Source organism: Sus scrofa, chromosome 14 (assembly GCF_054392235.1).
Source record: "Sus scrofa isolate SSC_HxYL_T2T_F1_AM1 chromosome 14, Sscrofa_HxYL_maternal_Yorkshire_Landrace_v2.0, whole genome shotgun sequence".
NCBI classification, from domain to species: domain Eukaryota; kingdom Metazoa; phylum Chordata; class Mammalia; order Artiodactyla; family Suidae; genus Sus; species Sus scrofa.
This window is the reverse complement of record NC_139396.1, coordinates 18214945-18286534: the sequence shown is the minus strand read 5'-3', so window position 1 is coordinate 18286534 and position 71590 is coordinate 18214945. Positions and strand designations below refer to the sequence as shown.

Here is a 71590-nt window from a genome sequence, read left to right as displayed (position 1 = left end):
CTCCACAGACATGCAAGCCCTGGTACATCAGGCTGGCCTGCCATGGCCACTGGCCAGCCACCACATCCTGACCACCAGAGATCCGCCACATCACCTTGGGTTTCCCGCACGCTGTGGAGACTCCCCTGCCACCTACAATAGAGACATGGGTGAGACCCCAAATGCCACTACCAGGGAGGCCCCCTCCACTTCACAGATGGGAAAACCAAGGGCAAGTGTCCAGTGGCCTGGCCAAAATGACACGGCTGCCTGGACTCTGCCTTTACCAGCTGCCACTGAGAATTTGACAGCAGAACACAATGGAGCAGGCTTTCTGAGCATGAAGGCCCAGGGCTGTGGTGAGATGCCAAGGGTGACCAAAGGTGGCAACAGCTCATGGCAGCATATCCGCTGAGCTGGACATCACTGAGGGAGTCTGCCAAAGGCTGGCCATGTGCCAGGCCTTATTTCCCTGAACTAACACACCTCAACAACTCAAGGTCTCCGAAGTTGCCAACATTATGCACTCAAATCATAGCTTCTAAGGGCCGGTGCCCCTCCACTTTGCCCCAGTATCTTAGAGAAGCAGACCTGCAGGCAGGAGTCTGGGGTGATGTGTGACCATGGAACTTAGCAGGACCCCATGAGGCCTCCCCTAATAGACCCCCACCCATGTCCTCTGCCTGCCTTTTGTCTGTAGAAAACTTTAGTCACAGAGTACATTTACCTGGAGAAGTGGAAAAGTGCAGAAAGAAAGGAAAACAGTCAAGCAAAGCAAAATAATATTTTAACGATTAAACAGAGTAAGAATATTTAGCTCCTCCTCAAGGACTATAGATAATATTCTGAGCCATGTCCTTGGAAATGTTTTGCAGATACTGAAACCCCACCAGGTGGAAGAAGTTACCTATATGCTGCACACAAGCACATAGACCCAAACAAGGTGGAACCAGAAGGTGGATGAGGTTGACTCCCAAGTACCTCACCACCCACCAATCCGAAGAAAGTCTACAAGCTGATCAAGCCCTGCTCTTTGAACCTCACTCAGCCCTCGAGGTGGGGGCACACAGCCTTGAGGCTGTTACCCCACTGTGGCCCCCTCTGCCTGGCAAAGCAATTAAGCTGTTCTTTTCTACTTCACCCACAACTCTGTCTCTGAGATTCAATTCAGAGCATGTCCACAGAGACTGAGCTTCAGCATCAACCTGGGGAAAGTCACTCCCTGCCTCTGACTCAGGATTCTCCATTTATAAATAAGAGGGGTGGGCGTTCCCTGGTGGTCTAGTGGTTAGAACTTGGTGCTTTCACCACTACGGCCAGGGTTCAATGCCTGGTCCAGGAACTGGGAATCCCACATTAAGCCGCGGCCAGCAGCGGAAAAAATAAATTAATTGATTAAAAAACACTCTATGCAGTGGCCAAAAAATTAAATAAATAAGAGGGAGTGGGCTAATGAAGACAGCCATGGTTCTAGGACCCACACCTGAGGGCAGGGGTGAGGCCAGGCCCCTAGAGCAGGCATCCTGCTCTAGGGCCTGGGCCCCAGGGACTCAGGGCTCCTCACTCAGCAGTCCTGGGCTTTCCTCCACCCAGCCTCAGGCTGGACCCTGCCAGTGCCCACTTGCACAGCCCCACAAGGGTCCTGGGGCAGTTTCCATCCCAGAGGCCCCTCAGTAGGGGTCCTGTGACCCACCTGTGTTAAGGTGGTCTCTGGGCTGCCTGGTTAGGTGGACCTGACCGCAAACAAAAGAAGAGGTTCAGTGACCCTGGGCACCAAGCCCTGGTCACAGTCAAGCCCCCTCAGGCCCTGCAGGCCCACCTTCTCAGCCCCACACAGAGGCCCCTACGCACCTGTGGCTGCCCAGGCCAATGGCTGTGCTTCCGGAGTCAGAGGCCCACCCTCCACCGCTCGCTCGGCTGCAGGAGCTGGGCCGGGGTCGGCCCAGGACCCTCGCAGGTTTAGGGTGGTGGTGGGCGACCATGGCGGCAGCAGCACCAGCTGCAGCCAGAGGAGGGCGGCAGGCTGGCCTCCTACTTGTCGAAGCCTCGCCTCTGAGACCATTGTCAGTGTTGTGGACCTGGGCCTGAACCGGGCCTGACTCAGCTCTGGGCCTGGACCCTGCCCCCGCCCTGGCCAAGGCTTTGACCCCGCCCCCACCGCGCCTTGACCCCGCCCCAACCCAGCCTTGATCCCACGTGACCTTCCTATTAACTTTTTTTTTGTCTTTTCACCATTTCTAGGGCCACTCCCGTGGCATATGGAGGTTCCCAGGCTAGGGGTCCAATTGGACCTGTAGCCGCTGGCCTACACCAGAGCCACAGCAACGCGGGATCCGAGCCGCATCTGCGACCTACACCACGGCTCACCCGACACCGGGTCCTTAACCCACTGAGCAAGGCCAAGGATGGAGCCGGCAGCCTCATGATTCCCAGTCGGATTCATTAACCACTGAGCCACACCAGGAACTCCCCTATTAACTTTTAAAATAACTCCACTGAAAAATTATTTCTATACCATGAAGTTCCCGTATCACAAGCGACGTTTCAATGATTTCCAGTACATTTTTCTTCACTCATTTGTTTATGTTTGTATTTAAATCAATCTTCTATTTTGGGAGAGTTTTAGATGTATGAGTAAGTTGCAAAATAATACAAAGACTTTGCGTATCCCCCTACCCAATTTCCCCTCTTGTTAAGATCTTATATTGTTATGGCACATTTGTCACAACTAGTGAGCCAATATTGATACATTCATATTAACTCAATCCGGTGTTCCCGTCGTGGCGCAGTGGTTGATGAATCCGACTAGAACCATGAGGTTGCGGGTTCAGTCCCTGCCCTTGCTCAGTGGGTTAACGATCCAGCGTTGCTGTGAGCTATGGTGTAGGTCGCAGAGGCGGCTCAGATCCCGCGTTGCTGTGGCTCTGGTGTAGGCCAGTGGCTACAGCTCCGATTCAATCCCTAGCCTGGAAACCTCCATATGCGGTGGGAGTGGCCCAAGAAATAGCAACAACAACAACAAGAACAAAAGACAAAAAAAAAAATTTAACTCAATCCATTAGCTCTCTTTTTTCAGTTTTTTTTTAAAGTTTAAGGCATAGAGCTTAATGATTTCACTTACATACAATCATAAAATGATCATCACAATAAATTTAGTGAACATCTATCACTCATATAGATACAAAATTAAAGAAATAGAAAAAAAATCACTCATAAATTGTTGAGTGCCTCTTCAGGCAATCTATGAATTGGTTTTCAGAGTCAAACACCAAGGTTTGACTTGATGTTTCCTTTCACTTCTTTATCCATCAACCCAATTTTTTGTCCCTCAACCCACTCTGCTTCCTATCTGGCTCTTAACTTACTTCAACAGAGGCTAGACTTTCTGAACAAAATTCACAATTTATCATCTGATAAACACTTCTGTAGTAATGGTGCCATGGAACAAAGTATTTGAAATTAGGATCGTCTCAGCAGATCCAATATGTTCATAGCTGTAGGTATATAATTCCTAATGAAGAAGTCCTTGTGCTCCAACCAATATCCAGCAGGACCAGCCTAATATTCCTTTGTTCTGGAGAGCCCCAGTGCGTCAAAAACGTGGTTGTGCAGCCCACAGGTCCAAGACCAGAAATTATTATTGTTAAATATTTAACTTTTTCCCTGTAAATAATTTAATATTTTAAACTAATAATACCTTCTCATGGATCACAATCCAATTGTGCAAAATGGAATATGCAGTGTTGAGTCATGCGTCCTCCCACCTCTTTCCCCTGTCCACCCAGTCCTCTTTCCCACAGGGAACTAGTGTTTACTTAAATCCTTCCATAGATGTGTTATGCAAAGAATTTAGAATGCAATATATTTGCATTTTTTAAAATGCAGGGTTTTCTCTGATTAAAACAATATATTTTCAATACATTTGCAGATGTTTACAATGACTCTCTTCTTACATTAACGAGATTCCTTTCTAGATGGGAGTAGACTTCCAGAACAAGAATTTCTACACCCCTTAAAATCAAAAGTTTTGGAAAGAATAAGATGGTCAGGTGTATTTAATTAAAATAGTAAGTACCCAAATGAATTAGAACTTCAGGTAAACAATATGTTGTGTTTTAGTATAATCATTTCCCATTCAATATTTTGGACATAGTTTTACTGAACATTTTTTCATTTTTATCTGAAATTTATTATTAAACTTAGATCTCGTACTTTATCTGGCAACTCTTCAAAAAAAAGTATAGCACAGTAAACTAAATTGTTAATTACTCATTGTAAGAATCCTTAACTGGATTAAAGATTCTTGAATGTGCCACTTGGCTCCAATAGAAGACACCCTAGTTGCACACACACCCACACACACACACACACACCTTCAGCCTCTTTTGATGATATGGGATTTGGAAGAGCTATCATTCAGCACTGGGTTTATGTGTCAAAATGAAAGAGTATTTGTGTTTCATAGAAGAAGATTGGTAGGAAATTGGTCAAGGGAGATGAGAGGTGAAGACTTCAGAGGATTGCAAGCAAATCTCTTGAATTTCAAGCTTTACTGTCTGCTAAATGTTTCTTGCTCCTTGCAAAAAAAAAAAAAAAAGTTGCATGCAAAATGGTGGCTATTGAAGAAAGGCATTGAATTTTGAAGCCAGGCCCAGGTTCTTTCCTCTTCTTTCTAACAGTTGTGTAGGAAAGGCATTTCTAAACTCCTGACCAATTTACTTGTGATTTCTAAGGGTTTTTTTTTCTACCTCTAAATTTGAAAATGGTCTATGTTTGGTACTTTCAGAGAGTGTTTTCTTGGCCACTTGAAGGGAGTGACTTACACAGTGTTCATCCATTTTAATATTTCCAAGGCATTTAGTGGTCTGCAGTACAGAACTGTCTTCTTACAGGTTCTCTCTCTCTCTCTCTCTCTCTCTCTCTCCCTCCCTCCCTCTCTCTTCTTTTAGGGCTGCAACCTAAGCATATGGAAGTTCCCAGGCTAAGGGTTGAATCATTGGAGCTGCAGATGCTGGCCCATGCCACAGGCACAGCAAAACAATGCTGGATCTAAGCCACATCTGCGATCTACACCATAGCTTGGGGCAACACTGGATCCTTAACCCACTGAGAGAGGCCAGGGATTGAACCCAAGTCTTCGTGGATACTAGTCAGGTTCGTAACTTCTGAGCCACAATGAGAACTGCAACACTTCTCTCTTTCATTCTCTTTGGTAACTATTCTGTGTACTCTACCTTGACCTTAGCTGAGAAGATGAGGTGAGAGCAATTCAAGGCAAATCATGGTGAACTTTAAAAAAAAAAACTAAGTGTTGAAAAAATACACAGTTTGGAGACATTTCTCATGACTTGAGCATTTATCATGGAAAACTTTAAATTATTAACCAATAGCTTCATATTAGGGGAATAGTGTGGCAAGATAATGTACCCTGGCACTCCAGAAAGGCAGGTTTCCTTGTTGCTTCCTCCTCTTGTCTAGTCAGTCAGTAGTTAATAAACGATTCTCACTCATGGCTCTGACACAGAATTTCAATGAGTCTTCTCTGGACTACTGACATAAAAACCTGCAAAAACTTGTGAAAAATTATCCAGTTCCAATTCTACAATCACTTTTGTGCTATATCAAAATCCTAGACCACAAATATAATCAAATTAGTCCAGATGTAACTTGGGGAGACAGACAACAGAAGGGCATAGATAAAACTCCTTTGGACAATGATGTCTGACTATTCCTGCAAGAAACTGGGGGTGTGGTATTGACTGCTGAGAAAAAAAAAATCTGTATATGGATCACAGACCTCCGAAAACACATGATATTCTACACAAGCATGGAATATTAGCGGTATGGTGAGATACAATGTTTGTGTCTTGTAGAATGTTCAGTCTCTGAGCTTAGAGCCTTTGGTGGTGTTAGATGTGAGGGATCTTCAGAGGTATTCTATGCAGTAGAAATGAATGACCAGTGAAAGAATCTGATGATTGAAATTTCTTTGGCAAGTATAACAAACTCAAGTCAGTAGGTTGATTCCACTACTATTTTTTTTTCCAACTGAAATTGTGTAATATATTGCTGAAAAGTAGGAGGGGAGAATAAAATTTGGGAACGCTATGTCAACTGGAATTGACCCAAACTTTCAAAACTTGCTCAAAGTTACAACAAAAACACTGCAAAGGCAACATCTATGAATCCACATCTATTGAAGAACCCCCACGTATTTAAAAAAAACTCACTAAGTAAAAACATTATAGCAGAATCAATTCATTTGGAAAAACTCTAGGAATGGAGGAGCCAAGAGACAGTAGCTCTTAGAGTGTTTCTCAGGTCTAAAATTCTTCACTAGAATTGTTCTTTAATGGAACTATCAGGCTTGCTAGGAAAAAGAATCTACTATTTCTGGGGAGAAAAAAACTAAGGAAACCCAAGAAAGTGCAGCCCAAAGGGCGTGAAAGCACTTGCCCCAGTTTGAAGATACTGTGCTTAGGCTGGTGCTCTCCAAAACTCTTTCACAAGGGTCATATCTAAATGAATGGATTTCACGTTTGCAATTTTAAAATCCCAGGGGCTCATCTCACAACCCCTAGTTTTAAGAAGAGAGGACCACAAAAGTGCTGAGAAGACCTTGCCATAAAATCTTCCCAGGGGATCCCAATCCTCCTTTGCTTTCCTCTTTCATAGCAACCTCCAAGGACAGCTCTGCAAGGCCCCACCCCTTCACGCATGCGCACACCCACTAGAGGCGGGGCTCCCCGCATGCGCAGCGCTGTCCTCCAGCTGCTCAGAGCATCTGTTGAGGCCTGACCGCTTGGGAAGCCAGTAACACACGTGCCAGCGTGGAGGGTGGGGGTCCAACGGTCATCCCGGCTGGGGGCGGGGCCAATCATGGCAGCTTTTAGAATCAATTATTTGAAAGCAGGAGTAAGGAAAATGGACTTTTCACCTCTTGGGTGTCCTGCTGTGCACTCTTAGTCACTCTGTGGGTTATTTGTGGCCTTGTCCCAGTGAGTTCACCACCGCCCTGTGCCCCTCCCCCACCGCCACCAACTGGATCTCGGTGTCCTTGCAGTGTTTACACCAGGGTTGTTGGCACCACTGTGGAGCAGGTTGCATGCAGGCTTCAGTGATTTCCGGCCCTACCATAAGGCAGGTGAATAAAATGTGTGAACGATTAAATGGGTGCCAGTCTAGTGTTTGCATTCTAAAGCATACGAAGGCTAGAAGGAAGGTTTTCCAGTTTGAGAATGCTCATCCAGTTCACAAGAAATAGCTCAGGACACTGGAAATTGAGTGGAAAATGAATAAAGATCTATTGTACATCCTCATAGTTTCACCAGTGTCTTCCATTTTAACATAAAAATGTCAATCAACACATGTTCAAACTGCATATTATTGTCAGTGATGGGGGCAACGTTGCTGAATCTAACAATAAGCATTGATTTGTAGTCTAATACTCTCAAGAAATGACAGAATTGGAGTTTCCTCCTGGCTCAGCTTGTTAAGGGTCCATGGTTGTCACTACTGTAGCTTTGGTTACAATTGTGACAGGCTGTTCATTCTCTGGCCATAGACATGCTTTGGACTGGCCATGCCACCAAAAAACAAAAACAAAAACAGATATCCTAGCATAGATTGGCAAGTGATGCAAGAGTTCAATAAAAATCAAGAAATGCATTAGGGAAGAATCAACTGGGTAGGAGACAGAAATAAGATGGCTGGAGTTCCCGTCGTGGCGCAGTGGTTAACGAATCCGACTAGGAACCATGAGGTTGAGGGTTCGGTCCCTGCCCTTGCTCAGTGGGTTAACGATCCGGCGTTGCGGTGAGCTGTGGTGTAGGTTGCAGACGCGGCTCGGATCCTGCGTTGCTGTGGCTCTGGCATAGGCCGGTGGCTACACTCCGATTCGACCCCTAGCCTGGGAACCTCCATATGCGGTGGGAGCGGCCCAAGAAATAGCAAAAAGACAAAAAAAAAAAAAAAAAAAAAAAAAAAAAAAAAGAAATAAGATGGCTGAATAGAAGGACTGGAGATCAATTTCTCTCCTAAAAACAACAAAATTTACAACCAATGCTGAGCAATTTTCAACCAAATGGACCAGAAACTTTCAAAAAGATATCCTATTCCAGAAGACAAAGAGGAGGACACATCAAGAGGTGGTGGGTTGATTACAGGATATATGCAACCCCATACCTCCTGGTGGGAAGATCCACAGACAGGAAAGTAACTGGTTCACAGAGACTCACCTACAAGAGTGAGAGTTCTGAGCCCCACATCAAACTCCCATGCCTGGGGATCTGGCACTGGGAGAAAGAGCCCCTGGAGCATCTGGCATTGAAGGCCAGGGGGCTTGTGCACAGGAGCTCCATGGGACTGGGGGAAATGGAGACCCCATTCTTAAAAGGCACACCCAGACTTTCTCATGCACTGGGTCCCAGGGCAAAGCAAAGTCTCTATAGTAATCTGGGTCAAACATGACTGCAGTTCTTGGAGGACCTCCTGGGAAAACAGGGTTGAAGGTGGCTCATTGTGGGGGAAGGACATGGGAAGCAAAGCTCTCAGGAATGTTCATCAGCAGCTGCGTTTCTCTGTAAGTGGCCATTTTGAGAAAATCTGGCCCCACACATCAGTGCTGAGAAGCCCCAGGCCAAACAACATAGCTTTGGAAGTCCTAGCCAGAGCAATCAGGGAAAAAAATAAAAATAAAAGGAATCCAAATTGGAAAGGAAGAAGTAAAACTATCGCTATTTGCAGATGACATGATACTATACCTAGAGAATCCTAAAGACTATACCAGAAAACTGTTGGAGCTCATCCATGAATTTGGCAAAGTCGCAGCATACAAAATTAATACACAGAAATCAACGGCATTGCTATACACTAACAATGAAAGAGCAGAAAGAGAAATTAGGGAAACAATCCCATTTACCATCACAGCCAAAAGAATAAAATACCTAGGAGTAAACCTACCTAAAGAGACAAAAGACCTGTCCTCTGAAAACTATAAGACACTGATGAAAGAAATCAAAGATGACACAAATAGATGGAAAGACATATCATGTTCTTGGATTGGAAGAGTCAATATTATCAAAATGAGGGCATTCCCGACATAGCTCAGTGGTTAATGAATCCAACTAGGAACCATGAGGTTGCAAGTTTGATACCTGGCCTTGCTCAGTGGGTTAAAGATCCGGCATTGCTGTAAGCTGTGGCATAGGTCCCAGATGCTTGGATTCCATGTTGCTGTGGCTCTAGCATAGGCCAGCAGTTGTAGCTCTGATTAGACCCCTAGTGTGGAAACCTCCATATGCTGTGGGTGCATCCCTAGAAAATATTTTTTAAAAATTATCAAAATGACTATACTACCCAAAGCAATCTACAGATTCAATGCAATCCCTATCAAATTACCAAGGACATTTTTCACAGAACTCAAACAAAATATTTTAAAGTTTGTTTGGAAGCACAAAAGACCCAGAATAGCCAAAGATATCCTGAAAAAGAAAAATGGAGCTGGAGGAATCAGGCTCCCAGACTTCAGACTCTACTACAAAGCAACAATCATCAAAACCATATGGTACTGGCACAATGACAGAAATAGATCAGTGGAACAAGAATACAAAGCCCAGAATTAAACCCATGCACCTACAGCCAACTAATCAATGACAAAGGAGGCAAGAATACCCAATGGAGAAAAGATAGCCTGTTCCATAAGTGGTGCTGGGAAAACTGGACAGCCACATGGAAAAGAATGAAATTAGAACACTCCCTAACACTATACACAAAAATAAACTCCCAATGGATACAAGACCTAGAGAGAAGACCAGACACCATAAAACTAGGCCAAAGACTCTCTGACATAAACAAGAGCAACATCTTCTCAGATCCACCTCTTAGAGCAATGACAGTAAAAACAAAAGGAAACAAATGGGACTAAATGAAATTTAGATGTTGCTGCACAGCGAAGGAAACCCTAAACAAAACTTAAAGACAACCCACACAATGGGAGAAAATCTTGGGAAGTGACTCGACTGACAAGGGATTAATCTCCAAAATGTATAAACACCTTCTGCAGCTCCATACCAAAAAAAAAACAAAAAAACGGAAACAAACAAACAACCCCATCAAAAAATGGGCAGAAGATCTAAACAGACAGTTCTCCAAAGAAGACATACAGATGGCCATGGTATTTTGTTCCTTTTAACGGCTGAGTAATATTCCATTGTGTATTTGTACCACGTCTTTCTTGATCCACTCCTCTATCGATGGATATTTAGGTTGTTTCCATGTCTTGGCTATTGAAAAGAGTGCTGCGATGAACATTGGCGTACATGTGTCTTTGCGAGTCATGGTTTTCTCTGGATAGATGCCCAGGAGTGGGATTGCTGGACCAAACGGTAGTTCTATTTTTAATTTTCTGAGGAATCTCCAACCTGTTTTCCACAGTGGTTGCACCAATTTACAATCCCACCAACAGTGTACTAGGGTTCCTTTTTCTCCACACCCTCTCCAGCACTTATTGTTTGTAGACTTTTTGATGATGGCCATTCTGGCTGGTGTAAGGTGATACCTCATAGAGGTTTTGATTTGCATTTCTCTAGTGATGAGTGATGTTGAACATCTTTTCATCACTGTGCCACAATGGGAACTCTGGGAATTGTGTATTAGTGCATGTGTTTCTTATGGTGGTTTTTCAGGAATTTTGTGGTTTGGGGTGTGTGAGGGTAGGTCTATGACTATTTTATGGGACTGGTGATATGCTGTATATGTGCAGATGAATGGATTGTGTGGGTTGTGTGGTGTGAGGTTATTATGAATTTGTATTTTGGAAGATGACTGGAGTTATTTCATTGTAATTATTTAGGAATGTGGGATTATGTATATATAGGCAATGTGAAGCTTTATGTGCATTTGAGGGTACACGGTGGTATGTTTCCATATATGTAGTGTGCTGGGTAATTGTGGGTATATTTGGGGCTTGTGTGAGAACATGTTTGTTGAGTTTCTGTGTGTATTCAAGGAGCATAGCAGATTGGATGAATATTTTCTATGGTATCTATTTGCATTTTTCATTAGGAGGTTTTTTTTTACCTGTAAATTTTTTTTGCATTAATGTAGTAATGGAGTTATGTGTATGCAGAAGAGTGGCAGAATTGTATTTGTACTGGAGGTATGTGGTATGGTTCTATGTGAATATTTAGGGGTGTGGAGGTTTGAGATGTGTCCTTTGGGACTTTCAAGGGGTTTTATGTGTATTCATATATGATATGTTGGAGAATTGTCCTTGTGTCCAGGTGTATGTACTGGTTTATGTGTATGTCCGTCAGTGCATGTATGAATTCATGGGGTTTGGGGCTGTTGGAAACGTTCACAGTGGTTTCCCAGGATGCTGGGATTTTCATGTTTGGAAATATTTGGGGATTGTAGTGGTAATGTATTCTGGAAATGCAAGGATGATGAATAGTGTTTGGGGGTCTGTATATATTTAAAGATTAGGAATAGTCATGTGTGTGTGTATGGCCATGAGAGAGTAGTGGTCATGAAAGTATAGTACCTACAGTTAAAGGATGTTGCTTTTTCCCCACTTAGTGCAATGATTATTGGACTTTTAGCTTTCATTCTATTAGTGTGGTGTATTGTATCTATTTATTTGCATATATTGAACCACCTTGCGTCCCAGGGGTAAATCCCGTGTGATCATGGTGTATGATCCTTTTTTTTTTTTATGCTTTTTATGGCCACACCCATGACATATGGAGATACCCAGGCTAATCAGAGCTAGAGCTGACAGCCACAGCCACAGCAATGCCAGATCCAAGCCATGTCTCTGACCTACACCACAGCTCATGACAATGCTGGATTCTTAACCCACTGAGCGAGGCCAGGGATCAAACTTGCAACCTCATGGCTCCTAGTTGGATTTGTTTCCACTGAGCCATGATGGGAACTCCCGGTGTATGTTCCTTTTAACATGCTGTTGAATTTTTTTTCCTATTGTTGTTCTGGTCTCTACTTTACCTAATTCTGCTCTGATTTTTGTTAGTACCTTCCCTCTGCTAACTTTGGATGTAGTTTGTTCTTTTTAAAAAATATTATTTTTCAGAGTACCTGTTCTCGCTCAGCGGTGATGAACCTGAGTAGTTCATGAGGTTCATTACCGCTGAACCTCATGAGGACCCCAGTTCAATCCCTGGCCTTGCTCAGTGGGTTAAGTATCTGGTGTTGCCATGAGCTGTGGTGTAGGTCACAGATGCAGCTCAGATCCTGCATTGCTGTGGCTCTGGTGTATGCTGGCAGCCACAGCTCCAGTTTGACCCCTAGCCTGGGAACATTCATATGCCACAGGTGTGGCCCTAAAAAGACCAAACAAACTCTCCACAAACTGAGTATAGAAGTAATAAAGACGGTATATGAAAAGCCCTCAGCTAACATCCTCAATGGTGAAAGTTTACAGTTCTTCCTCTAAGATTGGAAACAGGACAAGGATGCTCACTCCTATCATTCCTATTTAACATAGTACTAGAAATCCTCGCCAGAGCAATTAAGCATAAAAAAAGAAATAAAAACATCTGCATTAGACAGGAAGTTAAGATTGTCTCTGTTTGCACATGATATGACCTTGTGGATAGAAAATCCTAAGGTCTCCAACACGTAAACTTGTTAAAACTAATCAACATGAAGTTGCAGGATACAAAATCAATATACAGAACTTAGCTTTTTTTCTATATACAAACAAAGCAAACATCTGAAAAAGATACAAAGAATATAGTCCTCTTTGCAACAACATAAAAAACAGTGAAATACTTTGGAATAAATTTAACCAAGGGGGTGAAATTTCTATGTAATGAAAATTATATGTCATTGATGAAAGAAATTGAAAATGACACAAAAAATGGAAATATATCCCATATTCATGGTTAGAAAGAATAAAATTGTTAAGTTTTTCTATACCACCCAAAGCCATTTATAGATTCAACACCACTCATCTCAAAATTCCAATGACACTTTTCACATACATTCAAAATTTATCACAAATGTTTAGTAACCAAAACAGTATGGTACTGGCATAAAAACACATACTTATACCAGTGGAACAAAATAGCTAAATGCACCCATATGTAGTCAATTAATTTATGATAAATGGGCTAAAAACATACAGTCTCTTCAATAAATGGTGTTGGGTGACCAGATGGCCTTGTGCAAAAAAAATGAAACTAGACTCCTATCTTACACCATACATAAATTTAACTCAAAATGTATTAAAGACTTGAAGTAAGACCTGAAACCACAATATAGGTGGTAAGCTCCTTGCCATTGGTCTTGGCACACCAAAAGCAAAGGCAACAAAACTAAAAATAAATAAATGGGACTATATCGGACTCAAAAGCTTTTGCACAGGCAAAGGAAGGACTGGCGAGATGAAAAGGCAGCCTACATAATGGGAGAAAATATTTGCAAACCATCTATCTGATGAGTTAATATTCAAAATAAATGGAACTCATACTACTCAATAGCAAAAAATAAGTCATCTGATTTAAAAGATGGATGGAAGCCCTGAATAGACAGTTTTCCAATGCCAATAATCAATAGATACATGAACAGTTCTCAACACCAGTAATTAATTAGTAGGGGAATAGAAAACGCACGCAAGAGGTCAACTTATACCTATTAGAATGGCAAGAATGCGTAAAAAGGGGAACCTCTGTGCACTTGGTGGGAATGTAGATCAGTAAAACAACTATAGAAAACAGTATGGAGTTTCCTTTAAAAACTAAATATAGAACTATCATAATAATCCAGCAAACCCACTTCAGGATATTTTTCAGAAAAAAAAAAAAAAAAACACTAATTCGGAAAGACATGTGCACCCTTGTGTTCCCTGCAGCATTATTTACCATAGCCAAAATATAGATACAACCAAAGTGTCCATCAACAGATGACCGGATAGAGAAGATGTGATATATATAAACAATGGAATATTAGCCACAAAAAGGAAATCTTGACATTTGTGACAACATAGATGGACCTGGAGAGTATTATGTTAAGTGAAATAAGCCAGACAGAGGAAGACATACTGTGCAGTTACACTACCTGAAAAATAAATGAACAGACATAAACAGAGTTATAGATACAGAGTCCAAATAGGTGGTTACCAGAGGGGAGTGTGGAGGGGATGAGTGCAATAGGTGAATGAAACTAAGATGTACCCACTTTCAGTTACGAAATACATGAGTCATGGTGTTGAAATATACAGCATGGGAAATATTGTTACTATATTGTATTATCTTTGTATGGTGACAGATGGTAGCTAGTTTATCATGGTAATCATTTCTAATGTATAGAAATATTGAATCACGACATTATGCACCTGGAACTAACAGAGTGTTGTAGGACAATTATACTCCAATTAAAAATTTTTAATTAAAGAAATAAGTAACAAATGTTGGTGATGATGTGGAGAAAGGGAACACATGTGCACTGTTGGTAGGAATGTAAATTCATAAAACCACTATAGAAAACAGTATATAGGTTCCTCAAAAAACTAAAAATAGAACTACCATATGATCCAGCAATCCCACTTCAGGATATTTACCTGAAATAAATGAAGTCATTGCTTCAAAGAGACATCTGCACCCCCATGTTCATTGCAGCATTATTCACAATTGCCAGAACATAGAAACAAGTGTCCATCAACAATGGGTGAAGAAAATGTGATACATACATATACATATATATGTCTAATCTTAAAGGCATTATGCTAAGTGTGAAATACAAATACCATGTAATGTCACTTATATGTGGAGTCTAAAAACAAGACAAAACAACACATACACACACAAACTGAGTTCATAGATACCGAGAACATATTGGTGGTTGGCAGAGGCAAGGGGCTGGGGTGGAGAAATTTGTAAAATGTATCAAACAGTATAAACTTCAAGTTATTAAATAAGTGATGAGTATGTAATAAGCCTAGTGACTACAGTTACTAATACTGTATTGCATATTTGAAAATTGATAAGAGAGTAGATCTTGCCCTTATTAGAGTTCCTGTCATGGTGCTGTGGAAACGAATCCAACCAGGATCCATGAGGTTGCAGGTTTGATCCCTAGCCTCACTCAGTGGGTTAAGGATCCAGCATTGCCATGAGCTCACAGATGTGGTTCAGATCTGGCTTTCCTGTGGCTGTGGTATAAGCCAGCAGCTGTAGCTCCAATTAGACCCCTAGCCTGGGAACCTCCATATGCTGGGGGTGTAGCCCTAAAAAGAAAAAAAAAAAGTCCTTAAAAATATTGTAGCTATGTATGGGGATGGATATTAACTAGACTTATTGTGGTTATCATTTCACAATATATACAAATGTAGAATCATATTTTAATCTGAAAATAATATAAGGTTATAGGTCAATTATACCTCAATTTAAAAAGGAAAGTTAGGAGTTCCCATTGTGAATCAGTGGTAACAAACCTGACTAGTATCCATGAGTATGTGGGTTGGATCCCTGACCTCGCTCAGTGGATTAAAGGATCTGGCATTGCTGTGAGCTGTGGTATATGTCACAGATGCAGCTCAGATCTCATGTTGCTGTGGCTGTGATATAGATTGGCAGCTGCAGCTCTGAGTCAACCCCTAGCCTGGGAACCTCCATATGCCATGGGTGCAGCCCTAAAAAATAAATAAATAAACAAACAAACAAATAAATAAAAAGAAAGATAATAAAATTTTCCTGGTAGGGGGGAAAAATGTGCTTTCCTGCTGTTAGGAATATCCTACATCGTTAGGATATCGCTATTCTGCTCCTGACTAAAGAGGTCTGGAAAAAATTATATGTGTGTTTGCTCATAATGAAGTTAAAAGGAAAAAAAAATTATAGGTGTTTCCATTGTGGCACAGTGGAATTGAACCCGACTAATATTCATGAGGATGCAGCATACAGTTAGATCTGCTTAGATATGTACGTATTGCTGTGGCTAAGGCTATATACATATTTGGTTTGGTGGGCAGCTGTATATTCCCTCTTGGGATATGCTGGAGGCCACCAGTAAATTTCCTCCCAGGTTAACTTTGCTACCTGAATTTTCATTGTTGTTTCTATATTCTTTAAGGTGGGCTATGGAGGTCTTTACAACATTGAGATACAGCTTACATATAATAGTGTATTCATTTTGATATATGCATATATTGCAAAATGATAACCACGGTAAGTTTAGTTAACATCCATCACCACACATAGCTATATTTTTTTTTCTCTTTTCTTTTTTAGAGCTGCACCTGTGGCATATGGAAGTTCCCAGGCTAGGAGTTGAATCGGAGCTATATTTGACAGCCTACGCCACAGCCACAGCAATACCAGACCTGAGCTGCATCTGCAACCTATGCCACAGATTGTGGCAATGCCAGATCCTCAACCCACTGAGCAAAGCCAGAGATTGAACCCGCATCCTCACGGACACTATGTCAGGTTCCTAACCCACTGAGCCATGACGGAAACTCCCAATTTTTTTCTTATGATGAGAACTTCTAAGATCTACTCTTTTTACCACTTTCAAATATACAATAGAATATTGTTGTCAACATGATGTAAATTGCGTTCCTAGGACTTATGCATTTTTATAACTTTCCAGTTTGTACTTTTTGACTGTGTTCACCCACTTCCTCCACCGTCCACCTCAGGCAACCACCAATCTGTCTTCTGTCATCTATGAGGTTTTTTTTTGGGGGGGGGTTGCTTTGGGTTTTTTTCCTGTTTGTTTTTCACTCCACATATAAGTGAGATTATATAGTACTTGTCTTTATCTGATTTGCCTCACTTACCATAATGCCCTTGAGGTCCATCTATGTTGTTGCAAAGGGCAGAATTTCCTTCTTTTTTTTGGCCAAATAATATACCATTACACACACACACACACACACACACACACACACACACATAACATTCTACATATAGATATATATACACATACATGATACATATATATATCATGTTAGATATATATATGTATATATATATATATATATTAACCAAATATATATCTCCTAGGTTGTAGGTCACAGACGTGGTTGGAATCTGGAATTGCTGTGGCTATGGTGTAGGCCAGTGACTACAGCTCTGATTTGACACCTAGCCTGGTAACCTCTAAATGCCTCTGGTGCAGTCCCAAAAACACAAACACACACTTAATGTGTGTACGTGTGTGTGTAACTTTGGTTGTTTTCATGCCTTGGCTACTGTGAATAATGCTGCAATGAACACAGGGGTGCAGCTATCTCTTTGAGATAGTGGTTTCATTTCCTTCAGATAAACACCCTGAAATGGGATTGCTGGATCATATGGTAGCTTTTTTTTGGTTATTGTAACTGAAAGAATTTTATAATATTTATAGTTGTACAATGATCATCACAACCCAATTTTACAGCATTTCCATCCCAAACCCCGGCCCATCCCTCCCCTCCCCCAACCTGTCTCCTTTAGAAGCCATAAGTTTTTCAAAGTTGGTGAGTCAGTATCTGTTCTGCTAAGAAGTTCATTGTATGCTTTTTATAGATTCCACATAGAAGTAGTAGCATATGATATTGGTATCCCACTGTCTGACTAACTTCAGTTAGCATGATAATTTCTAGGTCCATCCATGTTGCTGAAAATGCCATTATTGCATTCTTTTTATGGCTGAGTAATAGTCCATCGTATGTATGTACCACATCTTTATCCACTCCTCTGTCGATGGACATTTCAGTTACTTCATGTCTTAGCTTTTGTATATAGTGTGCTGCAATGAACACTGGAGTACATATATCTTTTGTGTGTGTGTGTTTTAGGACCACACCAGAGGCATATGGTGGTTATCAGGCTAGGGGTCCAATCAGAGCTAAAGCCGCTGGCCTACACCACAGCCACAGCAATGCCAGGTTTGAGCCACGTCTGCAACCTACACCACAGCTCATGGCAACACTGGATCCTTAAGCCACTGAGCAAGGCCAGGGATTGAACCTGCATCCTCATGGATGCTAGTCAGATTCATTTCTGCTGAGCTATGAAGGGAACTCCACATGTATCTTTCTGAGTCATGGTTTTCTCTGGATAGATGCCCAGGAGTGGGATTGCTGGATCAAATGGTAGTTCTATTTTTAGTTTTTTGAGGAATCTCCATAATGTTTTCCAGAGTGGTTGCACCAATTTACATTCCCACCAGCAATCTAATAGGGTTCCTTCTCTCCACACCCTCTCCAGCACTTATTGTTTGTAGACTTTTTGATGATGGCCATTCTGGCTGGTGTGAGGTGGTACCTCTTAGTAGTTTTGATTTGCATTTCTCAAAGAATTAGTGATGTTGAACATCTTTTCATGTGTGTTGTTGGCCATCTGTATGTCTTCTTTGGAGTCTTGTCTGTTTAGACCTTCTGCCCATTTTCTGGTGTGCTTGTTCATATGGTAGTGCTATTTTTAATTGTTCAAGGAACTCTACTTTTTTTCCCATGGGGTCTGTACCAATTTACATTCCCATCAGCAGTGCACAAGTTTTCCTTTTACTCCACATCCTCACCAACATTTTTTATTTCTTGTCTTCTTGATAACAGTCATTCTAACAGGTGTGAGGTGCTATCTCTTTGTGGTTTTTATTTACATTTCCCTGATGATTACTCATGTTGAGCACTTTTTCCTCTGTTGACCAGTTGTATGAATTCTTTGGAAAACTGTCTATTCAGGTCCTCTGCCCATTTTAAAATCAGAGGGTTTTTTGTTTCTTTGGGTTTTTTTTGTTTGTTTGTTTTTCTTTATTGGCTTTTTAGGGCCACACCCATGGCATATGGAGGTTCCCAGCCTAAGAGTTGAATCAGTGCTGTAAATTGCCGGCCTACACCACAGCCACAGCTACGCCAGATCTGAGCCTCCTCTGTGACCTACACCACAGGTCATGGCAATGCCAGATCCTTAACCCACTAATCCGCGCCAGGGATTGAACCCACATCCTCATGGGTACTAGTCAGGTTCTTTAACCACTGAGCACAATGGGAACGCCTAGTTTGTTTGTTTTTTTTTCTTGTTTCACATTACTTCCTAATGTTGCATGAATTCTTTATGTATTTGGAATATTAATCCCTTTTCTGATGTGGTTTGCAAATATTCTCCCATTCATTAGGTTGCCTTTTCATTTTGTTGATGGTTTCCTCTGCTGTGCAAAAGCTTATAAGTTTGTTTTGGTGTGTTTTAACCGGCACCAGCCCCATCCTCCACTCTCCAGATCCATGGTAGCTTTGAAAACTAACAGCTCCCAATCACAGTGAAAACTAGCAGGCTGCCAGCTCCAGGAGGGGGCAGAACGAGGGTTAGAGTTTTTCCTAAGCTCCATTACCAGAGAATTACCATTATTTGATCTGACTGAAGATTCCTTGGAACCCCTACTTTAAGGCTATGTATTTGACCTTAGCGAGAGTTCAACCACTGTCGAAAGGCTTCTTTGAGAGCACTTGTCTCAAAAATTACAGGCAATTGTTTAAATTTACAGCTGCCTGAGGCAGGGAATACTAGTGGGGACAGACAATAGACCAGCCAAAAAATATAAAAGAAAAAACTGGGAAATAAAATATTCACAGGGGCTTTGAAAAGTTCTTAGGAAGCTAAAAGTCCACCAATGCCTAAAAATGAAAAAAGGAAAATAAAAATCTCTCCCAGTTTTCTCACATTGATTCTGTATTTAGGCACTCCTTTATTGCCTAGCCAGGCAAGTTACATCTCTGCCTTCACCTTTACTTACTGTTTGTGCTGACCTTAGAGATCAGCCAGAAAGGAAGGCTCAGACTCTTCTCAGGTCTTTTCTGAGCATGTGTCATGCCTAGGTTGTACACATGTCTATACACATAAATGTACCACCATACACAAGTCCATTTGAATGCCCTAATTTCTCAGAGAAACTCTTTCCCTAAGCTTTTGGCAGGTTTATTATTACCTCTCAACCATATCTTTTGCCCTAAGCTACAGTATTTTGTTCATTTGTTGTACAATTTTTTGAGGAATGCTACCTGTGTAGGCAATTTTCTGGCCTGAGCAAATTCCAAATTATGTTAAACAGACAAGCACCTTCTATCAATCTTTCAGGTGATACCTAAGACAGGTCAAAGCAGACAAACATAGGTCACTGTAAATAAGGTCTTCTCTACTCCCTTTAGCCGGGGACAAGGGTTGAAGGCTACTTTCTTCAAGACTGCTACCAAGGCTGAGGAATGGTGCAGGTCAAGGACAAGTAACAATGTTGCAATGCTTTCCTACCATTTTAAAGTTGGCTTTTTCTTGATTCATTATTCTCTTTGTTGCTGTAAACCTCCGTTTTCAACAATTCTGACTATGGTGGTTCTTACATTTTTTGCTTGATTTTTTTCAGTGTTTCTATGGAGGGATAGGCCCCTGGAACTATCTAATCTGACATTTTTTACTGATGTCACCCCTTTAGTAAGGCAGGTCTATAACGAATGAATTATTTGTTTTTGTTTAGCTCAAAATAAGTTCATTTCCCCTTTGTCTTTGAAGGATAGTTTTATTGGATATAGAATACTTCATTTGACTTTTATTTTTCTCTCAGAACTTTGAATATATCCTCCTACCGAAACAGGAGGGGAGGGGAAGGCATGACTATTAAAAGAATGACAGCCATTGAGAAGAACAGTGGTTAGAACATTGACAAAAAGTGGTGAGAGCCTATTAGGCCTAAGATGGTAGAAGATTCAACTTCCAGTAGATCTTGAAACTCATTACATGCTCATTGTAACACATTAGCATGCTGAATGACATACTTACAGGTGCCATGGCAGTTCCAAGGCTGACCATAAGAGGCCGAAAAACTGGGCAGTGGCCCAATTCCTGGAAATGCCTACCCCTTCCCCAAAATAGTTGGAATAATCCTCCCACTTGTTAGCCCATAAAATTATCCAGACCATAAAAACTAACAACCCCACATGTCAAGCCAGCTCTCCCTTTCTGAGAAAGTCCTCATTCTGTCTATGGAATATGTATCTTTCTAAATAAGTTCACTTTCTCTTTACTATGGCTTGCTCTTTTCTTTCCTGCACAAAGCCACGAGCCCTCACTTGGAAGCCTCTCCCAGAAATTTACCCAAGACCCAAGACATGACCATCCATTAACATGCCATTTTCTTGCAACACTACTGCCTCCATGGTTTCTGATGAGAAATCAGCTCTTAATATTATTTAGACAAAAAGACGGATCTTCATCAAAATTAAAAACTTTTGTGCAGCAAATGGCATAACCAAGAAAGTAAAAAGATAACCTACAGAATAGAAGAAAATATTTGCAAACCACATCCCTGATAAGTGTTTGATATAGAGAATGTAGAAACAACTTGCATAATTCAAAAACAAAAAGCAACTCTTATTTAAAAAATTGGCAAAAGACTTGAATAGACATTTCCCTAACATGATTACTGTTCAACACCTGTAGTCATGAGGAAGATGAAATGTGGTGAGTTTTTCTATTGGAGGAGAATGCAAACTGGTGATCTGTATCAGAGTCCTATGAACTGTTAACATTACATCACTTGCAATTTTCTGAAACCTTATCTTTTCAGCTGAGTTCCTTAAATTAATGTTAGGGTTTCAGAAATGTAGCATCTACCAATCCTCATGATTATTTCAAGTATGAAAGTAGAATTAAATAAATTATATTATATACTAGAATGTCAAAGCTCTGTGTTTATGGGGACATCTGATTTCTTAAAGATTGACTTGAAGAAATATATCTATGAGCAATTTTTAAGCTATTAATGTTGAAAGATCGTTTGGTAGAATGTCATCATCCCTAAAACAACCTGACGCTTCATAACAAACACCATCATTTTATTTTTATTTTTTAATTTATTTATTATTACTTTTTTTTCTTTTTAGGACCCAACCTGTGGCATATGGAAGTTTCCAGGCTAGGGGTCGAATCAGAGCTGCAGCAGCCAGCCTACACCACAGCTACAGCAATGCCACATCAGAGCCACACCTGTGACCTATGCCACAGCTTGAGGTAATGCTGGATCCTTAACCCACTGAGCGAGGCCAGGGACTCATGGACACTATGTTGGGTTCTTAACACACAGAGGCACAAGAGGAGCTCCCACTTTTACTTTAAAATGAAGTAAAATACTAATAATGGCTTGGAGTTCTTTGATATAAAACAAGAGAATCAACACAAACTTAGGCCACTGCTGAAAGTTGAAACCCATGGGTGCACACACTTGTATATCAATATAAAATATTTTTCATAATAGAAGAAATTTTTCATAATAGAAGATAAGTTGGTGAAAATACATCTGCTGGAGGAACATCGATATTGACTATTTCCACAGAATTCTTATCAAAGCAAGGCTTCTTTGACACAGAGATAACTTTTTGTTCTGGGAGGAAAGAATATCACAAAGATTACAAACATATATGATATTCCATGAATTATTAGTAGTTCATGACTAAATAAATATACATAATACATTTCAGGAAGATATCATTAATAATAACAGATAATCAGCATCTAGTATGGTATTCATCATAAGATACAGTTCCTTGCAAAAACTCTGTTGAAGTTTATTAGCCATTATAGTCAATCAGCCACAATGTGCGAACTTTGGCATTTATGAAAATATCCACAGGGTACCTATGTCTTCAGTCATTAAAATTCAGGTTGTGTCCTAAGTGGGGGTGGCTGCCAGCATGTCCTGAGAGCAGAACCTCATCCCATGGAGCTCATGTGAAGCTTATCATCTTGGCTTCCATAAACCCAGTGCACCTGCATCAGCCCTGAAATGCTGCCACCTTCCCTGGCACTTTCAGGTCAAGAAGAATAAAAACCTTGAGCTCAAATGGACTTCAGAGCTCATCTGACTCACCACCTCATTCAGGAAACTAAATTGAAGGAGGCCATGATATTTTAGCAAGTAGAAATTCATCTCTTCCAATTTCCCCATGAGGCCAGCCATTGTAATTTTAAAAGGTGACAAATGTACTAATTTATTCATGGTATCATGTTACCTCAAAAGGAACCTGTCCTGGAGTTCCTGTCATGGCTCAGTAGTTAGTGAACCCGACTAGCATCCATGAGGATGTGGGTTCGATCCCTCACCTCACTCAGTGGGCTAAAGGATCCAGCATTGCCATGAGAGTGGTGTAGGTTGCAGAAACAGCTCAAATCCTGAATTGCTGTGGCTCTGGCATAGGCCGGTGGCTACAGTTCCAGTTGGACCCCTAGCCTGGGAACTTCCATATGCTGTGGGTGTGGCCCTAAGAGACAAAAGGGCCAAAAAAAGGAATCTGTCCTTCTGTTTCTTCTGCAGCAGTAGACTCTCACTCTTCCACCTCTGTCCTGAAGTTTGCATCTGTGAAACCATTCAGAGAAGAATTTCTAAAGTTGAGAACATGTTAGCAAAAGAAAATAAAAACATAAAAAAGAGGATATTATAGTAATTCACTTCTCACTGTAGTAGTACTTCCAAACTGGAAATCAATTCTAAGAATATTAATAGGAGAATAATTAAACTACTACAAGTCAGTCATTTACTGGGCATTTCAATGAAGTGACATTTCTAGGAATTGGAGATGCAGTAATAAACTGTGGAGCTACATCACTCATCTCATGACCATTATAAGTAACATCAATTTAAGTGCAGCTTTACTGGTGTGAAATGTAGAAAAGTTGGCATTTAAAAAGCACAATGGGATTGGTGGCATCTCTGCAGGGCCAGGACAAAGGTTTGATCCCTGGCCCGGCACAGTGGGTTAAAGATCCAATGTTGCCATACCAGTAGCACAGGTCACAACTGTGGCTTGGATCTGATCCCTGGCCCAGAAACTCCATACGCCTTCAGGGCATCCAAAAAAGAAATGAAACATGAAAAAATGAAAAGAAAGTATGTAGGAGTTCCTGCTGTGACAAGGTGGGTTTAGAATCTAACTAATCGAAGCAGAGGCACCAGTTCAATTCCTGGCCTGGTGCAGTGGGTTAAAGGATCTGGCTTGCTGCAAGGCATGGGGTTGCAGCTGTGGCTGGAATTCAGTCCCTGGCCTGGGAACTTCCATATGCCTTCGATGCAGCCATTTAAAAAAAATTGTGTAACTCTGTGCCAACAGGAGTATCTGTTTCCATGCTCTGTTTCCAAATGCAGGATTTAAATCTTGCTGCTGGAGTAGAAGGAATGAACGCCTTTATTATGATCTCTTATTCTTGTGGGAGAAGGCAGGTCTCTGCTTGACGTTTTTTCCTCCACCCATCGTAGGATCAAAACTTAAGTTTCCCTGTAGTTGTGGCTGTCAATGCTGGAGAGAGTCATTTCAATAAAACATAACCTTATTTTATCCCATGTTGATAAAATAACAGTAGTCCTGTGTAGAGATTGCCAGAATCCATTCTACAAGAATTCTGCTTCTTCTGGTCTACTCATGAATTTCTTCCCCTGCTCAAACTAGTGAAGACATTCCTATGAAATTACCCCCAACACCAACAGAAGGAAAACTGGAAAATTCACAAATATGCACACAGTAACATGCTCTTAAACAACCAGTGGGCTAAAGGAAAGATCACAAGACAAATTAGAAGACACAAATGAAAGAAACGTAAACATGCTGTACCAAAATTTTTGTGATGCAGTGAAATATGCTCAGAAGGAAATTTGTAGCTTTTTTTTTTTTTTTTGTCTTTTTGCCATTTCTTGGACCGCTCCCACAGCATATGGAGGTTCCCAAGCTAGGGGTCCAATCAGAGCGGTAGCAACGGGCCTACACCAGAGCCACAGCAACGCGGGATCCAAGCCGCGTCTGCAATCTACACCACAGCTCACTGAGCAAGGGTAGGGACCGAACCTGCAGCCTCATGGTTCCTAGTCAGATTCGTTAACCACTGCGCCACGACAGGAACTCCGAAATTTGTAGCTTTAAATGCCTATGTTCCTACATTAAAAAAAATGTCTCAAATTAGCCACTTAAATTGGCACCTTAAAGCACTTGGAAAAACTCAAATCTAGCAGAAGGAAGGTAATAATGAAGATTAGAGTGGAGATAAAGAACAGAGAATCAAGAGGGAAAATAAATGAACCTAAGATATTTTCAACGAGCAACAAAATTGACAAATCTTTGAGAAAAGACTCCAATTAAAATAAGAAACAAAAGTGAGGAAATTACTACAGACCTTAATACCAAAGATAGCATTGAACTGTACTCTTAAAAATGGTTAAAATAATGAGGAATTCCCATCATGACTCAGCAGAAACGAATCTGACTAGAATCCATGAGGACACAGGCTTGATCCCTGGCCTCGCTGTGTGGGTTAAGGATCCAGCAATGCCATGAGCTGTGGTGTTGTAGACATGGCTCAAATCCTGAATTGCTATGGCTGTGGTGCAGGCTGGCAGCCATAGGTATAATTTCACCTGTAACTTGGGAACCTCCATATTCCACAGGTGAGGCCCTAAAATGACTTAAAAAAGAAAAGAGAGTTAAAATGATGAATTTCATGTTATGTAAATGTACCTCAATGAAAAAGCTTACATTTGTGTGGATTCACACCTACAATCTGTCCTGTTCCTTTGATCTATGTGTTTGTGTGTGGTTAACCTCTTACTATTACCATACTGTCTTGATAACTGTGATTTTATAGTAAGTCTTAAAATCAGATTTTCTTCTTTTCAAAATTATTTTGGCTATTCAAGTTCCTCTCACTTTCTATATAGAATTTAAAATTAAGTTGTCAATATATACAATGAGTGATCCTGGGATTTTGACTGGAGTTGTGTTAAATCTATAGATCACTTTTTTTAAAATTAGCATCTTAACCATATTTAATTTTTCAATCCATGATCATAATATATCTCTCCATTTATTTCGATTTTTAGATGTCTTTTGATCTTCTTTATTAGCTTTTTTTTTATTTTTAAGCATATAGCTCCTGCACACATTTTCAGGTTTATATCAAAGTATTTCCTTTTTTTAAATAAAAGGTATTTTAAAAACAGATTTATACATTAATATTGTATAAATTGCATTTTAATTTTTGTATGTTGACCTTTTCTTTTTCTTTTTCATTTCTGGCCACCCTGCAGCATATGAAGTTCCTGGGCCAGGGATCAGATCCAAGCCAGAGTTGTGACCTAAGTCACAGCAGCAGCAACTCCAGATCCTTCACCCACTGTGCCAAACGGGAGATGGAACCTCAACCCAGTTCTCCCAAGATGCTGCTGATCCCTGTTGTGCCACACCAGGAACTCCATATGTTGACCTTTTATTAGGCAACTATGCTAAATTCACTTGTTAAGTCTAGGAGCCTTTAAAAATAGAGTCTAGAGACTTCTACTTTAATGATCATGTCATCCGTTCCAGTCTATATGGTTTTTTCTCCCCTTGCTTTATCATACTGGCTAGTCAGCCTATGATGTTAAAAAAAATGTATATCTTTGCTTTGTTCTTGATCCTGGGGTAAAATATGAAACCTTTCATACTAATCCTGGTGTTAATTATAGATTTTTGTAGGTACCATTTATTAAGGAAGTTCCTTTCTATTCCTAATATACTAGAGGGTTTTTTTGGGGGAGTAGCACCCTGCAGCTTATGGAATTCCCGGGCCAGGGATCAGATCTGAGCCAAAGTTGCGACCTACACCAGAGCTGTGGCAATGCCAGCTTCTTTAACCCACTGTGCCGGACAAGGATCAAACCTGCATCCTGGCACTGCAGAGATCAATTTTCTTTTTTATATCAATTAATTTTGAAATTTTTGTCCAGGGATCAGGATACTATAACTCACAGGCCAAATCCTGCTCATCAACTGTTCCTGTAGAGGCCATAAGCTAAAAAAATTTTAAAAAGTTTTTACAAATTTTTAAAGGATTGTAAAAAGAAGAAGAATATAGTATACTACAAAAACTGTATGACACCCAGTGGGCCCTAATTAAACTCAAAAGCTTCTGCACAGCAAAGGAAATCATTTCTAAAAAAAGACAACCTACAGAATGGGAGAAAATTTTTGCAAAGGACTCAACTGACAAAGGTTTAATCTCTAAAATATACAAACAACTCATACAATTCAATAGCAAAAAAACAAACAACCCAATTGAAAAATGGGCAGAAGGCCTAAAAAGACATTTCTCCAAAGAAGGCATATAGATGGCCAGCAGGCACAAGAAAAAATGCTCAGCATCACTAATTATTAGAGAAATGCAAATCAAAACTACAATGAGATACCACCTCCCGCCAGTTAGAGTGGCCATCATTAACAAGTCAACACATAACAACTCCTGGAGAGGATGTGGAGAAAAGGGAACCCTCCTACACTGTTGATGAGAATGTAAATTGGTAAAACCAGTATAAAAAACAATAAGGTAATATCTCAGAAAACTAAATATGGAACTACCATATGACCTACTCCTAAGCATATATCCAGACAAAAAAAAATTCATTGAAAAAGATACATGCACCTGTATGCTCATGGCAGCACTATTCACAATAGCCAAGACATGGAAACAATCTAATTGCCCATCTGAATGGGTGTTTAGGAAGATGTGGCACATATATACAATGGAATACTACTCAGCCATAAAAAGGACCAAATAATGCCATTTGCAACAACATGTATGTACCTAGAGACTCTTCTACTGAGTGAAGTAAGTCAGAAAGAGAAAGACAGACCCCATATGATATAACTTACATGTGGAGTCTAAAATATGGCACCAATTATCTATCTACAGAACAGAAAAGATCATGGACATGTAGGACAGAATAGTGTATGTAGTGGGGCTGGGGAGGGACTGGGATGAATTGGGAATCTCAGGTTAGTAGATGAAAACTCTTGCATTTGGAATGGATAAGCAAGGAGATCCTGCTGTATAGCACAGAGCACTATATATCTAATCACTTGTGATGGAACATGATGGAGGATAATGTGAGAAAAAGAAGGTGTATATATATATGTGTGTGTGTGTGTGTGTGTGTGTGTGTGTGAGAGCCTGGGTTACTTTGCTGTACAGCAGAAATTGACAGAACATTGTAAATCAATCATTTTTTTAAAAAGGTATAAGTTCTATCTCTAGAGTCTTATGTTTTTAAATACGAGGATTTATATGGCTATCTAGTTGTTCTAGCACTATTTGTTGAAGAGATTATCTTTCCTCCCCCTCCCTCAGGCCCACACCTGCATCCTCCAACTTTGTGGCCTTTCTGGCTGGTCCACCCTGGATTTAGAGCCTACACAGCTTCAGTGGAAACCCTCCGGAGCTTTCTTATGGTCCAGACCCTCTGAGGATGCCATCCACATATGCGGCTTTCCAAGCTCTGGCAGAAATAACCACCATCCTCTCTGAGCCCAGGACCCACTTCCACAGCCCTCACTCATCCAAGACCAAAGTTTCTCTCAGCCTTTAATAAGTTTTTTTGGGCTGGTAAGAATGTGAAGTTGAGGAGTTCCCGTCCTGGTGGCAGCAGAAACAAATCCGACTAAGAACCATGGGGTTGTGGGTTCAATCCCTGGCCTTGTTCAGTGGGCTAAGGATCCAGCATTGCTGTGACCTGTGGTGTAGGCCACAGATGCACCTCAGATCCCTTGTTGCTGTGGCTGTGATGTAGGCCAGTGGCTACAGCTCCGATTCAACCCCTAGCCTGGGTACCTTCATATGCCATGGGTGTGGCCCTAAAAAGACAAAAGACAAATAAATAAAATAAAATCATAATTACAGAATTCAGGCAAGGGTCTGATCATGTAAAGTTACATAATCATGCATTGATTGATTGATTGATTGATTGATTTTGCTTTTCATGGCCACACCTGGGGCATATGGAAGCTCCCAGGCTAGGGGTCAAATCGGAGCTGCAGCTCCTTCCCTACACCACAGCCACAGCCACACCAGATCTGAGCCATGTCTGTGACCCACACCACAGCTCACGGCAATGCTGGATCCTTAACCTTCTGAATGGGGCCAGAGAGCAAACCCACATCCTCATGGATACTAGTTTGGTTTGTTACCACTGAGCTACAACAGGAACTCCAATATAATACTGTATTTTAAAAATTTATTGTACTTTATTTCATTTTTGGTCCTTTTAGCGGCCACACCCACGGGAATATTGAAGTTCCCAGGGTAGGGTTCGCATCCGAGCTGTAGCTGCCAGCCTACACCACAACCACAGCAACACCACATCAGAGCTGCGTCTGTGACCTACGCCACAGCTCACCGCAATTTGGGATGAACTCACTGAGCAAGGCCAGGGATTGAACCGGGGTCCTCATGGAGACTAGTCAGGTTCATTACCACTGAGCTGGAAGGAAGGGAACTCCAATAATGTATTTTAAAAGTAAATAAATTCATTCACTGTGAGTACATTAAATGTCAGGCCATACACTGGGTGTGTACAGTGATTATACACACAGTGATGCAAGAGACAAACATTCTGCTCCTAGGAAAAAGTTTAGAGGGGAGAAGAACTGACATGACACAAAGATCCTATAAATCATTTAGTTGCAAGTGTGCTGAGCACACCTGTAGCTTGGGGGGAAGTGCTACTCAAATTAACGCACTCAACAGGCACTTGGTGCAACCAGTATGGGAGTTCAACCCGGTGAGCCCGAAGAAGGTGCCACTCGTGTGGAAATCGTGGCTTTCCAGGAAAACTCCAGAAGGGAAATTCCAGAATATTCCAAAAGAGGTGGGATCATTAAGCCAAAGGGGTGAATCCTGTTCACAGGTGCCCAGCACAGGCCAACCCCCAGGAGCTCTGGATGCACGGGCAGCCAGAGGGGCAAAGGAGTGGGAGACTTTCAGAGCGACCCCTCCAAAGGCCGCCGAGGTTACCACTTCGGGGTCCACAAACGTCCTCTGCCAAGTGCGTATTCAGAGCCACCCGACTCCCCCTCCCAGATTTGGGAAACTCAAGTCCAGAGGGGATGTAAAGCATGGTCACAGCAGGACCATGAACTGCGCCCTGCCTCTTGCTTGGGACTGCACGCGCTACCTTGTCCACTTGGGCGGCGCGGAGCAGGTCTTGGGCTTCCAAAAACGAGAAGACGTGATGCCACTCAGGCAAACCCAACTGTGCCTGCATGGTGCCCGCCGCCCTAGGCGCTCTGGCCAGGTCACGCCTTCCAGGTGTTTCTGCCCCACAGGCCAAGCACTGCCCCGCCCTGCTTCAGCCCCTCATGCCCAGCCCAGCCTCCCACTTCCGCCCCTCAGGCCGAGCCCTTCCAGGTTAATCCTTGCCAGCCGTCCTCTTTCAGGTCCCAAAAGCTTGCCAAACCCCCTTCTGCTTGGCCTTCCACTGGTCTCTGCCCTGCCCCTTGGCTCTTGCGTTGTCCTGACACTCGGCAGACCCTCGCCTCCTCCCTCACACTGACATTCACCCTCGCTCTGACCCTTGCCCTTGCACAGACCAGCTGGACCTTGGGGTGTCCATGACCCAGCACCTTTTGAGCCCTTGCCCTGGTGCTAGCCCTTACGCAGAACTCAGTCCTTTTCCTCAGCCTTGCCCTAATCAAAACCCTTGATTTTACAAACATCACACATCTACCCTACCCTTGTCCCTACCTGACCCAGGCACACTCTAACACACACTTCATCCTAAACTTTCCCTAGCCCTGACTCCCACCTTCACAGTCGCCTTCACAATGACCTCCAGCTTCCCTCCTGCCATGGCACTGGCCCTTGCCCAAAACCTGGTGCCTCTCTTGTCATGGCACCCACCCTGGCTCTTATCCTCGCCTTGGTCCTGATACCAGGACCTCACTCTGGACTTGGTTGTGGCCCCGGCCAAGATCAGATCAGAGTTAGCATAAATGATAACAATGTAAATGTAATGTAAAAGCAAGTGTCATGATCAAGTTCAGTGTCAGAGCAGTCAGGGTGGCAGACAGTGATGAAGATCAGAATGAGGGTGAGTGTCCAGGGTAAAATTCTAGATCAGGTAGGGGTCAAGCTAAGAGGATGGTCAGGGTCATGGTGTCAGAATCAGGTTCGAGGATCAGTGTGAGGATCAGGTTGAGACTCCATCGGAGAGGATCCGTAAGAGGATGAGGTCAGGGTAAGGATCATGGTTGTCAGGATGAAAGAACGATTGAAAGTTGGATTCAGGTTGGCAGTGAATGTCCAGTTCTGAGTAGGATTCAGTCAAGGTGAGGGCGAGGCTGATGTTCAGGATTAAGCATCAATGCAGACTTAGAGTCAAGATCAACCATGAGGATAACTGCCAGGATCAGAGTGAAGGCCAAGGTCAATTAGAAGTCAAGGTGGGGTTCCTTTCCTCTTGCTGCTGGAAGGAATCAAGTCCTCCTCCACCTCTCCCTCCCCACCACCAATTACACTGGCCCAATCTGCATAATCCAGGATACTCTTTCGATCTCAAATATGTACCCTTAATCACATGGCAAAGTCCCTTTTTTGTTTAAGGCAATATATTCATAGGTCAGGACATGGGCGTCTTTGGGGGGACATTATTCTGATTATCAGAGAGGATCAGTTTGGTTTAGTCAAAAATCAGGCTCAAGGTTAAGGTTCAGTGTGATATGATGGGTCAAATGAAGGTGATCAGACTGAGGATGAACATTCACCATAAAAATGAAGGTCAATGTCAGTGTGAAATTCAATTTCAGGATCAGGGTCTAGGTCAGCTTTAATGTCAGGATGGGGTTAGGGTGTCAGTGATGAGGCTCTGTGTTTGGATGAAGACCCAGGTCAGGGTGAAATTGAGGTCCAGGTCAAAATCAGGATTAAGATCAGGGTCATGGTCAGGCTTGGGGTACAGATATTTCTTTCACCTTTGGCGTAGTGTAGTTCAGCACCAAGGCTCAAGTTCAAGGGCAGGGTAGGTTGGTATGATAGTCTTTACCAAGGTGAGGATTCATTCTAGGGGTAGAGTTAAAGGTCAGAATCAGATGGAGAGCAGCGAGTGGTTCATTCATGGTAATGTTCTGGGTCACGATCAGTGGGAGAGAAGTTGTCATTGTCAAGGGTAAGTCAAGATCAGGGTTATAATGAACATCAAAGGAGTCAATTAGAGGGTCAGTGTTAAGGTGAAGATGAGAGCCAAGTTCATACACAAGGTTAATTCTAGGTCAAGCAGGGTCAGAGTTTGAGTGAGGCTGAGAGTCAATGCCAAGATCCAAGCCAGGTATAGATGGGGAAGGAGTTGGCAAAGAATTGAGTGAGGGTGAGTGACTGTATGTCAGGGTCAGGGTGATAGGGTCAGGTTCAGCATAAGGCTCAAGGCCAAAGTGAGGGTCAATGTCAGGGCGGACTAAGGTTTAGGGTCTTTGTGAGTGGAACTGGCCAGGGATCAGCAGTCAGGGTGTGGGTACAGCCTCACATTTATGTGGAGATGAGAGATAACTAGAAATTGAGCTAGACTTAAGGTTAGAGTCTACAGATGTGGGTAGTCCAACAGGCAGAGGCCAGATCCTTAAAATATCTTTAAAGACCTATGAGACACTCAGACTTTACCCTGAAAGCAACAACTGTGCTTTGCCCTCTAAAAACCTGGAGGGCAGTGACTGTGGCAGTGTTAGTTCTCTGTGAACTCTGTGCTCAGAGGAGTTTATCCACATGGGAACAAAATGAATGTTTTAAACTAAAAGATTGCTAAGTTTCTCCATTTGTCTGCTTTTGTATATCTGTGAGCTGATTCCACACTTCTTATTTATTACAGCCCTGAGTCTTGGGATATGATACGCTAAGTCCTTTCATCTTTCTCCTTTTCTTCTGCTTCTGCCTCCCCCTCTTAACCCTTTCATTTCTGCATATATTTCAGAATTGGCTTACCAAATTATTAAATAAGAAAAAGAAGAGCCAGTTCGGATTGTACTGGATTTACTGAATTAACAAATGATTTTCAGGAATGTCTGTCCTATTTGCCTGGTGTCTGAGTAAGGAGGTGGCCTGTGTGGTCCTGGCTCATGCTTATCCTGAGGGTGATGTAACCAGATTAAGATGTGGAGGGTCACGGAGTTCACCTCGTGGCTCAGTGGTTATTAACAAACCCAACTAGGATCCATGAGGATGTGGGTTCAATCCCTGACCTTGCTTGGAGGGTTGGGGATTTGATGTTGCCATGAGCTGTGGTGTAGGTTGCAGATAAGGCTCAGATCTGGTGTTGCTGTGGCTGTGGTGTAGCTGTAGCTCTGATTTGCCCCTCGCCTGGGAACTTTCATATGCCACAGGTTTGGCCCTGAAAAAGAAAAAAAAATGTGGAGGGTCACTTATTGGGTCCCCAATTTGAGCCATCCCTGGGCCTTGACTTCTGTCATCTCACCTTCAAGTGGGAGCTCCAAGACATGAAGCACCTAGAAAATCCCCAAGACTAAGGCGGCCATGAATGGGGCTACTTTCCAAGTGACCAGAGACAAGCAAGGGCCAGGAGACCATGCTACCTCAGGCACATCCCTCAACAGGAGCTGAAGAGGGGTACACATCAGGTAGGACTATTTGGGTTTTATCCTAAATCTCAGAATTGAACTAGTGCTTAATGTCTCTGAGAACAAAATCAAACCACACTTTCCTCCCCACTTGTGTTTCTGACATCTCACACTCAGTGCTCCCCCAGATGGCTCTACCGAGGCCGTCTCTGACCAAGAAGGTGGCAGCTAGAGAAGCAGCATGGTGGCAGACACAGCAGCAGCACTCACTGCCTCCTTGGATGGACCTGTCAGCAGCACACAGACGGCAGCTGACAGCGCAGGCCGCAGGTGCCCTCTGCTGGGGCTGGATGTCCTCATCACCCAGCTGAGAGCAGGACCAGGTACAGCCTGTGGCTGAATCAGGCCAGAGCTGGGGAACAAGAGGCCTGGGTGGTTCTGGTGGGGAGCACGCTGGCGGGGCCTGGCCTAGCATCTCAGCCCTCCAGGATGAAGGGCCGAATCAGCTCCGGGTTCAACAGCGACTCCTCCAGAGGCTGGTCCACGTGGAAGTCATGGACGTGGGGGGGTCCTGGGTGGGCCTTGGGGGTAGGTCCCTCTGGGCGGTGGGGAATCGGCAGCTCCGAGGGGTGGGCCGGCAGGGGAGCTGTGAAGAAGTACTGGTGCAGGAGGGCCTGAAGGCAGCAAGCAAGGGACAGCAAAAGGAAACCAGTCACCTCCCCATCCCAGCTTCAGCTCACTTCCCTTTGAGGGGGAGATGTCAACATTGCCCTGAAGAGGCCTTCCTCCCTCTGCTCATCAGTGCAGCTGACTCCAAGCCTCTGAGTGCTTGCTGCCCAAGCACTGCTCCAGGGACCCAGGATGCAGCAGCAAACAGAGCAAAGAGGAGTAGGGGAATAAATCATATAAAGTAGTAGGAGAAAGAGCACATTGGATGATGAGTGCTGTGGGGGGTGGACAGTGAGGAGGAAAGAGGAACAGCGGAGAGGCTGCAGACCTGAAGATGGGCAGGGGAAGCCCCCGGGAAGTGGCGCTTGAGAAGAGACCTGAAGGATGAATGAGTGAGGCCCAGGGACATGGAGGGGCCCCAGAGCAAGTGGAATGGAAGCTGCCAGGGTCACCAAGGGGATGGCCCCTAGTGTGTGATGCCTGAGGGTCACAAGGACCTGAGTTTCTCCTCTGAGAGGGAGCCACAGGAGGGCCCTGCAGGGGAGGGTGTGACAGCCTCCCTGGACAAGATCCCCCTCTCCGCCAGGGGAATGGGCAGGAGGGGAAGCTTACCATGGGGTGGGGGCGGGGGGGTGACTTAGACTTGGGACAGCAGCAGGGAGCTGAGAAGGGGTCGGTTGGCCTCAGTACACTCTGAAGGCACTGCTGACATGGGAACTCACCAAGGTATGAGTGCCAAGGGCAAGGAGGGGAGGACAGGTACACCCGATAGAGGCTCTGATGCCATCCCTGCCATTGGCAGGTGGCCCTGCCCTCCTCCCCTGCCTTCCAGCCACAATCCACCTGTCCTGGGTTCTCCTCTCCAGGCCTCTGTTCATTATTTCTCTTGGGGAAACAGCTCCCTGTGCTTAAACTGATCCTTCTCCAGGAAGCCTTACATGACCCCAAAGTCAGTCCCAACATCACTCTTCAGGGCTGTCACAGACTGGCTGCCCTGCCTCACCACAGGCTGGACATCCCACAGACACGAGCTACGTCTGTCTGTTCACTCTGCACCAGGGCCCAGGACAATGCCTGGCGTGTGCCAGATGCTGAGTAAATACTTATTGAAGGAATAAAGGCATGAAGAGGTGAGTCACCAATAACCTGAAGATGTGCTCTTCTGCAATGTGGGCATGCCCTTCTAATGGGCCACCCCTGGCCACCACAGCCCCTCTGGGGTCTGCTCAGGAGAGGCTCAGCTGCTCCACACCCTCCTGCACTGGCTCCGGGGGTTCTGTCCGAGCCCATCACAGGTTCTGGGGGACCTCAACCTGCTGGGTCACATGAGCACGAACGAGGAGGCTCAGGGCACTAGGTGTCGCCTACCTGGGAGGCTGCAATGCGCTGGAGTGGAGGGTAGAGGAGGAACCGCCCCAGCAGGTCCAAGGCCTGGGGAGAGGCATCGGGCAGCACCTCCTCCAAGGGTACGTGTGCCTGCTCCTTGAAGGAGATCTTGTTGTAGTCAGGCAGCTCTGTGATCTCCTGGAGGAGAAGCAGGCCCATTAGGGCTGGTACCCGCCCTGCCAAGCCCCTGCTTGTACCAGGTCACTCTGTCATCACGCACTCAATCCGTCCTTCAGTCCTTCCTCCACTTCTCAGGAGCCCACTCTGTGCCCAGCTGTGTGAGTGCCAGGGACAGGTTGGAAAAGACAGGGGATGGGACACGGACCAGCTCTCCTGCCTCCAGCAGGGCAGGAGGAGCCCCTGAGCTGAGCCAGGACAGAGAATGGGAGGTCAGGGAGTTGTGGGGCTACAGGAGAGAAGGTGTGGGCCAGGGGACTCACTAGCTCTTGGGGGGACAGAGGATACCTGTCCCACCCCTCCCCTCCATAGGGCCCTACAAACCGGCCAGACTTGAGGGCTGGGGGTGCTCAAGATGCGAAGCACACAGCAAAGCTGTTCGATGTCATTCTCCCCTGGGAAAAGGGGGGACCCGTTCAACAGCTCCCCCAGGATGCATCCCACGGCCCTGCAGATACAGAACACAAACATCTCAGAGACCTCAGCACAGCCACAGATCTCCCCGCACCAGCACTCACGCCTGACACCAGGGTCAAAACACCCACAAAGTAGCCTAGAGGCTTCAGAGTGAAGAATACAGACCCCCAAACCGGGAAAGACCTCAAGTCTAGAACGCAGAATTTATACCCCTTCCTCTGCAGCTCTCAGGCCTCAACCCCTCAGCAGTCCTAAGACCTCTCAGAGCCTCCCATTCTGGACATACACCCTGTCCTCCCATCCCAGGGAAGACCTCCAAAACGGCCCCCAAATCTCACAGTCTCAGCAAATACAGACCATCCTACCGTAGAGAACTGTTCAGGGCCTTCCCATCCAGGGCCCCAGGCCTTGGGCTAGCTCAGGGACACTGTGTTCCAGGGTGTCACTCCCTGCAAGCAGACGTTCCATGGCCAGACCACCTTCCCAACCTCCACCCAGAGACCTCCTCCTGGGACAGCCACTCTCATCCCACCTGACCCCCACCCAGCTCAAAACTCTCATGGAAAAGAACAGTGACTCCAACTCCTCAGAGATACTCTAACCAAGCAAGACACCCCCAGGGCACCCCTGTATGTTTAAGCTCACAGCAGGAGAACAGCCCCTAATAGCCTGGAGACCTCAATGCCCAGTGGGAAAGATCACTCGAGCACCCGCACCCACCCCCTGCCCAGCCCACAGGAGGCTCACCACAGGTCAACACCCTGATTGTACTGGTGGGCACCAGACAGGAGCTCAGGGGCTCGGTACCACCTGTGAGAGGATGGCAGTGGTCAGAGCCAGGTCACCGGTCTGTCAGGAAGCTGCCTGCCCCAGAAGGTCACCCTGGCCCCCACACCAGCTCCAGGAGCACTGTTTGAACAGAAGGTCCAGAAGCATCTCTACCCCAGTGGGAGGGTTGGGGCCTGGCCATTGCCTGGTCCTGCCTGGGAACTGGTCCTCCCTACCTGGTGGCCACCTGGTGCATGTAGAGGCAGCTGCCATCTGAGGAAAAGACCCGGGCCAGGCCAAAGTCCGCTATCTTGAGCTGGCCCGAGGCGCTGATTAGCAAGTTGGCTGGTTTCAGGTCCTGAGGGCACAAAAAGAGGCATTGGTTCCTTGTGAGCCCCCATGGGACCTCAGGATAAGAGAGCTGGGCAGGCTGAGCACCCGGGTCAGCCCAGGACCGCACCTCCTTCAGGGCTATACCCCTGGCCACTCACACATGGGCCTGCCCCCTTTGTCCCCTCTCCAAGCATGCCCTACATCATGGTCCCCCAGGTCCCACCCCAGGCCACGCTGGAACTGACCCGATGCACAATGTTGTTGGCATGGCAGAAGGCGACGTCTTTGAGCAGCATCTGCAAATAGCTCTTGACCTGTGCCTGGGCCAGTGGCCTCTGGGCGTGGCGCAGCACCTCAGCCAGATCTGACAGCATGTACTCAAAGGCCAGCACAAAGCCTGCACTGTGCGGGAACACAGCCTTCAATTGCACAACCTGTGGGGGAGGGGGAGAGGCATACCATCAGCCCCCAGACTCACGTGGCTCACACCCTCTGTGGAACTCTCGGCTCTTGCCTCAACAGAAGACCAGGCAGAAAAGGTGACAGGAGATCTGAGCTTAGAATCAGGGAGCTGGGTGCTCTCATGTGCTCCCCTCTCCCAACAGAAGGCAAGACCCTACTCTAATGCTCCAGTAAAGGCGCAGGAGAAAGGAGGTCTAAGAAAATCCACTTAGGGCAGTGTCTGGTCCCCCACCCAGCCTACGAACTGGAAAATCACCTGGAAACACACACACACACACACACACACACACACACGTCTCCTCCTGTTTCTTCTACAGCCATTAACTCCCAGAACCAAGAGAAGGCACTGGTGATCACATATCCCAGTGCTGGGACAGCAGGAGATATGTCACATATACTTCCTGAGGGCCCACAGGTCACAAGGGCCAGGCTGCACAGCAGTGAGCAGGAGCAAGAGCGAGGGGGTCCTGATGGGCTTTAAGGAGTTCGGGGGACAAATGACTGACAGGCATAAGAACAAATCTATGGGGTATCTTGATGAAGGTTCTGATGAAGACAGAAGAGATGGGCTGGGCTCACTTATGCAGGGATCTGGGAAGGAGTTCTGGGCAGGGGGACAGTGAGCACAGGGCTCCAGAGGCGAGAACAGGAAGGAGGCTGCTCTGTACTCCTGGAGCCTAGATGTACTTGTCAGGCAAGAGAAACTTAAGTGATGAATGAATAGAAAAAGAGACTGGAAGAGTTTTCACCCTGGCGCAAGGGAAAGAAATCCGACTAGGAACCATAGGTTGTGGGTTCGATCCCTGGCCTTGCTCAGTGGGTTAAGGATCCGGCATTGCCATGAGCTGTGATGTAGGTCACAGACGTGGCTCAGATCTGGCGTTGCTGTGGCTCTGGCATAGGCCAGCAGCTGTAGCTCCAATTCGACCCCTGGGGACCTCCATATGCCCCAGGTGTGGCCCTAAAAAAAAATAAAAAAAAGAGAGAGAGAGACTGGAGGTGGGTGACAGCAGACAGTGACAATTCTTTTGGAGTGAAAAGAAGCCACTGGGGCTTTTCAAGCCGGAGAGTGGATAACTTCAACTACACATTTTGACTGTAGAGTGGGGTCAGGGAGGGGGTTTGGGGGGCAAAGTCATTCTGATGAGAGGTGAAGATGGCCTGGGCAAGGCTAGAATGATATCTGGAGTGTTTTAAAGATAGAACCTTCAGGCCTGCTGATGCACAGGACACGGGACCCCATGGGCCCTCTACCTCTCCCACGCACAAGCTGCCGCCAAGTCCTTTTACCTTCCTCAAAAAATGAGAAGGGGGGAGTTCCCATCATGGCTCAGTGGTTAACAAATCTGACTAGGAACCATGAGGTTGCAGGTTTGATCCCAGGCCTCACTCAGTGGGTTAAGGATCCGGTGTTGCCATGAGCTGTGGTGTAGCTCGCAGAAGAGGCTTGGATCTGGCATTGCTGTGGCTGTGGTGTAGGCTGGCAGCTGTAGCTCTGATTAGACCCTTAGCCTGGGAACCCCCATATGCTACGGGTGCAGCCCTAAAAAGCAGAAGAAAAGAAAAAAAAAAAGAGAGAGAGAGAATGGCCATATTACTGCTTTTCTGATTTTGAGAGTAGGAGACAATCACTTTACAGATTGAGACAAACACATAACATTCAGATAATACACAAACTCATAAGCAAAAAAAAAAAAAATCACAAAAGAAGAATCCTATCACCTACTGTCAACCTCACAAGTATATTCCACCAGACTTAGCAACAGACATGGCACATACAGACATATATGCACAGGTGTATACAAAATACTTTCGCACAAAACCAGGATGACACATGCAGTTGTATAATATGGTTTTGGCACTGATGTAGCACGAACATCTCCAGAGGATAAGAAGCAAGCCAGAGTATCACCCACTGTTGGGTGGGTGGACCTGCCCTTGGCATTCCCCAGGAAATTACACACATTCTCTATTCAGGACACGGTCAAGAGAGATGTGCACAGAGAGAATGAGGCTGGGAGGGTGTGGTCTCTCCTCCTGTACCCACAGCCCCTCCAGGGCCCATCACAGCACAAACGAGGCCAGGAGGGTCTTGCAGCCTCTGTCCTGTCTCGAGAGCCAGGTCAGGGTCAGGGTCAGTGTTCGTCACCAGTGCCCAGCAGAGGGCAGAGCCTATGGGGGCCCCAAAGTTAAAATGTACTGATTCCCCAATCAGAGGAGAAAACTCAGAAGGACAATGTGGAGTTCCCATCATGGCTCAGTGGAACGAATCTGACTAGGATCCATGAGGTTGCAGGTTAGATCCCTGGCCTCACTCAGTGGGTTAAGGATCCGGTGTTGCTGTGAGCTGTGGTGTAGGTCACAGACAGGGCTCAGGTCCCACGTTGCTGTGGCTGTGGTAGACCGGCAGCTACAGCTCTGATTAGACCCCTAGCCTGAGAACCACCATATGCTGTGGGTGTGGCCCTAAAAAGACCAAAAAAAAAAAAAAAAGAAGAAGAAGGACAATGTACATAAAGCTGCTAATCCAGCCTGCGGAACACAATGGGAGCTCAATGGGTGGCAATTATCCTTATTATTAGAATTCATTAAAAGTTTTGAGCAAAAAGGGATGTTAGTGAATAAATGAATAAGTACACAAAGAAATAAGTGGGTGAACAGAGAGGGAGTGAGTGAGGAATGAAATAACTGGGGGGGAATAAGGGTGAACAAGTGGACAGGAAAGGGAGTAGTGAGGGGTGAGGAAGCAAACGACAGCAAGTCCCCAGGGTGGAAGTGAGTGGATAAGGGCAGGAACCCCAGCACAGGGCACCAGCCCTACTCACATACTGACTGTCCTCAATCTCCTGCAGGGCCTTGATCTCCCGCAGGGCCTGGTTGGGGATGCCATCCTCCAGCCGCCATAGGGCCACCTTCTTGAGGGCCACGATCTCTCCAGTCTGTTTGGGACAGGACGCAGACACTGCTACCCCATCCCGGGCTGGGAAAAGGAATGGGATGCGAGGCTTGAGGCCCTCGTGAGAGTGGAACGCACCCCCTACCCCATTCTGGAGGGATATCAGGGCCAGGAGTCGCAGCGCTGGGAAAACAGCTCAGAGATAACCACACCAGCTCACAGGGAACACTCGCCATCTAAAAGCACCGCTGACAGCTGGCCGCACCCCACCCCGCCAAGGGGGCAAGAGATAGGAGGACGCCACAAAAAGCTGAGGGGAGGCAGGAGCAATGGCCCATGCGTGGGTGCGAACATAGGGTAGATCTCAAAGGAACCGAAGGAAGGACTGGGTGCTCACCTCCACGTGCTTGGCCTTGAAGACGATGCCATGAGCGCCCTCCCCTATGCGGCCCAAGATGCAGTACTGCTCCATGGCCCTCTGCCTGGCATTATTACGCCCCAGCGTCACAACCTCTCCCGTGCACAAGCAACCGGACCCTTCCTCGTAAGCCTGCCCCGCCCTCTGCGCCCATAGGCGGCTGCCTAGCAACGGCGCGGGCGCGCTCCGGGACCGGGAGGCCAGCGCAGCGAGGGAAGGCGGCCCTGGGCTCGTCTGCGCCTTCCCCTAGGCGCTCGCCATCACGGCTCAGGGCGCTTCACTCAAAGGGAGTCACACGAGTGCACAAAGGACCAACCGCAGCAACTGTCACTGTCACCCCTTCTCAACCCTGCGCGAGCATCACATGACGAGTGACGCCAGAGCACGCACGGGGCGGGGCCATGCAGCCCCGGGGCAAGGCCGGGCAGCAGGTGGGGCGGGGCTGCATAGGCGGGAGGGTGGAGCTGCTCAGCGGGCGGGGCAGGGACAGGGAGCTGGCCGGGGGGGGGGGGGGTTGTTGGCTGAAGGTAACGGGGAGGGGCTAAAGGTGACGGGGGTGGGGCTGAAGGCGGGGCCTGCCCCTCCACCTCCCTGAGCAGGCTTAGAGGTTCCAGCCGCCACCTCTGAGAACATAGAGGTGTCATTTCCCACCTATGAGACACAGAGCCGATGGTGACTGAAGGGAGATGTCTCGGGTCTGTGTCCTGGCAGGAGGATCAACAGGCAATTTGTGGAGAAAGATTTTTAAAAATGCAAATTCTGACCCAGAAAGTCCAAGTCTGAGGGCTTCTCCTGAGGAAGCATTTGGAGGAATTTGCAGCTGAGTGATTTTTAAGAAGTATGTACCAAGGATGTTGACAAAATATACAAGTAGCTTTTAAACTTCTGAGAAAGTGCTCAGTCTCATACACAATAAGGTAAATGCAAAATAATCTACAATTTTCCACCTATCATTGGTTCAATATCTAACAATGCATTGGCCATGCTGTGGAAATATATATATAGGAGCGTTCATATATTGCTGATGGGAGTGTGATTTGGCAATGCTGATCAAACTATAAATGCATATCCCCTTAGACCAAGCAAGGTCACTTTGAGAAATTCCCCCACCTAACACATTGCACATGTATTAAATGACATAGCAGGAGTTCCCGTCGTGGCACAGTGGCTAACCAATCCGACTAGGAACCATGAGGTTGCAGGTTCGATCCCTGGCCTTGCTTAGTGGGTTGAGGATCCAGCATTGCCAGTGAGCTGTGGTGTAAGACGCAGACTCGGCTTGGATCCCGAGTTGCTGTGACTCTGGTGTAGGCTGGTGGCTACAGTTCTGACTTGACCCCTAGCCTGGGAACCTCCATATGCTGTGGGAGTGACCCCAGAAAAGGACAAAAAAAAAAAAAATGACATGGCAAAGTTATTCATTGAATCATAGTTTAAATAGCAAAAGATTGGAAGCACCATAGATGTCCATCCATAAGAGACTGTCTAAATTTTGATATACCTATCAAATAGAAAACCATACTACCTCAAAAAAAGAACAGGCGTGCTTTTTTTTTTTTTTTTTTTTTTTTTTTTTAGGACTGCAGCCACATCATGTGGAAGTTCCCTATGCCACAGTCACAGCAACACTGGACCCTTGACCCACTGAACCAGGCCAGGGATCAAACCGGAGTCCTCATGGATACTAGTCGGGTTTGTTACTGCTGAGCAAGAACAGGAACTCCCCAAGGATGCTCTTTAATGTATAGTAATAGAAAGATGTCTAAGATATATTATTAAGTTAAAAAAGGTAAGACGAGGAGTTCTTTTGTGACACAGCGTGTTAGGATCAGGCATTGTCACTGCAGTGGATTAGGTTGTTGCTCAGGCGTGGATTTGATCCCTGGCCAGGGAGCTCCATATGCTGTATGCACAGCCAAAAAAAAAAAGGCAAGATGCAAAATAGAGCATAGAGTGCCACTAGCTGTGTAAAAAGAAAACAATATAAATAATACTTGTTTATGCATCATAATATGTCTGGAAAAAATACTCGAGATTTCATGATTGTAGTTACCTGGTGGAGGGGCTAGGATTGGGGACAGAATAGAAGGACAACTTTTCACTGGACCTCTTTGTAGTCTTTGAAATGTGAACTGTAAAATTTATTAATTCCTTTTTTTTTTTTTTCTTTTTAGGGCCTCACCTGCAGCATATGGAAGTTCCCAGGCTAGGGGTCAAAATAAAGCTACAGCTGCTGGCCACAGCCATAGCAACAAGGGACTCAAGCCGCATCTGTGACCTATACCGAAGCTCATGGCAATGCTGGATCCTGGACCCACTGAGCAAGGCCAGAGATCAAACCTGCATCCTCATGGATACTAATCAGATTTGTTTCTGCTGCTCCACAATGAGAAATTTCCAAAAGAATTAACAGCAGGGTCTTGAAGAGATATTTGCACATCAATATTCATAATCGCACTGTTCACAACAGGCAGAATAAGGAAGCAACGCAAGTGTCCACAGACAGATAAATGACTAAAAAAATGCAGTATATCCATGCAGTGGAATATTACTCATTATGCTTGGTGGGTTGTTTTGGTCTTTGTTTTTTTGTTTGTTTGTTTTGTCTTTTTAGGCAAAAGACCTGTGGCATCTGGAAGTTCCCAGACTAGGCGTCGAATCAGAGCTGCACTGCTGGCCTATGCCACAGCTCCCAGCAATGCTGGATACTAACCCACTGATCAAGGCCAGGGATCAAACTTGAGTTCTCGTGGATACTTGTCAGGTTTGTTACCACTGAGCCACAAAGGGAACTCCCTATTCATTCTTAAAAAGGAAGAAAAATCTGACACATGCTACAGTATGAATGAACCTTTAGGATATTATGCTAACTGAAACAAGCCAGTCACAAAAAAAAAAAAAAAAAAAGCGTGTGATTTCACTTATATAAGGTGTGTAGAGAAGTCAAATTCATATTGAGAGAAGTTAACTGATGGTTGCTGGGGCTAAGGAGAGGAGGAAATGGGATGCTGTTTAATGGGTATTGGGTTTCAGTTTTACAAAATGAAAAGTTCTGGATATTGGTTGCACAACACTGTAAATACACTTCACACTACTAAACTGAATACTTGGAAATGGTTCAGATGGTAAATTTTATATGTGTTCTTTCCCACAATTAAACTTTAAAGAAGGAAACAGAATCTGAAGGGCTGGTAGGACAACAACAGTATATCTAATATTTAGGAGAGGAGGATGAGATCAGGGCTGACAAAAAGCTGAAAGCTTCACAAATTTGAGAAAAAGCATAATCTGCAGATTCAAGAAGCTGTGTGAGGAGTTCCCATCGTGATGCAGTGGAAACGAATCTGACTAAGAACCATGAGGTTTCGGGTTCAATCCCTGGCCTACCTCAGTGGGATGAGGATCTGGTATTGCCCTGAGCTGTGGTGTAGGTCACAGACATGGTTCGGATGTGGCATTTCTGTGGCTGCTGTGTAGGCCAGCAGCTGTAGGTCTGATTTGGCCCCCCCAGCCTGGGAACCTCCATATGCTGCGCATGCAGCCCTAGAAAAGACAAAAAAAAATTAAAAGTTAAAAAATAAAATTAAAAAAAAGTATCCATACAGAGATGCCACATTGCTTACTGGGGCAAAATATCTCTAATTCCTGTGATTTCTTGTTAGAAGCCATGGAGGCCAGAAGGAAATAGCACACCATTTTTTAAGTGCTAAGAGAAAGGAACTGTTAACAGAATTGTATATCCAGTGAGAATATCCTTCAGGAATGAAAGTGAAAAGAGATTTTCTCAGATGAAGGAAAACCGAGTGAATTTGCTGCCAGTGGATCTAATCTGAAAATTCCTAAAGGATCTTCTTGAGACAGAAGGGGAATGATAATAGAAAGAAACATGGGCTGTCATAAGTGAAAAAGAGGAATATCCAGTGTTGGTATTTGATGAGGATAAAATTATTCTCCACTGAGTTTTTTCTTTTTTTTTTTCTTTTTTTTTTTTTTTTTTTTTTTTGTCTTTTTGCCTTTTCTAGGGCTGCTTCCCGTGGTGTATGGAGATTCCCAGGCTACAGGTCAAATGAGAGCTATAGTCACTGGCCGTTGCAAGAGCCACAGCAATGCCAGAGCTGAGCCACATCTGTAACCTACACCACAGCTCACAGCAATGCCAGATCCTTAAGGCACATGAGCAAGGCCAGGGATCGAACCCACAACCTCATGGTTCCTAGTCATATTCGTTAACCACTGTGCCACAACGGGAACTCCTCCACTGAGGTTTTAAAAATGATGTTTGATGTTTCAAAACAAAAAACTACTGTGGTATTTGAAGTGGTTCTCAATGTATTTGCAAACAATATTTAAAACAGAAAGTCAGAAACTACTAAAAAAAAAATGAGGTGTACATGGGCCAACTGAAAGAGCTTCCAATGGCCAAAGTGAAGCAATTTGACCAAGAAAATAAGTAATATAGTATTGGTTTATAACCCAAAGTATAAAATAAATAGCTATGAATCCCTATTAATCAATCAATCAATCAATCATTCAGACAATCATCTAAATCAATCATTCAGACAATCAATAAGGAATAATAAAAATATTTTGTACAGAATTCCAAATAACATATGTAGGTGCTCTGTTCTCAGGACGTGCAGCACAATTTCCTGCTTTTAACTGTAGACTGATTATCATGTCTTATTGTTAAAAAGGACAATATAGAAAGGGAATAAAAAAACAGTGGAAAAATCTAACAGGAGTCAAGGTCAACAACACAAGTGCTAAGTCCTTCCTAGAGTATGTGTATCATTGATATGTGAAGAGAATGGCACTTTACCTCTGTGATCTTCTCCCCAAAGTCCATAAACTACATCTAATCATGAAGAAACATCAGGCATATTCCAAGCGGGGGACATTCTACAAACTAAGTGACCAGCATCCTCAAAACTGTCAAGGTCATCAAAAACAAGGTGTCTGAGAAATTGTCACAGCCCAAGAGGGGCCTAAGGAGGCATGACAACTAAAAGTAACTTGGTATCATAGATGGAATACTAGAACAGAAAAAACACATGAGGTGAAAACTAAGGAAGTTTGAATAAAAAGTATGGATTTTAAAGTACGGACTTCAGGAATTCCATACTTTAAATTGGCTCAGTGGTTAAGAACCCGACAGGGTCCATGAAGATGTGGGATCTATCCCTGGCCTTGCTCAGTGGATTAAGGATCAAAATGTAGCATCACTGCAAGCTGCAGCATGGGTTGCCATTGTGGCTGGGATCCAGCATTGCTGTTGCTGTGGCTGTGGCATAGGCTGGCAGCTGCAGCTCCGATTCAACCCCTAGCCTGGGAACTTCCTAGAGGCCCTAAAATATATATATTTTAAACAGAAAGTATATATATATTTTTGTTTGTTGTGGTTGTTTTTTTTGTTTTTTGTTTTTTTTCCCTAGGCTGCACTCACAGCATATGGAGGTTCTCAGGCTAGGGGTCGAATGGCACCTATACCTGCCAGCTCACACCACAGCCACAGCAATGCAGGATCAAAGCCACATCTGAGACCTACAACACAGCTCATGGCAACACTGGATCCTTAACCCACTGAACAAGCTCAGGGCTTGCACCTGTGTCCTCATGGATGTTGGCCAGATTTGTTAACCACTGAGCCATGATGGGAACTACTTTTTTTTTCTTTCTTTTTTTTTTTTTTTGAGAGAGAGAGAGGGAGAATATGAACATGAATGCATACCAAGAGAAAAAGAGTAGGAATGAGAATCTAACAGGATATAAACCTGGGTTTCAGGGAGTTCCCATTGTGGCACAGCAGAACCAAATCCAGCTAGTATCCATGAGGATTCGGGTTCTATCCCTGGCCTTGCTCACTGGGTGGGGGATCCAGTGTTGCCGTGAGCTGTGGTGTATGTCAAAGGTATGGCTCAGGTCTTGTGTCGCTGAATAGTGTCTGAATAGACAGACTGAGCGAGGTATTGAAGAGGCAAGAATGCTGAAGAAGCTTTGAAGTATGCTTGTGGCAATGACCTAGGCTCGTAGCAATGATCTTGGCTTTTAGGGAAGCAAAAGCTAGCACACTGGACCCTGAGGCCCAGTGATGCACCACCATGGCCTCTGATTTTATTTGCAATGTCTTGGGCACTCAGTATGCAGGAGCCTTTTAGGACTGGCTGAGTCACTGGAAACAGAAATCAAGGAGGAAGTCACAGTACTCGGTACTAGGAAGGGGAGGTGCCTTCCACCTTCCTCGGTCCTGTAGTATTGCTACTTCTCCTCTGCAGAGAAAACATAGCCTGAAGTGTGACAAGTTCTAGCAGGTGTGAGAAGGCTCCCCGCCTTCTTTAGCCCTCTGTGATTTGGAACTACTCATTCTAGCCTTCACATGGACTGTATGGTCTCTATCAGGTTTTAGGATTTCATTATAGTTTCTTGCCTTATTCTCAAATTATTTCTCTTTTCTTTATAATTATTTAAAAGTCCACCAGTTGGCTTCTCTAACCATTACAATTTGAGAGATGAGACCCTGTCTTCTCCCATAGGACTCAGCCTTACACTATCTCAGGGACCTGAGAGGCCAGGCCTCCTTCTCTAAGCCTGGTTCACACACTTCTGGTTGAATTCAAGCAGTGAGAGGACACATTTTCCTTTTGAAAAACAAAGTTGGCTGTGGACACACTCTGCAAGTGTACGTTTTCAACTTAGAGCTCTGTGCTCTTTGTTAAAAGCCCCCTTTGGGTTAATTATAAAGTGCCTAAATTATATTTGATTATTTCAGGAGAAAAATATGCACTAGGACAGTGTGTCTGTGCCTGCAAATCCACTGACTGACATTCCATTCTCTACATTCCACTTTTTCTCAAGAAATGTCCTGACTACATGTGTCATTCAAACAAACCAGTTGTGAGAGGCATTGGGAGAAAGCATGGAGTCCTTTCTAGGTTTCTGGGCTAAAATGTACTTTGAAATAGCCCCTCCACTCCTATAACTATCTCTTCCACCCCTGTGCATGTATGAGACCTTCCCTTATGAGATTCCATACTCATGAAAATATGGATAGGATGAAACCAACATGGGAGTACCATCCTGCATTTTGGTTCTCCCACGTGGTTTGTGGAAGGAGAAACTGGCCTTTCATGGTTGCTGCATCTCATCCACTTTTACCAGAGTGGCTCCTGCTGCCTGAGTTGGTGACGGTAGGACTGGGCATCTTCCATCCCACCCTCTCCCTCAGGTCCTTTGTGGAACTGCTGCAAATCCACCCAAGATGGCATGTCTTCCCTTGGCATCTGTTCTGCAGCTGGGACAATCTCCATGGCATAACACAAAGGGCGATGTGGTTCGTGTTGGAAAGCTCTTGAAGTTGAAAACTGCTTTAACAGGCCAAATCCTGGAAATTGTTTATGAAATGTCCTCATAACTCTTCACGAAGCTGCACTGGGTACATCAACCCTCTATGGCTTGGAGGCAACTGTGAGATGTGAGGACACTCAGGAGGAAATGTCCGTTTGTTTTCCAAGTTAGTTTAGCACAAGATCACTGTCACCCAAGCAATGGAACATGTTGCTATGGGAACTGCAAGGATGATAATGCTGCTTCAAAAGGTTGACAATTGGAAAAGCCTCTTTTTTTATGTCATGCCCATGGGATGCACATTTTGCTTAGATCATTACTGTTGAAAGTTTGTTCATATAAACTGTTTGGGAGCAAATAATTTGTGACTCTTAAAATATTTAGAATATTGAAATTTGGGGAAAAGTATTACCATCTAGGTGCATTAAAATCGCTTGTGTGCTGGAACTCTCACAGGCCTGATGGAGTCAGAGTTGTTATCAGGAAGATATAAAATCTCCCTGCAAAGCCATGTGGAATGGCCCATCTCATTCATGTCTTATCCTGGATTCAGGCCACTGATGAATGGTTTATGCACAGAGTCTTGGTGCATTTCTTTTTTCACTTTCGTCTCCTGAAATTTCCTGCTTTCACAATATAGGTTATAGAACCATGACAGTCTCTTCATGAAACCATGACTGGAGCCACATGCCATATGCCCCCATGCGTGTTTGTATCATTACACGGACATGGATGAGTGCATATCTATGTATGAGTGCATGGGTATATACATACCTATTCAGTCCTCATTGTCATGTGGTTGGGGTCTGTAGTCACCACAAACATGGAATCAGTGAACACTGAACCACTGTGCCCATGGGAAATTCAGGGTTAGGTTCCTGCCAGCCTCTGGTCACACTTTTTTGTCTCTTGATAAATACAAAAGCTTATTTTATGTGTGTTTCTGTTTAAAGACACCTTGTTTAATATACACTGTTGTTTCATTGGCACTGAACTCACAGCCAATTGCACTGTAATCCTATGTGTAAACAAAATGTATCTAACCAATGTACTTCCCCCCATAAAGTCCTAGACAACACTTCAGCACCAAACATGGGGGCCATTTGAAAGAGTTAAATCACACACACACACCACAAAACTGTGGGGAAATGTGGCACTAAATAGACCAGAGAAGGGGCATTTCCTTACAGTATGAGTGGAAACCGGAAGGCAGAGTTTCGCTTTGTTCAGCCTTAGCTGGAAATGCATTTGTAGGTAGATGAATTTTTCTCTTCTCTGTGTGTGTCCACATATGAGCAAAAGCACCCCAAGCCCTGACTTGGGGTGACAAATACATTTTTAGTGAATAGGTGAATTCTCTGATATGGAATCTGTGACTAATGAGAACCAACTGTATGTGTATATATATAAAATCAATAACATCTTCCCACCTGATGGAAGATCCAGTGGTGAACCATGTGGAAGCCAGGGCAGACCTCTGCCAGCCAGAACATACTGTACACTTCCTGTCCCTTGAGCACTTCCTTCTTCTGAGCACTCTGGGAATGAGCTCCCCACTCCCTGGCTCCTCAAGCCCTGGCTTTTATCCTCCTCGCAAGGCACCTACAGTGTGTGTTGGAGTGATGCTTTCTCCAGGTGCATGACCTGTTATCTTTTTAGGCTGTGCAGATGTGGAGGGTGAGCCAGGGCCCCATGTTCAGGGCAGTTATCCACAGCTGGTGGGTGAGCCACGTGTGGGAAGATCTGCAATATGGAAATGCTTGCGTCAGGAGACTGGAGGTGGGCAAGGCTCATCTGAAAGATATTATTGGCCTGTCTCTCTTCCATGGCTTTCTTTTTGTCTGGTTTACTGGCTGCCCCAGCCATCATGCAGATGACAAAGGAATGAATTAGCAGTCTAGAGACTGTGCCAGGTCTTGCCTGTACAACCAGGGAGGAGTTGCTCTTCACGTCCTCATCTGTAGAACAAGGTCATTTGTTTAGGGAAATCCTATGGTTCTAAAGTCCTTTTTGAAAAAAAAGAATTAATAATGTAATTCTGAGAAACTCGGATGGAATTGTGTTACAAGGTACTTGCATGCCATTTCAGAAATCCTGTTCTTGTCTGTTTTTTTTTTCCCCCCCTTAGGGCTGCATCCGTGGTATATGGAGGTTCCCAGGCTAGGGGTTGCATCAGAGCTGTAGCCACCATCCTACACCACAGCCACGGCAATGAGGGATGCAAGCCACATCTGCAGCCTACACCACAGCTCACAGCAATGCTGGAACCTTAACCCACGGAGGGAGGTCAGGAACCCAACTTGTGTCCTCAGCTATGCTAGTCAGATTCACTTCCACTGAGCCACGTTGGGAACTCCAGGAGCCCTGTTCTTTATGAAAGTATTCAGGAGATAATGCAATATGTGCTTTATATCTTCTCCACTTCAAAGCTGACTCATTTGCATAAAAACTTTTTGGATGGTTTTTATGAATGTTTTGGGTTTTCAGAGTTAAAAGAATTTTTGAGTTGTGATAGCATCACAACCCCTAAAAATTGTTTAATAGCATCAAGATTAGGTAGGCCGTTTTGTTTGGGATTTTAGTAACTGAGAAAGTATAGGTTGTTAGCAGCACTCTGGAGCATGTACTACACGTAGCACACGCTGTTAGTCACTAAAATTATACTGGATAACACAACAGGATTCCCATTTTTCAGTTGATGAAACCAAGGTTCAGAATGGCTAGGATGTCGGATACACTCTTCAAATCCAAGTATCCAGGTCCCATAACCTACATTCTTTTCCTTTGGCTTTGCAAAGTATAACACTCTAAATGTACATTAGATTTTATCGGCCAAATGTGGAAATTATGTTTTGCAATTTTTAGCTCCAGTGTAGTTATAAGATCTAGTATATGGGAATAAAGACATTGAGGATGTAGACTTATTTTACTAGGAACCAACACCTCAACCCTTGTGCAGAACAAAATTAGACTTTAAAAAAATACACCCAAGATGTTATTAAAAGAAACTTTCAAATATAGTTTTATATAATTCTGGTAGTATTGCTTTTAAGCTGGTAGCTGCTATATATGTTAGTTGCCTTGTGCATCTACCAAGCGAAAAGCACTGTACTTAGCAAAATTGTCAGCAATTTCTTTAGATGCCCTTTGACTCTCTGGTGAGCAATCAAAACATTCCCATCTACTCCTCAGGGAGAGTCTGAATGTAAACACATCATTCCTTCTGTTCAGCTCCTGGGCACCCTCTCTACCTTTCTGAGTCTTCTGCCCAAGTTGGTTACCTTGTCACCAACATCCCACTCATGAAAGGGTCAGCACTTCCCTGAGGACTGCTCACCACTGGTCACCTTTCTCTCCTCTCCCAATCAGGACTGTCTTGTCACATCACATCACCTTTCACTCACCAAGTGTTTATGGAGCATTCAGCTCACGCCAGACACTATTCGAGGTACTGGGAACACAGCAAAGAGGAAAGGAGAGTAAAATCCCTGCTTGGGGCTTACATTCTAGTGGAGAAAAGAGAAAACAAACAAGAGATGGGGACCGAGTGTTGCTGGTGGACCTGGCAGTGTGCTCCAGAGAGGGACCAGGAGGAGGAAAGGACACCTGAGTGGATGAGACCGAAGCTGGGGACCAGTGAGGGAGGGGTGGGAACAGTGTGGTTGTGGGGGACAGAGGACAACGTAGAAGAGGCCTGGAGGGAGCAGGTGCAGGGAGGGACTGTGAGCAGCCAGAGGCCCCGGGATGGTGGCCTAGGTGGGACCCGGCCAGCAGCGGGGAGCAGAGGGTAACCACTGCAGGTAGAGCTGGGGATGGGCCAAGGGAGCTGGACTCGGTAGCTTCCAGCAGTAGGCATAGAGACCAGGTGGAAGTTGTGCTCCTGACACTTTCCAGTTGGGCCGCATCAAGGGTCCACCTGCCCGTGGTTCCCACCCAGGGAAGGAAAGGAAAGCATTCTCCATCATCCGAAGACAGGGGGCTATGAGCTCCAAGCACGCACTCTGCAGCCAGGCAGGCCTGGGAGCTTCACAGTGTCTCCTCAGTCCATGGGGGGGGCGAGGTGCCAAGGCAGGCGAACTGGGGCTCGGCGGGGGGCGTAAAGCCTCTGCAGGCAGCATGGGGTGGCGGGGGGTGGGGGGCAGCCTCGGAAGGCCACACGCGGGAAGACGGGGCCTTAGCAGGCCCTGTGCGGGGCTGGGGGGGGAACCCCCCTCGGTAGGCCGTGCAGAGAGGCAGGGCTTTGGCAGGCCTTGTCCTGGGGGGGCGGGGCCTCGGCGGGCAGCGCGCGGGGAGGCGGGACTTCGGTAGGCCGCGCGCTGACATGGGGGGGGCCTCGGCAGGCCACGTGCCAGGGAGGAGGGGCCTCGGCAGTCCATGTGCCGGGGGGCGGGGCCTCGGCAGGACGGGTCCTGGGGGGGCGGGGCCTCGGCAGGCTGTGGACTGGGGGGCGCGGCTTCTGCGGGACGCGCGCAGAAGCGGGGGGCGGGGGGGGGCGCCTCTGCAGGCGACGTGCCAGGTGGGCAAGGCTTCTGCAGGCCGCGCACGTGGGGGGGCGGGGCCTCGGAAGGCCGCGTGCCAGGGAGGAGAAGCCTCTGCAGGCCAGATGCCGGGGCGCGGGGCCTAGGCAGGCCCTCTGCCAGGGGGGCGGGGCCTCGATAGGCTATGTGACTGGGGGGCGCGGCTTCTTCAGGCTGAGCGGGTGAGGCGGGGGCTCGGCAGGCCTTTTCCTGGGGGGCGGGGCCTCAGCAGGCCACGCGCGGGGAGGCGGTGCTTCCACAGGCAGCGCGCGGACAGGGCGTCCTTGGCGGGCCGCGTGTCAGGGAGGCGGAGCCTCGGCAGGCCGCGCGCGGGAAGGCGGGGCTTCGGCAGGTCGCGCGCTGACAGGTGGGGCAGGCCCTGTGCCAGGTGGGCGGGGCCTCGGCAGGCCCTCTGCCGGGGGGCGTGGCCTCGGCAGGCTTTGTGACTGGGGTGGCGCGGCTTCTGCCGGCCGAGCGGGGGAGGCGGGGCCTCGGCAGGCCGTTTCCAGGGGGGCGGGGCCTCGGCAGGCAGCGCGCGGGGAGGCGGGGCTTCGACAGGCAGCGCGCGGACAGGGGGTCCTGGGCAGGCCGCGTGTCAGGGAGGCGGGGCCTCGGCAGGCCCTGTGCCGGGGGAGCTGGGCCTTGGCAGGCCCTGTGCCCGGGGGGCGGGGCCTCGGCAGGCCGCGGGAGGCGGGGGCACACGGCTCACACCCAATCCCAGGCCCAGCCGAGTTCACAGTCCGCTGCCATCTTGAATGGCGGTGTTGCTCTTAGTTTCCTCAGGAACCGTTAGTTTTTTAACGGCTGGCGCAGCTGCTTCCCTAACTGGGGTCTGCAGTGCAGGCGTGGTGTCTCTGCACTGCGCCCTGCAAGCAACTGAAACCCCGCCAAGCACAAAGGAAAAGAAAAGGTAGACTTTGCTTTATTTCCCAGACTGTACTTTTATGAGCAGGGAATTGTTAATGGGCTTTGTAGGTGACAGTTGAACTGCTGAGAAGAAGGAGGCCTGAGGGGGGCGCAGAGGAGTCCAGGGCATCAGAAGAGCCAGTGGGGAGCAGGTGGTGGTGCTGAGGGAGTGAGGGGGCGGTGGGGACGACGGAGATGAGATGTGAGGGTGGTGGTGAGATCTGGAGGATGGTGATGAGGTGGGAGGATGGCGATGAGATGGGAGGGTGGTGGTGAGTGGGAGGTTTGTGATGAGATGGGGGGGGTGAGGTGGGAGGATGCCAGTGATGAAGTGGGGAGGACAGCGATGAGGTGGGAGTACGGAGATGAGGTGGGAGGATGGTGGAGTTGAGCTGAGAGGGTGGTTAGGAGATCTGCGGTGAGGTGGGAGGATGGGGTGAAGGAGGAGGGTGACGATGGGATGGTGACAGCTGTGATGAAGTGGGAGGTCGGTAATGAGGTGGGAATAAGGCGGGGTGGATGGTGATGAGGTGGGAGGACAGCTAGAGGAAGTGGAGAAGGGGCTGACTGCAGGGCCAGCAGTGAGAGGGCTGTCACACAGCGCAGGAATCTTGACAGGCATCCAGCTTGAGAGGAAAGCCTTCAGGAAGGAGGGGCGTTGGGTGTCATTCAGATGGGCCCAGTTATGGTAGATTGAGGACGGTATCAGCACTACTAAATATCAAATAGACAACCTATCAGCATCTTGTACAAACCTGTAATGGAAACGAATCTGGAAAAGACTAGATATACACATGCAGGGGTATAATGGAATCACTTTTCTGCACACCTGACACACAACATTGGAAATCAACTCTACTTCAATAAAAAAGTTATTCAGGAGGGGACAGGAGCAGAGTAATAATTAGATTATTGTGGTGACAGTCGCCAACTTCCAGCCCCCTTTGGTGCTGGGCTCCTCCTTCGTCGTCTCACAGGTGTGAATGCCTCTGACCCTCTGCCCAGACGTGACTCTTGCTAGAATGTCCATGTTAGAGGGGCTGTGACTCTTTAAAAGGAATTTTTCCCTGGTGGGGTCCCCAGCGTCCCAGGCCTGGCTTTCCAAGAGTGGTCATGAGGGGCCAACTCTCACAAAAGCCCTGGGACTGAGAAGGCCTGCATCAGCTTCCACCTGGAGCCATGGAGGTGGCCAGTTACAAATGCCTTTTTAATGTTGCTCCCAACACTCTGTGACATATCAGGCTATTGCTTCAGGTAATTTCATCTTGAGGCCACTTTCCATTTTATTTCTTATTTTCCTGAAGGGATATTGTCCTTGTCAAGTAGCTGACGAGGTGAGGGATCGTAACAATGTGTTATAACTTTGTAAAATTTCTCACCCAGCTCCCTCCCATCATCAACTCAAGACCTAAGATACCTGAAAAGCATCTCTTCTCTCCTCCTTTTTCTTTCTCTGGCTGGTCCTGACCAGAGGGCCCTAGTGAGAGCGGCTCCTGATAATGTCAGGATCTTCTTCGGAACCTGCAGCATAATTCATTTTCCCCGGAATGGATGTGGAGCCTCCCAGTGCTTCCAAATTGGGCTGCACCATCTCTGAGACTTCTGTGTTCCATTTTCTCAATGCTCCAATGAATTGTCAAGACAAAGCTTTGTGTCAAGATAGAGAAGCATCTTTTTCCAGGCCTGCATTTCTGGCTGGGAAACAGGAGCCCAAATCCTAAATGTGCCTATTTGGTCAGCTTACAGTCCAAACAGCGATTTTGGAAATGCGGAGTTTGCAGAGCCTGATGCTTCTCTTGCAGTTTAAATCTGCACGGTTGTCACCAGTTACAGAATGGCAGAAGGCTTGCAGTGTGTAGAGGAGGACGATGGACAAGGAGTCAAAGAGAGAAAAGAGCAGCACATATCCTGGTTCAGCTCCTCCAAGTTGCCATTAAAAGTGCATAATTTCACCAGACTCTAGCCTCAAACATCCATGGTCAATTAAAAGCTGTCTCCGGTCAATGGGTTGTGACACAGAGTTTCTATGTTCTAGGGACACCTTCTACCCTTTAGACAGACTGCCTTTCGCCCTGAAAAATGGCATCCAAAGCCCCACTGTCAGCTAACAAGTGTGTAACTTGCATTGGTGGCACCTTCAGGTTTCATGGCATTTCCTATCTCTTCACCATGTATAGGCTGTGCGTTAAAACTTCCGAAATCCCCTTTTCTATTCTCAAGGGTTCCCACACCCCAGATGATGATGGAATCCGCAATTATAATAAGCAACTTCCAAACAAAATTGAGGGCCCTGCTTTCCTTACAACCATTGCTCTTTTCCCTATAATTCTTCAAACTGGCCCAAGACATTTTAAGGCTGCTGTCTTTGGCTTCTGTGCGGAAAAGCGTGCCTCCTGGTTTCTTCATCTGCTGAAGATGGACCTAGTCCCTTCTCATTTCTTACCCTAAGCTGTGAACCTTTTGGTAATGATGATTTGTAGTCTGAGCTCTCTGGGGTCCAGAGAGAGCTCTGCAGGTGCCTGTCAAATGCTCGACCTGAGAAAGACCAAGCCAAGCTAAATCAAGCACCATGACTTGACTCAGCTTTCCAAGTTCTGCAGCAGAACAGCAACCCCCCACCCCCACCAGGAACAGAACCTCCCATCAACAGCTTCCTCTCTCCCCCTGGGTTTCTCCCAGGAATTTTTTGAAGATTGCCCGTGGCTGCCAGCCTCATCTGCCTTTTCACTTGGCTTGTTCCTCCTCTCCCAGCTATTTGCGAAAATAACAGGGATTCCTCCCCCTCTTGTTAGAACAAAACTTGCTAGGAAGTTGACCCTAGTCTTCTGAGGATTCCTTGTGTTGTCCCAAAGCCTGTCAGGTAATTTGTAAGTTTGTTAGTTTAAGTGGCAGAGCTAATGGCTTTTCTCTAACCAACTGACTGGTTGGTTTCCCCTCTGCCTCTGAGAAGCTTCATTCTAGAGTCAGAGATGTCCAGGCACAGCCTTCTGAGTACACTCTCCTCTTGACTTTGAAATCTTCACTGGGCTTTGCCTGCATCTATGCTGGACGATGAGCCTTGGCAACACATGAGGACTTCCATGCCTCACTGGTCAGCACCACTGTGCTGCTGGGCTGGAGCCTCCATCCTCCATTCCTATATCTATGCCTACTTTTCAGGCTCACTGGTGAAGAAATAGGATGAGGAAGAAGGAAAGGATCAGAGGCAAGGAGCATGGTCTCACTGACAGTCCATAAGCGTGAATATCTGAGGTTCAGCTCCTTTTATGCAGGTTTCACAGCTGAGAAACTGAGCCCACCCAATCCTCATTCTGTCTTCACACCACAAGGCTGGCATGGGCAGAGTGCCATCAGGAGAGAACACAGCTCCCACCATGGAGAAACCCTCTAAACTTCCTTGCACCAAAGTCTAGTTCCAACAGCATGTGGCCCGTGGAAAATGCAGCTGCGGTCAAAAACTGAGGTTCTCAGACAGCCTTGCCCTTGCATCCTAGCTCCTGGCACATGCTCCTTCCTGGTTCGCCTACCATGAAGCACGTGACCCCTCTGATGAAACACAAGTGTGATGACTGACATCCTGGGTCTCTGCCCATGGCAAGTAGGCCCCTGCAGTCACTGGACCACAGTTCTCCCCCACCAAAAGACCCTGCAGGCCATGGAGCACCATGGCTTACAGCAGGATTTTGGCCCCCATCACTAATGTCATCCCACTAAGTATGTGCCAAGAAGACTCTTGTTAAGCCTAAAACCTAATTTGATATGTGGAAGATCCATCTTCACATAAGACCTCAGACTGGTGACAGTTTGGTTTACAGAGAGAGGGTCACAGTCCCAGAGGAGAGATCTACCCAGCAAGGGTGCTCAATGAGGAAGACAGAGCTTTATCCCCTTATTCCTGCAGCATCCACCCTTGACCTTCATGGTTCACTTTGGTCTCAGGCTTTCTCCCAGGGTTGAAGTGAGAGTGTGGGTGTTGTTCTGTACCTCTCCTAGGTCTTAATTATACAGCCAGCACTCAGCCTCCTCCCACACTCTGGCCCCTCAATCAGCCCTGGACACCTAATGTGGATATGACAGACATGCAGCTGCTGCGACAGCCCCTGATGAGTGCCAAGACCAGCCTTCCCAGTGAGTCCACTCAGGACCTGAGGCATTGCTCAGCTGGCTTGCTGCCACCAGCAGCGCTCAGTCAGGTGGTGGTCCTTCCTCACCCAGCAGAGCCAGGCTCTCCTGGACTGTTAACATGGAATTTGGAGGGAATCTTGTGCCTCAAAGAGCATCACTCTTCTGGGGAGAGAAGAGGAATGCATGTGACAATATTAAAGCCAAGGCTGTGTGGTGAAAGTTTAATAGAACAAATATATGGCTGGCTGGCTGAGGAATAATAAAATCACTCTGATGATGAGGACTTTACTGCACTGGTTTCCAGACCCTTGTTTGCTAAATAAATGTATTTACTTGGACTCCAAGCTACTGGGTGACCTTGGTCCAATGACTCCACTTCTTCCAGCCATTGTTTCTTCATTGTAAACTGAGAGGATGGGGCTCTGTGAGTGATTCTTAGAGTATCCTCGTACTGGGGGAGGAAGTCTCATATTTTTGGAGCATAAATACACTCTACCAGTTACTGGGCATGTTTTCAGGGGGGCAGAGTTGACCCTAGTCTTGTTGCTCTTGTGCTGGTGGCAGGAAGCCATTGTTGCTGCCTTCCAGGACATTGTTGTCCGATGGGGAATGTGTGATGGGGTCTTTCTAAATCCCCTGACCAACCCCTCCCCCTGGTCAAATAAATTCCAAAACTATTTAAAGAAACCTCTGAAAGACTGAGATGAAAGTATTTGTACTGTAGATGTCCCCCAGATGATTCATTTATTGGTTGATGAATTTTAGAATGTGTGATTAGATTTAGTCTAAGATCATAAGTCCTTTCTTATGAAATGTACATGCAGCTAGCACCCATGTCTGCATTATTCTCTGGGACTTGAGTAAGAATCTTGTTTGAAAGGCACTGCTATCAGGAAGCAAAGTGTTTGGGGTGTGTGCAGCCTGAGCTTGGCCAAGAGTTGAGTCCCTCTGGTTCATGCAGCTCTACCAGATAACCTGCTGTCACATAACCTACTGCGATGTTTCATCCATGTAGAGTATGTTAGCAGCTGTCCGGTGGGGCCTAGAGCAGCTCACTGTAGAAAGGAGTGTGGAGAGAGGGGTGGCTGAAGTGGGTATGGGGTCCAGAACAGGGCTCTCTGAGGGGAACCCAGGAAAGGTGTCTGTGTCAAGACTGATCACCCCACAGCACCATTGGATTGATTGAGGTAGGGAGAGTGTGATATGAAAAATAGCAAACCCAAGGAGTTCCTGTTGTGGCACAGTGGAAACAAATCTGACTGGTATCCATGAGGATGCAGGGTTGATCCCTGGCCTCACTAAATGTGTCAGACATCCAGCATTGCCGTGAGCTCTGGTGTAAGTCATAGACATGGCTTGGATACCTCATTGCTGTGGCTGTGATCAGCAGCTGCAGCTCTGACTAGATCCATAGCCTGGGAACTCCCCTATGCTGTAGGTGCAGCCCTAAGAAGCAAAAGACAGAAAAATAGCAAACTCGGGATATGCAATACACACATATATATTTTAGATTTCTTACATGTATAGCCATGGCACTGACAGTTGATAAAATGGGTTCATTGATAAAACCGTAGGTATTGGCAAGATTCTTATGTTTCTTAAAGAGAGATTAATACATATAAAAGATTAGAACTGTTAAGGAATGAATGGCTTAGGAATAACAATTAATTGTCTAGTTGTGAAAACAGCCTCTCTGCCTAGATTCTGTAGGCATGAGTACAATGAAATGTCAGGTTTTCTGGGTTTTTTTTTGGCTGTACCTGCAGCATAGAGAAACAGGCTAGGGACTGAATCCCACCTAAGCTGAAACTGTGGAAATGCCACATCCATAACCTGCTGCACCCCCGTGGGAACTCCACAAGATGTCATTTCTTACAAATTTTCTAAAATTTAATCTTTTCCCCATTTCAAATGATTCACCTCTTTTGGTTGAAGTTAGCAAGTTTTGTTATAAAATTGAATAGTAAGAGATCACTGGCTACATACATGTTCCAAGTGGCTTGTCTCCCTTTTAGAAATCGCCAACCTGCCTGCTGCCATCCTGCCTCCCCAACCAGAGCAAGGCCTCTTGAACCACCTCCAAGCAGCTGTCCTCCCCAGGGCAGCCTCAGGTTTCTAGAGGCTTCCCAGCTGAGATGTCCCTGGGGTGCAGTGCTGTAGCCTTCCTCTCCTTCCGTCCAACTCCATGTCCACAGTTAAGGGTCCCAACGGAAACCCAGGCATTTGAGGGAGGCCCTTTCTCTTGGAAAACAGCCCCTGTCTAGAGGCTTACCGCCTTCTGAAGCCATTCCCACAGGCATGGGCCTGGACCACCATGGGCTGGTGGCCTCAACATGGACAGTCAAGAGCAGGACCCAGCGAGGGACCTGCCCCAACAGATGCTGAGGACGCAAGTAAAGGAGCCCAAGTTTGAATCTCAACAGTAGAATGCGGGCCTCCAGTCATTCTGCAGTGGGGGAGGGGCCGAGGGCAGGTGAGCCTGGGTGGGGGTGGGGTGCCATTCCATGCTGGCTTCTGCAGGGAGGCAAGAACCAGACGTTTCTTCCACCTTATGCAGGGGCCAGACAATTGTTGAGTGCCTCGTCAGGCAATGTATGTGTTGGTTTTCAGAGTCACAGCACCAAGGTTTGTCTTGATGTTCCCTTTCCCTTTGTTATTCATCAACTTGTTTGTTGTCCTTCAACCCCCTCTGCTTCCTTCTTGGCTCCAGGCTCCCTTCCCCAGAGGCCAGACTTTCTGAACAAAATTCACCATTTATCATCTGATAACCACTTGGGTTTTCATGGCCACCTGGAACCCAATGTTTATGGTTTGGCTTCTCTCAGCAGACCCACCATTTGTGATTGGTATGTGTCCGTCTTTCCTAAGGAAGCCGTCTTGTGTGCCAACCAGCATCCAGCAGGACCCACCTTCCTCATGTTACTTTGTGCTGGAAAGGCCCAGTCTATCCAAAAAGCCGCTGCACAGCCCACATGTCCAAGACCAGAGATCAGTCTGACGTGTTTCCCGTATGATGACATTGCTGGTAAGCATTGTATGTTTTACATTTTTAATGATTGAATGTAACATTTTCAACAAATCCTCCCTTCTCAGGGATCACAATCCACTTGTGCGAGATAGAATTTGCAGTGTTGAGTCCTCCTCCCCCCTCTTTCCCCTGTCCACTCAGTCCTCGTTCCCACTGGTAATCAGAGATACTTGTTTCATTCACATCTTTTCAGAGATCTTTTGGGCAAGGAACATTGAATGCAATCCATTTGCCTTTTCAAAAATTATTTCTTTGTCTCTGAAAATTAAAATGTGCACAGGGATGTAAAATGTTGGAGGATAATGTGAGAAAGCGATTATATATGTATAATATATGTGTATATATGTGTGTGTGTGTTTCTGTATGACAGGGTCCTTTTGCTGTACAGTTGAAATAGACAAAGCATTGTAAATCAACTGCAATGGAAAACATAACAATTATAAGGTAAGAGTTCATCTTGAAAACAAGTAAAAAGGAAAAATAGAAAATTAAATCTTGTCTCCGTATATCTGAGTATATTATTTTTGTCACCTTCATACTGCCATTGTGGCTCCTCTGTTACTGGACTAACCTTTATTATGGGAGTTTCTACATTCTCTTGAAATTCAAGGAACTGAAAGAACAGAGTGTTCAAAGCCAGGCAATATCAAAAGTAAATATCCAGCTCCATTTGAATTTTTCATTTCCTATACACAGTGCCTGCCTTTAGCCTTAACTCTGTCCTATGCAACATTTTGGACATATCTTTACTGAAAGTTCTTTCCCTATTTATCTGAAATTTACCTTTCACTTTGAATCAGCATTTATCTGGCAAGACTAGCCAAAAAGGGTAACATATTAGGCGCTTAGTAGTGAGCAGTTCTAGAGAGGATGAGAACTTGGACTAGAAACTGAAGTGTGCATTTTGGTCCAACCCAAAATAAAATGGCAAAGGGACCCCAAATCTGCAGGATGAAATGTCAATGGAAGAGGCAGGATATAGGATTGAGTGTTTGTGCTTCGTGGGGTTAAGGACAGAAATAAGGGACAAGAAGACAAGTTAATGTACTAAATATCCCAGAGATCTGGGTTTTTTTTTTGGTCTTTTGTTTATTTTCCTTTTTAGGGCCAGACCTGCAACATATGTGAGTTCCAGAATAGGAGTCAAATCGGACCTACGGCTGCAGGCCTATGGACACCCACAGCAATGTGGGATGCAAGCTGTGTCTGTGACCTACAGCATAGCTCAAGGCAACACCAGATCCTTATTTCACTGATGGAGGCCAGGGATCAAACCCACATCCTCGTGGATACTTGCCAGGTTTGTTTCTGCTGAGCCACATTGGAAACTCCTTGTATTTCTAGGATTTAAAAAATCAACTACCCGTGAAATGCGTGTGCACCTTGAGAGAGTGCCAGTATTTTATCCAGCAATGTCCACTCTCCTTTTGGACAAAGCCAATCCCATCTAAGACCTGGCTTGCAAGCCCTGCTTATAAGCTTGTGAATTTCCTGTCTGCATCCCATAGCCTTCCACTTTAGAATCTAGGCTCATCATTACCTATGGTCCCATCTGCATCCCTTAAAAAACAAAACAGAGACACAAATGAGAAACAGTTCTCTGACTCTTATTTTCATGTTGGGAATTAATGTCACCTTATCACTCTCCTAATGATATGAATGAGTAGTCATGTTTTGTGTGGTGAGAAGAGAGGACAATTAGGAAACTTGCCAAGGGAGATAAGGGGTGGAAACCTAATAGGCCTGCAACCAAATCTCTTGGGAGGTGAAATTCATTCTCTGCTGTAGCACCACTACAATTCCTACTGATGTTAGGGTGTCGGGGAAGGCAAGAGAGGTTTATAAGGAGTGTCCCACATTGAGAAAAAGACTTGGGAAGATGCTTCAGAAGCTTCTTAGCCCTTGCAAAGAAAAATGGACTCAAAAGAGAGTGAGAAGCTGAGGTGAGAGGATTTCAAGCAATATCATGGTGAGCTTTCTATCAAGTACCTCTTGATGGGGGATTGAAAAAATAAACAATTTGGAAATATTTCTCTGTATTTGAGCTCTTATAATGAAAATTTTAAATGTTTTTCAACCAATAACTTCATATGGGAGGATTGGTGAGGCAAGCATTGTACCCAGGCTCTCAAGAAGGGCAGGCTCCTTGTTGTCTCCTCCCCTTGTTCAGCCATTCAACCGATTATTTATAAGATCCTCACTCATAGCTCTGATATAGTATTTGAATGCATCTTCTAGGGACCCTGATAGAAAATCACATTGTGGAAAAGTGACATTCCCAATCTTCAATCAATTTTTGTTTACTACCTCAAAACCCTACATCCTAGAGGCAGAGATAATCAAATTAGCTGAAATGTAATTAGGGAAAACCAGTCATGCATGTGGGTGTCTCAATGTCTTTCGGACCCTTATCTCTGATTATTCCTGCAGAGAGCTTCAGGGCAGGCACTGACAGCTGAGGAGAAACATCTCTGGAAATGGATCACAAGCATCAGAAGACAGGTAATCTCCCACTTGCTGATGGAAATTTAAAGGCACTGAGAGATTCCAGGTTTGTGTCTTGTGGAGGTTTCAAGTCTGTGCCCTTGGGAGCTCTGGGTGTTGTTAGATGTAAGGGCTCATGAGAGGTATCCTGTTGATGAAGAAATGCTCCAACGTTGCAGCTAACTGGAGAACGGTCCTGATGGTTCACATTTCTTTGCAAAGTATGACAATGTCAGGTCAGTAAGTTGAATCTGCTCCTATTTATTTGTTGGTTGATTGCCAATGGAAATTCTGTGATGTAGTCAAAGAAGTAGGAAGGGAGAGTACAATTGTTCCCAAAGTACCTGCTGTGCTGTAATTGGCCAAGATTGTCAAGTTTACTTCACAAGGATAACCAAAACCTTACAAAGGAAACACCTATGAATCAACCTTTATTGAAAAACTTCCATGCATTAACTAACTACACGGAGAGCAAAACATTCGAGTAGAACAAATGCATTTGGAAAAGCTCTAGGCATGGAAACAGGAGAAAGTTCTCTCAGAGTGTTTTCCATGTCTACAATTCATTGCTAGAAATTCTTTTTAATGGAACCCTAAGGCTTGCTAGGTAAAAGGACCTAATATTTCTAGAAAAAACAGTAAGCAAAACTAAGGAACTGCAGCCCAAAGGGCATGAATGCCCTTGGCCCAAATTGAGGATACCGTGCTTAGGCTGGAGCTCTCCAAACTCTTTCATGGGGATCATATCTAAATGGACGGTTTTCAAGTTTGCAATTTGAATGTGGGAGATCATCTCACAAGAGACAGGTTGAAGAGGAGAAGGTCAGAAAGATCGCAATGAGAAGACATATCAAAAAACTCCCCAGAGCATGTCAATTCTCCATTATATTCCTCTCTTGCAAGAATACCTGGGGTAGGTATTCACACATCCCATGCCAGCAAGCATGCACATGTCCACTAGTGGCTAGGGCTGTCAGGTGCAGGAACTACCCTCCACCAACCGCTCCTAGCATCTGTTGGGGCGGGTCTGCTTGGGAAGCCAGTAGTGCATGCATGAGGGCAAAGGGTGGTTTCCCAACGGGTGGCCCGCCTGGGGGTGGGGCCAGTCATGGCAGCCTTTCTGCTTAATTCTGTGAAGGCCCTGGTAAGGCATATGGGGACTTTTCACGTGTTGGGTGTGAGCCCTCAGCACTCTTTTTCACTCTGTAGGATATCTGGGCCCTCCTCTGTGTGGGTTCATGCCGGCATGGAGTTAAGGTCCGCAGCAGTGTTTCCACCACAGTTTATTGGCAGCACTGTGGGTCGGGCTGCATGAAGACTTGAGTGATTGCAGGGCCTCCAGAGGCAGGTGCATAAAGTTTGTGGGCCATTCAAATGTGTGCCATTCCAGCATGCAGTTCTCAAGAGTAGGAAAGCTAGACAGAAACATTTCCAATTGGAAAACCCTCATGCACTTCCCAGGAAGTAGCGCAGGTCACTGGAAAATCAGTGAAGAGCCAAGGTACATGATCATAGTTTCATTGGTGTCTCCTTCAGAGCATAAAAATTACTGTCAATGCTCATATTCAAAAGGCATGCTTGGGTCCATGGTGGGGACAACTTTCCTGAATGTAGTGCTCACCATCTCTTTGTAGTCTGATGTAAATCATGAATGATGCACAAGCCTAGATGGGGTTCAGACATATTTAATAGGTTGTTGGGAGTCTGGTGGGTGGTCAGATATCTGGGTTGGTTAGGTCTATGGATATGTGTGTATAAGGGGAGTTCATGCCTGTGTTTTGGTGAACGTTTTTAAGGGTGAGTGTTATATTTGAAGGGTTTTGAGATGTAACAGAGGCACACTCAAGGAGTTGGTGTTTAGGTGTTTGTAAGTTAGTGTTCAGGGGAATATTTGGCACATGGTGTTTTCACCCATGAGGTTTGGGATTGTGTGTCTAATGGTGGACTTGGATTATCTGCCTATGCATAAGGGCCATGTTTGGTCATTACAGGGGTCTGTTTGTTTGGGTGTACAATCCATTTATGTTGTATATGTGGGGAATGTAGTGAAACTCCGTGGCTGGGACTTCAACCCAGCCAAAATTGAGAGTGGGACTTGAATCAACCTGCACGGTAGCTTGGCACTTGAACCCAGGATCCCAGGTTAGGAGTGGACTGGAACACAATGATTATTTTTTTTCCTTTTTTTTTGATATTATCTGCCACATGTGGAGGTTCCCAGGCCCAGGACTGAATGCCACAGCAGCGATCTGGATGGCTGCAGTGACAAAGTTGGATCCTTAACCTTCTGTGCCACAAAAGAATGACTCAAACTCCTCAAAACCACTGTCTTTTAAGGAAAAACCTCTCTCCCAGTGTCAGGACTCATGAAGCTCAGGCTTTTCTTTTTTTTTTTTTTTTTTTTTTTTTTTTTTTTTTTTTTTTTTGTCTTTTTGTCTTTTGTTGTTGTTGTTGTTGCTATTTCTTGGGCCGCTTCCGCGGCATATGGAGGTTCCCAGGCTAGGGGTTGAATCGGAGCTGTAGCCACCGGCCTACGCCAGAGCCACAGCAACGCGGGATCCGAGCCGCGTCTGCAACCTACACCACAGCTCACGGCAACGCCAGATCCTTAACCCACTGAGCAAGGGCAGGGACCGAACCCGCAACCTCATGGTTCCTAGTCGGATCTCAGGCTTTTCTGACTCATTGCAGAATGAATTCAGCTTGAGACAAAGCAGCAGGCAATGAGCGAGCTTTTTAGCATAAGACACTTGTGAGAGAGAGAGAAGTAGCAGCCCCAAGAACCAAGAGAGCTCCATTTCTATAATCCAAGGAAAAGAGGAGAAGGGAGAAGTCTGCCTTCTTCCTCATTTGGGGGCTGATGTCAAGGCTTACATCTTTTGTCCCTCACTTTGCCCCTACATGGCTTAACCAGGTCAGTCAACAATGCTATTGAAGTCCTGTGTGTATTACCAGGAGTGTGGTAACATGTACAATATGGCAATTCATCTCAGGTTTCCAGCTAATGTCCCCATTTACCTAGTTTTGTCCCCTGTCATCTATATTTCTGTCTTGGGTATGTGGAAAAATGCTGCTTTTCAAGGACTACTAACTCCATGACTTCATGCAACAGGATTTACTCTTCCTATCTGTTGTCCTATGTTTTAAGTATGGGGGTTTGTGGCTTCAGCATGTCTGACACATACAGGCCCCTGGTCTTCCTTCAAGTTAGTGTAGATCATAGCTGGGTTCCATTCCTTGAGTGCTCCTCAGCTTACACCAGTTCCCCAAACTCTGTTAAACCTTGTCTTTCACCCCCAGTGGGACTTTTCATGTATTTTAAGTATCCGAATCTATCCTTATCTTTAGGATGATTATTTGTGTATTTGTAGCATGTTGTATGCTTCTTGGCTTTTCTGTGTAGCAGTTTTTCAGGAGCTGTGTGTGTGTCTTTTGATGTATTTAGGGCAAGTTTTAAACTTTTATGAGACTGGTGAATATTCCATAGGTGGCTGTCCTGTGTTTCTGTGCTTCTGTATTTGCATGACGCCTGGGTGGGGGGGGGAGTGTGATTTTATGTATATGCAGAGCATGTATTATATGTGTATTTAGAACCAAATGCATAGGGGTTATACGTTGCCATATTTGTAGTGTCCTGGGTAATTGTGGGTATATTTGGGGCTTGTGGTGAGGAGTTGTGTGTATGAGTTTGTGTGTGTATTCAAGGGGCATGGTCATTTGGTAGAATATTTGCTGGGGCTTTGCACTTGTATTTTTCAGTAGGGACATTTTAGGCCTAAACATTTGGGGAAGTGCACATGTGTGTTTCTTTGTTATTTATTATTTATTTATTCATTTATTTTTTTTTCCGCTGTACAGCATGGTGACCAAGTTACGCATACATGTACACACAGGTTTTCATCACATTGTTGTGTGGCAATGTAAGTATCTAGACAGAATTCTTAATGCCACACAGCAGGATCTCATTGTACATCCATTCCAAGATCAATAGTTTGCACCTGTTAACCCCAGGCTCCCAATCCCTCCCACTCCCTCCCTCTCTCCCCGGGCAGCCACAAGTCCATTCTCCAAGTCTATTACTTTCTCTTCTGTGGAAATGTTCATTTGTGCTTTATATTAGATTCTAGTTATAAGTGATGTCCTATGGTCTTTGTGTTTCTCTTTCTGACTTATTTCCCTGAGGATGAGAGTCTCTAGTTCCATTCATGGTGACACAAATGGCCTCATGTCCTTTTTTATGGTTGAGTAGGATTCCATTGTGTATACCACATTTTCCCAATCCAATCATCTGTTGATGGACATTTGGGTTGGTTCCCATGTCTTGGCTATTGTGAATAGAGCTGTAATGACCATGCAGGTGCATGTGTCTTTTTCAAGGAAAGTTTTGTCCGGATGTATGCCCAAGAGTGGGATTGCAGGGTGATAGGGTAGTTCTAGGTATAGATGTCTAAGGTACCTCCATGTGGTTCTCCATAGTGGCTGTACCAGCTTACATTCCCACCAACAGGGCAGGAGGGTTCCCTTTTCTCCACACCCCCTCCAGCACTTGCGATTTGTGGACTGATGAATGATGGCCATTGTGACTGGTGTGAGGTGGTATCTCATGGTCGTTTTGGTTTGCACTTCTCTAATAATCAGGGATGTTGAGCATTGCTTCAGGTGCTTGTTGGCCATCTGTGTATCTTCCTTGGAGAAATGTCTCTTCAGGTCTTTTGCCCATTTTTCCATTGGGTGGTTGGCTTTTCTGCTGTTGAGTTGCATATGTTGCTTGTATATCCTAGAGATGAAGCCCTTGTCCATGGCATTGTTTGAAACTATTTTCTCCCATTGTGAAAGTTGTGTTTGTGTTTTTTTGCTGGTTTCCTTTGCTGTGCAAAAACTTGTGAGTTTGACTAGGTCCCATTGGTTTATTTTTGCTCTTCTTTATGTTGCCTTGGGAGAAGGACCTGTGAACATATTCATGAGGTTGATGTCAGAGAATGCTTTGCCTGTGTGCTCTTCCAGGAGTTCGTATGTGTGTTTCTAATGGAGAGATGAGGTTCTGTGTTTATTCAGGGGAGTTGGAGACTTGCATTGATGTGTAGGAGAAATATGGGCTATGGTTTTGTGTTAGTAAATGCAGGTGTGTGAGCTGGCTCCTCTTATCATTTGATAGATGGAAGTCATTTCATATGTGGTTTTCTGGAGATATGTCTATGGGTCTTACTTGCATATCCATGTTTGTAGGTCTATCACCAGGTGCATGACTGCCCAAGTCTTGTTTGCATGGCTTGGAGTTGTTAGGAGTGTGCAAAGTATGTTCCTTTGGAGAATGCTGTGTTATGTGTTTGTTGCTAATGTGTTTGTTAATAGGTACTAAGAGATGGTCTGTCTGTGTCTATCCAGGGGAGGGTAAAAACATACATACATTTGACACACATACACTTAGAGTGCCCTTTGGTGTCTATGTTGGGGGAGGAGGAGGGTGGTTGTAGTTTGAAGAGGTGGCATCACACCTAGTGTTTGGGGCATCTGTATGTCCAAGGGTTGGGAATATCTGGATGTGTGTGTCCATAGGTGTTTGACATTTGTATATGTATCTTAGTCAGTGTAGGCTACTTGTGGCTGTGTGTGTATTTGAGTTCCTGGAGCTTATGTGGTATGTATTCTGAGAGGTGTGAGAAGTCTGTGTGTTTGGAAACCAAGAAACGGTGTAGGCTGTGTGTGTGTTCAGGAGTCCTGGATTGGCTGTGTTTTAGGGCTATGGCATGGCATACGGGCTATGCATGAGACAACTGAGGACTTGCTGGTTTTCGTGAGCCTGTACATGTAGGTATTCCACATGGACAACTGGTTGGTAGGTAGGTTGCACCTGTTTTATTCAGGCCCATGTTTTGGATGTGTATAGAGTTGGAGTGTTACCAGCTAGAGTTCTTGGCCTTCCTTAATCAAGAGCAGTTGATAAGATGCTGGAGGAGAAACTCAGTGAAGACTTTATTCAGGACACCTGCTTCAGCATAGAGGCACTGAAGCAATCACCAGGTTCCCTCGTTCACCTTCTCACTGAGTAGCGGTGAGCTAGTTCCTTCTATGGGGTGAGGATAGGGGCATGTCCAGGGATTGGGCCGGGGGGTGGCTGAGGGGGCTTGCCCACCCCACCCCTTTAGTGTGGTGCATGTAGGGGGCATGCATAGTCCTCTGCTTTTGCTCTCTGTTCTTCAGAAGTGGCAGTTGTATTTTTCTCATGATTTGTCCGCAATGTGCAAGCAGAGTTCTTTCTCATTGTTTATACTTTTGCTGTATTTTGTTCCCCAGGAGATGTTTGTCCAGGTGCATTCCCTGCAGCCACTGCAGCCACCGCAGCCAAGGGTGCCAGGTCCCAACCTGTCTCAGTAGGAGAGGCAGTGGAAAATTCCATGTGTGTAGGAATTTGTCTGTAAAACTTTAGAATTTGTGTCTATTGAGATATGTAAACTTAGGCGGTCAGTTTGTATGGTGATTCACACTGAGGATTAAAAGGTACATGTGTGCTCAGAAGACACACACACACACACACACACACACACATACGTATGTGTGATGTCCTTTGCTTACATCCCCTGGTGGGTGTTGAGGTCCTCCTCAGAGTGTAAGTGGATTGTGTGCACATGCATATATGAAAGGGCACTGGAACTGGTTCAGACTAGCTTGGGATAATCGGCTCTGTGTTCAGTTACCTCAGCTTTGTAATTTGAGTTTGCTCATGTTTGGAATATTCATACCATGCAGATATCACATCTGAAATGTCACCTGAGTTTCTTGAAGAGCTTCAAAAATGCATTTAGAGCATATCACTCATCTGTGTGTTATGACTTAATTATGTGGCAAGCCAGAATCTTCAGGCATCATTGGTGTGTGTGTATATCACATTATATTTGAATTGTGAGTGGGGCATCCTGGGCGGTGTGCCATTTTATGTGTGCCTTGGCCCTTCATTCTGAATCACAGCATTGCTCCTCTCAGGTTGATTCAATCTTTAGGGTCAAGAATTCCTCCCTCCAAATGCTGGTGAATTCCAGTGGAAATCATGTGGATGGATTTAGGGTATCTGTACCTTAGGCAGGGACACACCTTCAGCATTTGTCCTAGAATCTGGGTCCCTAGAAGGGTGAGGCTGATTGCAGATCACTCTCTAGCACAGAACCTTCTCAGGTGTGTGTTTGGCCGACAAGCAGCAGTCAGGAAGTCGTGGGGATTCATGGATAAGAGGTAAGGTGGGGGGAGTTCCCGTCGTGGCGCAGTGGTTAACGAATCCGACTAGGAACCACGAGGTTGCGGGTTCGGCCCCTGCCCCTGCTCAGTGGGTTAACGATCTGGTGTTGCTGTGAGCTGTGGTGTAGGTTGCAGACATGGCTCGGATACCGCGTAGCTGTGGCTCTGGCGTAGGCCAGTGGCAACAGCTCCGATTCGACCCCTAGCCTGGGAACCTCCATATGCCGTGGGAGTGGCCCAAAGAAATAGCAAAAAGACAAAAAAAAAAAAAAAAAGAGGTAAGGTGGGCAAGTGTTCTCCCAGGAAAACCCCCTGAGAATCAGTTGGGCAAGCACAGGTATTCCTGGCTCTTCTGTGGCACAGCTGGTAGGCAAGGACACCGTGCACATGGGGTCCAGATGGTTCAAGTCTCTAGAGCCATGTGTCCCTGTGCCCAGTTGCCCCAGTGTGGTGGGAACTACTGTTGGTCAGGCTGGTAAGCTGTGTCAGCAATTCTCCACCACCATATCTCTGTGGAAACCCAAGTCCTCAGGGATAGGCAGGACCTCTAGGGTCAGTGAGCTGACAAGGACAAAGGTGGGGAGACCTTGTCTCTAAGGGAGGCTTGGGGAGTGAGGCCTGGAGAGCCTGGGGAGTCCTTCTCTGAGGAGATATGGCTCTGATATTCCCAAACCTTTAGACATGGTCCCTGTTCTTTTCTGAAGGTTCAGGATGCTTCTAACAATGGCGAGTTCATCTCAGGTCCTTGGTTCTCAGATGACCTGACCCTATTTTTCTTTATTCCACATCCAGCCATCAACCCAACAGGGAGCCATATGCTCACCATGTCCACCAGCTGACCCTACAGCCTCCTGCTTCCCTTCCCAAAATAGACCCCTCTATTTTGACTCAGCCCCTGGATTCCATACAGTGAAGTGTTAGTGAGCTCTAGGATGATATTCAAGAGCCTCAACCTGAACGGGCTTGCAAAATAGTAACTTTTTATAAGCCATTCCTAACATCTTCCCTGCTCACACTGATAGGTGGACAATTCCATCATAGTCACAAAGAAGGGTGAATCTGTGGCAGCCTTTGGAGCCTGTGGAATCTCGTTTTGTAGCATTTG

The 71590-nt window shown here is 45.5% G+C and overlaps 2 protein-coding genes and 1 long non-coding RNA gene across 5 annotated transcripts in view; 1 reads left to right on the top strand and 2 right to left on the bottom strand.

The window, feature by feature from the left end:
- Positions 1-6860, bottom strand: part of LOC146396375 (putative serine protease 47) — a 16884-nt gene extending 10024 nt beyond the window's left edge. Inside the window, exons 1-3 of the mRNA XM_084995491.1 lie at positions 6687-6860; positions 1831-1978; positions 1-132 (exon numbers count right to left, since the gene is read on the bottom strand). The exon at positions 1-132 is cut by the window's left edge and continues 52 nt beyond it. Coding sequence (XP_084851617.1) covers positions 1-132; positions 1831-1978; positions 6687-6860 — 454 coding nt within the window. The remainder of the gene's footprint in view (positions 133-1830; positions 1979-6686) is intronic.
- Positions 6861-32766: 25906 nt separating this feature from the next.
- On the bottom strand, positions 32767-41137 carry LOC146396374 (cyclin-dependent kinase 20-like). Of its 3 annotated transcripts, XR_014827207.1 has the most exons (9): positions 40834-41137; positions 40366-40479; positions 37324-37512; positions 36982-37103; positions 36725-36787; positions 36343-36426; positions 35885-36008; positions 35366-35521; positions 32767-34002 (listed from the first exon to the last, which is right to left on the bottom strand). XR_014827207.1 is itself a non-coding variant. In XM_084995964.1 (8 exons), the coding sequence occupies exons 1-8, from the start codon at positions 40906-40908 to the stop codon at positions 33805-33807; spliced, it is 1041 nt and encodes a 346-aa protein (XP_084852090.1). In that variant the 5' UTR covers positions 40909-41137; the 3' UTR covers positions 32767-33804. The 3 variants fall into 3 exon arrangements, 2 of the variants coding, with proteins under 2 accessions (XP_084852090.1, XP_084852091.1); XM_084995964.1 differs by lacking the exon at positions 36343-36426; XM_084995965.1 differs by lacking the exon at positions 36343-36426 and having other exon boundaries at positions 40366-40520; positions 40834-40973.
- A 12332-nt stretch (positions 41138-53469) lies between these two features.
- Positions 53470-58087, top strand: LOC146396373 (uncharacterized). Its single transcript, XR_014827206.1, has 2 exons — positions 53470-53622; positions 55002-58087. It is a non-coding gene; the product is annotated as an uncharacterized LOC146396373 (long non-coding RNA).
- The last annotated feature ends 13503 nt before the right edge of the window (positions 58088-71590 follow it).

Bases quoted from the DNA above. Each gene is read 5' to 3' on its own strand.
- LOC146396374 (XM_084995964.1), bottom strand. From the start codon at position 40,908: ATGGAGCAGTACTGCATCTTGGGCCGCATAGGGGAGGGCGCTCATGGC. The intron at 40,480-40,833 runs GTGAGCACCCAG...TGTCCCAAACAG, and splicing joins TCAAGGCCAAGCACGTGGAG to ACTGGAGAGATCGTGGCCCT. The intron at 36,788-36,981 runs GTAGGGAGGACC...ATCCTCTCACAG, and splicing joins ATGCACCAGGTGGCCACCAG to GTGGTACCGAGCCCCTGAGC.